This window comes from Diadema antillarum, unplaced genomic scaffold, assembly GCF_040938485.1.
Source record: "Diadema antillarum isolate AM-2024a unplaced genomic scaffold, OU_Dant_1.0 scf00000028, whole genome shotgun sequence".
NCBI lineage: Eukaryota > Metazoa > Echinodermata > Echinoidea > Diadematoida > Diadematidae > Diadema > Diadema antillarum.
The window spans coordinates 1,114,285-1,184,857 of record NW_027270917.1 but is presented as its reverse complement, the minus strand read 5'-3'; the positions used below and the strand labels follow the sequence as shown (position 1 = coordinate 1,184,857).

The 70,573-nt window shown below is 39.1% G+C and overlaps 3 protein-coding genes across 3 annotated transcripts; 1 reads left to right on the top strand and 2 right to left on the bottom strand.

The window, feature by feature from the left end:
• Nucleotides 1–19,662: 19,662 nt before the first annotated feature.
• Nucleotides 19,663–38,352, bottom strand: LOC139735631 (F-box only protein 15-like). The gene is made up of 17 exons (XM_071646384.1): nucleotides 38,347–38,352; nucleotides 37,708–37,800; nucleotides 34,653–34,747; nucleotides 34,002–34,214; nucleotides 32,731–32,835; nucleotides 31,485–31,634; nucleotides 30,494–30,586; nucleotides 29,533–29,742; nucleotides 28,275–28,404; nucleotides 27,420–27,502; nucleotides 26,164–26,219; nucleotides 25,184–25,282; nucleotides 24,574–24,689; nucleotides 24,054–24,115; nucleotides 22,683–22,720; nucleotides 21,911–21,990; nucleotides 19,663–19,752 (listed from the first exon to the last, which is right to left on the bottom strand). Exons 1-17 carry the CDS (start codon nucleotides 38,350–38,352, stop codon nucleotides 19,663–19,665), a joined length of 1,719 nt encoding a protein of 572 aa, XP_071502485.1.
• Nucleotides 38,353–41,577: 3,225 nt separating this feature from the next.
• On the top strand, nucleotides 41,578–42,724 carry LOC139736546 (transcriptional adapter 1-like). Its single transcript, XM_071647298.1, has one exon. The coding sequence runs from the start codon at nucleotides 41,590–41,592 to the stop codon at nucleotides 42,580–42,582; it is 993 nt and encodes a 330-aa protein (XP_071503399.1). The 5' UTR covers nucleotides 41,578–41,589; the 3' UTR covers nucleotides 42,583–42,724.
• A 10,307-nt stretch (nucleotides 42,725–53,031) lies between these two features.
• LOC139735619 (uncharacterized) lies at nucleotides 53,032–70,104 on the bottom strand. The gene is made up of 15 exons (XM_071646377.1): nucleotides 69,877–70,104; nucleotides 69,476–69,537; nucleotides 68,316–68,345; nucleotides 66,789–66,935; nucleotides 64,685–64,811; nucleotides 63,932–64,071; nucleotides 62,972–63,041; nucleotides 62,332–62,530; nucleotides 61,246–61,769; nucleotides 58,854–58,963; nucleotides 57,857–57,910; nucleotides 56,479–56,890; nucleotides 55,405–55,566; nucleotides 54,293–54,448; nucleotides 53,032–53,322 (listed from the first exon to the last, which is right to left on the bottom strand). The coding sequence occupies exons 1-15, from the start codon at nucleotides 70,102–70,104 to the stop codon at nucleotides 53,032–53,034; spliced, it is 2,712 nt and encodes a 903-aa protein (XP_071502478.1).
• Nucleotides 70,105–70,573: the final 469 nt, after the last annotated feature.

Below are 70,573 nucleotides of genomic sequence, written 5' to 3'. Positions count from 1 at the left end.
ATGGCACGTACCGGCACCCCACCTAATTCACGACCAGACAGACACTGTCTGTCTTTGCGAATGCGACTTCTCAACCTGAACCGGTGACGCCAACATTGTGCCCGGCTATGTGTATACTACTTACTAGTGGTAGTACAGTTAAATACATTGTAGTTACCGGTACTCGCATGTACCCCCTCAACTATAACAAATTGCTATAAAAACAAAACAAACAATAGTACCGGTATACAATTAGCTACGTACTAACGTACTACATTGCAGGTAATTTGTCTTATTTTGCCTGTAGTGCATGGTTGATGAGTTGTTGCATACCGATACCGGGAGCTGATTTTACATGCCAAATTATACTTGAAAAAAAAAAAAAAAAAAAAAAATTGGTAATGCATCATTCTCAAAGAATTATTGAATTTCAGCAGCCATGTCGTTGGTCGTTTCAACGGAGCAATTTTTTTCTTTTTGCTGTAAAATAGGAAAGATACATTGTAAATGCAGATGTTGTACCATTTATGCATTTTGTAGTGTTAGTCAAACTAAGAAATTTTGAAATGAAGAAATCAAAAGTGATGTTGAAGCAGTCAATCTTGACTTTGAATGTCTGCACATTTTCACCTTTTGCAGGATGTACCGGTTCACAGCATACAAGTCTTTCACAGCAATGATACACAAGACACTTGGGAAGCGAAACAGAAGAGTGATTCCTTCATGTTGCGTGTCAAAGATCAGGGAAACTTACCCGGACAACAATGGACACTACACAGGATTTAGGCATGGACAAGTAGTTGCCCAACATGTAGCAGATCTGTCAATCTAATTTTTTTTTTAAAGATAGTACATACATGTACAATGTATGTCTAGGTTTCCTTTGTACCTGTTAATTACCTCCTCCAAGAAAGAAGGTTATACATGTATTTCCATCATTGTTTGTCAGTTTGCAAAATAACTCGAACGGATTTGAACGACACTTGCAGGACAAGTTGGTAACGATGCTAGGAACAGTGATCCAGGATTTTTTATGGACTTTTTAACATGTTGCCAATAGAATCAATTAACTTGGGAGTTTACAATGATCGTTTATCATCCATGTACATGTATGTGAGATTTTGTCATGCACACTAAAAGTGCATGCTCTGCTCGGGTTTCGGGCAACATGCTGGAAGCTGAGTGTGTGGTGTAAACAAAGCATTGTATACGTTGGGAAATTTAGCAATTTCTGTAGTGTGCATGGGTGGAAATGAGTTGTTTAACAAAGGTCTGCACTCTCCAAGTGCTTTTCTAGTTTTCATTGCTTTTGATGCATCATACAAATGTACCATGTACAATGTGTTTTCCTGACAATGTGATCTGTACTAAAAGTAATTATCAATCCTACAGGATAATTCCTTTTAATCACCTGTGTTTACTTCAGCAATTTGCACTTATTGCATAATATAAATGTACAGAAGGCTGCATAACTGAAGTGAAACATTTTGTTTGTATCAAAATATGAAGTTTTGTTTTTCATAACTGTTTTATATTATTCTCGATGATGTTACTGTACTTTTTTATACATGCATGATGTACAATATTTGTTTATTTATTTGGTGCCAAAATACATCAGGGAGTTTGTTCTTCATTGAAACAAATCTTTATTTCATCTCCTGCATTGCCTGAATAACCCACACATAACATTTGTATATTTTACATGCGAGTTCAGCTGTAATAATGTTTAACGTTCAGTAATAAATAAATTCACTGCAAAATGTTGACATATAACTTGTACATGTAAGTACATGTCTTTTGTTGCCAGCAGGTACTGTACTAACTAGTAGGACAATGCTATATGTAAATGCAGTAACACTACACTGTATTATCATTACTATGACAGTCATTACTTGCAAATTAAAAACATAATCGGTAACCCTTCTGATTATTGTCCAGACATGAAGCAACAGCATTATAAAACTTCACACCGTGTGTGTGTGTGTGTGTGTGCTGATGTCTTTGTCTTAATGAGAATGTGGTTGGATGCATGCGCTTGTATGCAGGAGTGTAGCTATGTACCCTCTTCTTGCGCCATATGGGGGGGGGGGGGGGTCGGGAGGATAGGGCTTCTTTGGCACATGAATGACACTTCCTGTGAAACAATTTTGAGCACCCCTCACTCCAAGCTAAAAGTTTTGCATGTGTGTTTGTGATCGTGTGCTTGAATGCCGATTCTTTGCATTTTAAAGCCTACGTACATGTAGATTAGCATTATTTATCTTATTACGGTAGGTAAGCTTTTATAGGCAGGTGAGACTTGCATGCTTGTATGTTTGTTTTTGTTTTTGTTTTTCCATTCTACCACTGCCGTGTCCCTTATCATTCTTCCGAGATAACTGCTGACAAAAATTGATGCCAACTTCAGATACACAATGTTCACTGGTAATGAGAAAACTGAACAAGAGTCTATTTTGAAGTCTCAATATCAGATGAGCTGATGCCACAGTCACTGTACTGCAGTGCATACTCATGTACAATATTGTACTTTTATTTAAGTTGCAAAGTTGCTTACTGCTACTGTTATACTGCATTACAACAAACAATGCTTCCAAACAATGTCAATATGCTCAACATTTTTTTTTAATCGATGGCAAGGAGTAAAGAAAGTGCCCCCCCCCCTTTAACCCCAAACAAATTGCTGAGCATCCCATAATGGAAATGGTTGTTGACACTATATTCTCATATCATGGTATGCTCATTGTGAAGTTATACATGTACCATACCTTGTTGAAGAATAAGGTGAACATGTACATATATTTCCAATTTATTAACTGGCATATTCATTTCTGAAGTACAGTTGAAGTTAACTTTTTTTCCACCATGTATCACTATCATTTTCAGACTTCAACAAAACATTTAGAAACACTTATTTTGCTGTTTTAAATGGCATAGCTAAAACAGAATGTTCCCTTTCGAGGTTGGGTAACTCTCTTACTTACAGTCAGCTCTCTTTTGAACACAGAAATATGAGTGTAAATTAGACTCCTGGCCCTATTGCAATTGACAACTTTACTTTAATAAACAGTTTGCTTGTAACAATTTGTTTCAGCAAAATTAAAATGGACAGTGCCCACATCTATGTAATTATGAGCTGCATACATATACATGAGAAAGGCCTCCTGCAACTACTCCTGCAAGTCATACAAATGTGTAAGTCCGACCTTGCTTAGAATATTGTGCACCGATATGGCATCCTTATATGAAGAAAGACACTGTACTGTGAAAAAGGTTAAACATCGAGCAACAAGACTAGTACATGCCCTGCGACCCACCATCCAGAAGAGTTCCTATCGTGAACTAATACGATTGCTAGATCAACGATTTGGCCCAGGCCAACAGGCAGATAACTATCTGATAGAACTTCGGCACAGAAAGCAAGGGCAGAAAGAAAGCTTGCAAGAGTTAGGCCAAGCAATCCATGAGTTGGTTGTGAAAGCCTATCCAGAAATTCCAGCAGTATCTAGGGATAGACTTGAGAGAAATCATTTTCTGGATGCTGTAGAAAGTCAGACGGTAATTAAGAGAGGGAATATATCGTGCACGACAACAGTCTCTAGATCAAGCTATTCAAGCTGCCGTAGAAACTGAGAGCTTTGAAAAAGTAGAAATGCAGCGAAGAAGTAAAAGAAATAGATCAGGCAGGTTCATTCGTGCCATTGATCGAGAAACTGAAGAAAGAATGCAAAGAGTTGAAGCAGTATTAGCTAAACAAACAAAGCAAATTGCTTTAATTGCAGAAATGCTGCCAAAGAAGTCGCAGAATCAGAAATCCAAAGCTCCCACTAATACTCTTAACTCCGAAGTGATCAAGTGTTCAAATTGTGGAAAGCCTGGTCATATTGCTAGACAATGTTAACAGCCGCAACGCAACCAAACAAAGACTCAGGAAAACAGCTGTCAGCCCACCGAAGGGTCCGCGAAGAAAACACACATTTCACCTGCAACCATACTGTAACTCAATTGTCTATCGCGCTCTATTTAATTTCATTTTGCATATAGGGGGCCTATATTTTGACCTTTGTCCTTAATATTTGGATCCGAACGATGTCGTCGTCAGAAGATGAAAAGTATGCATATGCACACCTGAAGTTTCTGGAGGAGAATGAGATGTCGATTGTGAAAATGACAGACATCAAGAGATTTGAATCCAAGTGGCAGAAAACGAGGAAAAGTCTATATGGTGAAATGGACACTGCCAATCGGTTCGAATGGAGATCATCCCCGAGGAGAAGACGGCACTTATGGAAGTGGGACAGGCTACTACAAGGCCCAGATATTGATATTGGCAGGTGAGTAATTTACAGCCGTGTAGCTAGCACCGCTACCATGTATATTATACATGAAGATAAGAGTTGGTCAAGCTACAACTACAAGTAAGATTTTGGATTGATCTAACCAATGTCATAAAAGAACTTTTGCATACTACAGTCCCACCTACAGAACTTCATGTGTCCTTTTTCCATCATGTTTACATTAGTGTGTAAGTCAGTGGAACAGGCTGACTATGTAACTGCTATCTTTTGTATATGGGACTTAGCACAGTGTCCAGCCTGACAGGATACACATACCATGTGTGCTTTCTTTAATTTATAACTGCCTCATGACCATCATCTTGTGTCGGACCATCACCTCTGCCAACCGTGTGCCATTTATTTGCACTGCAGCCAGCAATCTGATTTCTTTACCTCTTTGCACTTTTTATGGAGAAAAATGCCCCAGAAGGCATCCACCCAGTCTCCCGCTGATATCGCTCAACATGTTATTGCCGAGCTGGAGCACAGTGAGGCCTTTAAGCACGTAGTGAAAAGTGCAGTCAAGGAGGCAGTTGCTGATTATGTCACCAGGCTTGAGGAGCAAGAAGCCAAAGTGCTTGAGTTGGAGGGGATGGTGAAAGCTCAATGATCATCTTCGCCTGAAACTGGGGATAGTCCCATCTCTCACGATGCCAGGAAAGCAGGCAAGACTGTTCTTTGATCCAGAAAATCACGACATCCTTCTCAAACATGTCAGAGATGGAGAGCATAAAGACCATCTTCGCCAGCTCCTGCAACACCTCCATCAACTTCAGGTGGTATACAGAGCTACCCATCCACCGTAAGAGCAAGTGATGAGTTCCTACAAGGAACGTGCAACACAGATGGGACGTCTTCTAATTGCACACTTTAACTTTGTTCCCTGGCCAAATTATCTACATAAGGTTATTGAACATGTCCAGGAGATCATTGAAGACCCAGATGGTCCAAGGAGCATAGGTGCTTTCAGCTCTGAAGGAAGCGAGGCTGCAAACAGGCTCTTCTGTGAGTTGCGAACAATTCCAATTCGACATGCTGGCAACCATTCTGAGAAGAAAATTGGTCCCCTCCAGATTCCCGTGGATGGCTTTTGTGCCCAAACCAAGCAAGTGTTTGAATTCATAAATGCTACTTCCATGGGCATCTCTGTCATCTCAACAAAGGTCAGACACAGAATACTAACTGGGAAAAATTATGGAGGAATTGTTGGAAAAAACCAAGGAAAAATGGCGGGTACATAAAAAGTCTAGGTTACAAGTGCATATCAGTCTGGGAATGCGAATATACAGAAATGCGCAAAACTGATTCCAAACTAAGTGCTTTTCTCACGGAAATGTCTCCCCCTCCTAAATTCTGTCATGGGTTGATGCAGGACAGACTTTGTTTGGTTTTGCTGAATGTGACATCCACATCCCCCAGCAACTCAAAGGATACTTTTCTGAAATGTGTCCTATTTTCAAGAATGTGGACATATCCAAAGAAGACATCGAGGATGTAATGAAAGCTTACGCGGAGGACTATGATATCATGAAAACTCCTCGACATAGTCTTATTGGAAGCATGTTTGGTCAGAAGATCCTACTCTACACACCACTGCTCCAGTCAGGAGCACCTCCCTGCTCCAGTGGTGTCTTCACCATGGGTTGGTGGTATCCAAGATACACCAATTTGTGGAGTACAAGCCTGTTGCTTGCTTCAAACACTTTGGTGAAAGCGTGTCAAATGCTCGACATAAGGGAGACGTTGATCCTTCTAAGAGCATTATAGCTGACACCATGAAACTAATAGGCAACTTGTCTTATGGTAAAACCATCACTAATAAGGAGAGGCATCAAAACATTGATGTGTGTGATGAAGAAAAAGCGCAGAAGCACGTCAACAGTAGTTTCCTTTGAGACCTGAATCCTAATTCAGGAGATTGTTACGAAGTTGATATGGCAAAGAGGAAAATGTGGCCCTTCTGGTTCAGATTGGCCACGTCGTCTATCAACTAGCAAAACTGCGAATGTTTCAGTTTTATTATGACTTTCTCTTGAAATATATGGATCCATCTGATATTCAAATGTGCGAAATGGACACTGACTCCGCTTACATAGCCATTTCGTCTTATTCGTTTGATAATCATTATCAAAGCAAGTATGAGAATGGAGTACGAACAGGACAAACTAAATTGGTTGCTACAAAACGATACTCCTGAGCATGCATGATACGATAAGAGAATCCCTGGGTTATTCAAAGTAGAACGGGAATGGGATGGGATAATAGCCCTCTGTAGTAAAACATACTATTGTTTTGGTGCTACTGACAAGTTCAGTTGCAAGGGAGTCAATAAGAAGCAAAATGTCATTACGAGAGACACGTACTTGCAGGTACTCCATTCAAAAGTTGCTGGTAGTGGCGTTAACAAGAGATTTCGCGTAGTTCAAAACGAAATTTCGACATATTCACAAATTAAGAACACCTTTACCTACTTCTATCCAAAGAGAATGGTAATGGAAGACAAGGTTTCAACTACCTATTTAGACATTTACGATAAAGTGACAATACTGTCTTCAGACCAGTCTCTATGATATCATATCTGTCCCCAATGGTCTCTTTCGAGTCAACGCATCGACTTCAGCACATCTATGAAACAAGGAAAATAATCCCTTTGTTTCGTTTTGCTCGGGCTTGTTTGTACATTAATTGGTGAATGTTAATGTACAAATGTAAGGAACTTTTATATATCATGCATGTGTCAGATCATACATTGTATAGTGCATCATAGATAATTTACGCTTATATGCAATTCTTTGTAACCTAAATTGTGCTTAGGACATTTCGATTGATTCTCTGTGTGATAAATCTGCTGTTTAATTTTTGATAGATAGCATATTTCTCATGTTACTGAATCACGCACACACAATATGACAAATGGTGACTGTAAATCAATAAAGCGTATTTCATAATGTACCTGTTTGATACCATTTCCTGACTGTGAATAATTTACTCACCTGGAGCAAACCACAAGAGGTCGAAATCATTCTCCCATTTACTTACAGTTTAAATTGGCTTTCCTATAACATACAATAGTGATACGTAATTTCCTGCCTGAACAATCAGACACAACAGTGACTAAAGAGTGAAGATGTGGTCCATGCTCAATTTATAGGAGCTCCCTATCTGCAGCTGTAACAGCAGCCAGCAATAAAGCTTAGGCAAGCACATCTCAGTTTGCACCGTTGAAACATGTGCCCCGCGAAGAATTGAAAAACAGACTTAAAAAGTCACAAGCTACTGTGAAGACAATGCGCAGAAAAATTGATACTTTGGAAAGAAGGATTTCTAACCTCGTAGAGGCGCATGGAGAGGTGCTCCCTCCAGACCAGTCATCCTGCTCCCAGGAAATTTTGTTAGATGATGTAGGAGTACAATGTACTTCAATGCCTTACCTGAAAATTCCCCTAGAAATTCCCCTCTATGGTCTAGCAAAATATTGAAGCAGGTATAAGACCTGGTAGGTTGGTTCGATTCTGAGAACCAAACCTTAAACCCATTTGGCAGCAAAGGAAAGAGCTGGTCATAATTGGCTTTACCACAGATTCTTACAAAGGCATCCAGATATCAGTGTTCAAAAATCCAAAAAATTACTGTCACATAAGCATACACATTCTCATAAAGGCATCCAGATATCAGTGTTTGAAAATCTGAAAAATTACTGCCACACAAGCATACAGATTCTCATGGCAAAAACTCCTTCAGGAAATACCCGAGTCTTCTCTATGTTAATACAGATGGAAATCACATCATTTATAATGCTGATTAAACTTTTTTTTTTCGATTGTGCACAGGCCAGAGAAGATCCTTGCAAAGAGATGAAAAAGTGCTGTGGGAACTCTGACAAGTGCTGAAAAAGGCAAAACATGCACATTTCTTCCTGCAGTTGGTGCAGTCGGTCATTACATTCCAGCACTGTTTGTCTCACAAGAAAGGGGATGAAATCAGGATTTCTGCCACATGCTCATGGACAGTCAGGATCAACTGGTCGAGCAAATCCTGCATGCAGGCTGTGACTTTCTTTTGTGTGTTTTTTTTAAGCCTCCGTCATGATTAATGATTTTTTTTTTCATGATTTTCTTTTTTCTCTTTAGGAATTCAGAACATCAAGAGTCTGTTCTATGTGTGGTAGGAAGCAGGAATATTTGTCTGCTCATCTGCAAAGGGTTCACCACAAACCAGGTGTAAAAGAAAAAAGCCATATATGCTCCATCAGACACACAAGAAGTAAGTTTTTCGCTGTGACTTTCTTTAGTATTTTTTTAAGCTCCACCATGACTCGTGATTTTTTTTTTCTCCCTTTAGGGATTCAGAACATCAAGAGTCTGTCCTATGTGTGGTAGGAATCAGAAATAATTGTCTGCTCATCTGCAAAGCTTTCACCACATACGAGGTGTAAAAGAAAGAAGCCATATGCTATACCAGGCAGATTTTCACCAAATATCTGTGACTCCAATAATCAAACATGGGAGAACACAATGGTCAAAAAGAAGAGAAAGAGACATGATTACACTCTCTGTGGTGCCAAAAACCTCCTTCGCCTGGACACGCACCTCTTTCAAGTTCATCAGCAACCAAGGGGAGAGGATGAATTGGATTCAGTCTTGAATGTTTTGAAAGACCTGAATATCTGTCCGGGAAATTCGGACATTGATCTGTCTGACGAACAATTGAAAGGAATGTCTGCATTCCTCGAAAGATTCCCTGTCCAAACAATCAGACACAACAGTTGTCATTTTGTAACTAAAGAGTGAAAATGTGGTCTATGCTCAATTAATAGGAGCTTGTGATGGTTGGCACGCACATAAAGCACCGCACAGGCCGGGGGACGAGGACTCAATGACCGGACCGAAGAATGTACTAAAAGCTGTTATTTTCGCATTGAGACAGTGGACTAATACTGCTTGTCTTTTTCAAAAAAGGTAAAAGCGAAAACCCTCCTGAGTGTGAGCTTCAATCCCTTGAGTTTGCTCTCTCCCTTGTTCATCTCTGGCTCTTCATTCTGGAATGTGCAGTCCTGGATGTACAATTCTACGTTAGTGTGTGTTTGAATGTGGTTTGAACTACATGCACGTTAATTATCTACGTGACGCAATCATTTTATGGAGACTTTGAGTTCCTTTATCTAGTTCTAGTCTAGTCATGTCTACTACTGTTACGTCTATCTAGTCAAAGTCATCTAGCAGCACTAATCGGTTCAACTCTTTGCAGGACATGAATGAGGACATGGCTGGCATTGTTGTAGTGGATGACGAGATCACCATTACAAATAAAATCGCTGAAGCAGTGAGGTCCCAACTCGAGAAAGTAACACTTGCAGATCCGGGCACTAATTCCTATTCCTCAGCTGCTAAGGGCGCATGACCAAAGCAAAAACCTAACTCTTCGCCAGAGCCTGGTAGCAGCAAAGGTAGCACTGCCACAGTACCTCCAGCTCCTGCTCCCTATCTGCAGCTATGAGATCATTCAGCAATAAAGCTGAAGTAAGCATGTCTCAGGGTGCGCCCTTGAAACATGTACCCCATGACGAATTGTAGAACAGACTCAAAAAGTCACAAGCAATTGTGAAGACAATGCGTAGACAAATTGATACCCTGGAAAGTAGGATTTCCAACCTTGTACAGTACAGGAGCATGGAGAGGTGCTCCCTCCAGATCAGTCATCTTGCTTTCACAAAATTTTGTCCGATGATGTATGAGTACCTCAATGCCTTACCTGAAAATCAACAAAACCGACAGCTATGCGCTGGCAACCTGCTCTCTTGAGGTAATTGTGTATTGCAATTCACTCTAAATCTGCGTCAGCATACAATTTGATCAGAAAATCAGGATTCATCATCCTCCCTCATGAGAACACTTTGCACACCTCCAGCTTCGCCTAATACCTCCTTGGTTTTCCTCGCCAAGTCGCATGTACTGAAGTGGCATCAGTGATTGCAGCCACTATGATTTGGTACATAAAGGTACATTTTTGAAGTTATGGTCAAAAGAAGCAAAAATTTTCTTATTCATCTTATTCTTCTTGACCTTTAATCGCAAATATCTCCATTTGGCAAATATGGACTTATCGGTTTTTGCGAATAAACTCTTCAAGTTCTCATACATTTTCAGCAGAAAAGTTTCTGATTTGGGATATCTAACAAGGCCCAATCGGTAAGAAAACAGTTTACTTTTCTATTCTTTTTATTTCAATATCAGGTGATGCGTATTTTAAGGTTAGTGAGAAATGAAGAGATAGTTTAGAAATGGATATGGTAGAAATAGTTAATGAGAGATTGTTCTGTCATTCACCAACTTGAAAGCTTCCTCACTATTTTACTAGCGCGTTAAAATTGTATTCTACTCATTTTGCTGTCAAGATGAAATTTTCTACTGTAACATCTCCATTTCAGGCAAACTCAAGCGTGGCAAAAAACTTGCATCAACCAAACTCACTCAAGTAAGGAATTACTTGATGTTGAAAATCCTAATGGGGAATGGCCACTGCCCAGCACCAATCTATAAACATAATTGTGAAAAACTTCAGAGGCATCGGAAATCTGACGGATGGCACATGAACAGTGAAGGTAATTATAGTCTATAGCTTTTGGTGTTTGTGGTTGAGGAATATGTTAAACACAATTAATTTCTCATATCACACAATTAGATGATTCCCTTTTAGACCGATTCTGCCTAAACATAAAAATGACTAACCTAAGCTATATTTCTAAATTTGTACCAAATATCTGTGACTCCAATAACATGGGAGAACACAATGACCAAAAAGAAGAGAAAGAGACATGGTCACACTCTCTGTGGTGCCAAAAACCTTCTTCGCCTGGACACACACCTCTTTCAAGTCTACCAGCAACCACCAGGGGAGAGGGCATGCAAGCAGCAACATCAGCCATGAAAGGAAAATCAACCGCAGAGGGTAACACTAGGTGAAATTTTGACTGAAGTTGATGTGCAGTCTTTGGTAAATATTTTGGTGTCACTGAACATTTGTCCGGGAAATTCTGAATACGTTGACTTGAGTGATGCGAAACTGAAAACAAGTAATGCATCCAAGCACAACTACCCAAATGGGTCGACAATTTGACATGAAGCCTGCCCACTGCTGACGGAAAAAAAGAAATTGCTGTGGACCTTGTGCTATACACAGAAGTTCACTTGCAGCAGTAGCAACTAAGACAAGTGTAAGCTCCCCACAGTTCACACCATATAATTATCTTCCAAATGGAACTAGATATATCGCTACGGCGACTGATATGCCTCTGCCATAATGCATGGTTCTCCTAATAGGTCTATAGTACAATGTCTTGACAATGTGTGATGACAGTTTCACACAATTGGCAAAATATTAAAATGACAGGTTTGACACAAATGTTCTGAATGTTCACTTTCCTAGAACTAGGTTCAATTGGATGAATGATTAAAATGTCAGAGTGCAGGTATTTGGGGAACTGATGATTTTTACTTGACTTTTGACTCTTTTATAAGTTTATGCATTGAGTGATTTTCAAGGTATTGAGAAAAAGTATAATTTCAGTATCAAATGGGAAAATAGCATTATCTAAACCTGGCCTTTGACCTTTGACCTCACAGTTCCAAACAGAATCACTGTTAGGTTGAACATGCATAAATATGTAAGTTTCATGATGATACCTTGAGTTACTTTTGAGATATGGAGGAAAAAGAGTATATATTGGGTAATACATGTACACATCAAGTTAAAAAAAAAATCTTCAGGCATTGCATAAATAGAAGGAAAGTAGTGATAGTTTGAGGAGTTGACCTCGACCTTTGACCCCTGACCTTTGAACCATGACCCCCAACTTCCCTAGATAATCACTGCCCATTGGAACAAGCATATATACTAAGTTCCATAAAGATACCTTGAACCATTTGTGAGATATGGAGAAAAACATGAATTTTCAACCTTTTTTTTCACAAAATAACCTGTGACCTATGACCCCGTGACCCTAAAATCCAAACAAAGTATTATCCCCCCAGGATATACCCTAATACCAAGTTTGATGTAAAACCACCACACGGTTCTTGAGATATTGACAAAAACAAAACGGGACGGACGGACGGACGTACGCACGTATGCACGTACGGACGGACGGACGGACGGACGGACAACCCGAAAACATAATGCCTCCGGCCACTTCGTTGGCGGAGGCACATAAATAAAAGACGAACTCCGTAAGTCAAAAATTTCTTTGAAAATATGAAGAGAAGGGTAAACACCCTAGAGAAGCGTGTAGCCTCTTCCGTGCACAGAGACTCCTTGAAACTTCCTTGTGACCAATCAAACAATTTTTCTATGACATGGTTAACAACAGCACAACGTTTATTTACTGAAATATCTGTTCCATACTTACAGGTACAAAAGCACAAAACTAAGAGAACCTTTGGATGTGCATCCATAATAAAGAATAAACAACAATGGGACATGATGAAAACCTACCAGATAATGGGACGTCCTCAGACTGTGGGGTATGTTGCAATTAGCCACGAGCAGCCTGACAGCCCCTTTTTCCTTGGGAGGGGGTGTGCAGAAGGTCTGGCAAGAAGTACTAAGGAGTGCTCAAGGGCTGGATTTGGGCAAAAAAAGTTCTCTCAACTCATGTCAAGAAGACAGTGATCTCTGAGGTAAGAAACTTGTATATTGTTCAATAGCCAGTGTTAGTATGTGTGGACAGTATTACCCTGCCAGCATTATCAAAAGTTCTCATTTGTTGCACATTTACAGAAATAGAAAAGGAGTTCAACATCTGGGTACGCTTTGGTCATCACGGACAAGAAACAGTGGGAGATGATGCGCACATACCAAATTATGGGACGTCCTCAGACCGTGGGGTATTTGGCAATCAATCATGGGCAGCCTGACAGCACTTTTTACAGGGGGCAAAAGTGTGCAGAAGGTCGGACAAGAAGTGCTGAGGAGTGCCCAAGGGCTGGATTTGGGCAAAAAAGTTCTCCCAACTAATGTCAGGAAGACTGTGATCTCTAAGGTAAGAAACTTGTATACTGTACAACAGTCAGTGATAGTATGTGTGGACAGTATTAACCATGAGCAGCCTGACAGAGCAGACGGACATTGTAGAATGGTGTGGTCAGGAGACAAGTGAGGACAATATTTCTCACAAAGATACTTTAAGAAAGTGAACAAGCTCTAAACTTGTTTGAATATTTGACATTGAGCCTTGATTTTCAGTAACTCTTCCATGTGTACTACATGGAGTATAGTTTATGAAATATCTCTTCCATACTTACAGGTTCAAAAGTACAAAACTAAGAGAACCTTTGGATGTGCATCCATAATAATGAATAAACAACAATGGGAGATGATGAGAACCTACCAGATAATGGGACGTCCTCAGACTGTTGGGTATGTTGGAATTAGCCACGAGCAGCCTGACAGCCCCTTTTTCCTTTGGAGGGGGGTGTGCAGAAGGTCGGACAAGAAGTGCTGAGGAGGGCAAAAAAGTTCTCCCAACTAATGTCAGGAAGACAGTGATCTCTAAGGTAAGAAACTTGTATATTGTACAATAGTCAGTGATAGTATGTGATAAATCTCCTGAGCATAGTGACAGCTCTCAGATGAAGAAGATATTCAAACCTCTTGAGGTTCAGTCACAGGCCTTCCTCCAAGTGGAGAGAGGTTAAGGAGGTTATGAAAATATACCGGTCATGACGGATGTGAACACTAAATATGCACAGGCTGTTGCGTTCAAAGACCAATGTGCGGTAATTGTAGCAAGGGTCCTAAAGAGATTCATGGTTCTTCCACTGTGGAGTTCCACTACGTATTCACTCTGACCAAGGTAGGGATTTCAAAGGACAGTTGGTCAAGGAGCAATGTAGGCTGCACAAGATTGATAAGTCACGGACTACACCCTACCATCCTGAGGGAAATGGTCAGGTCAAGAGGTTTAATCAGACTCTCTGTGCTAGGATCCCATCCCTGGAACCTGGTGAGAGAAGAAAGAGGTCTGAGAGCTGAGTCTAATGGAGACATTGGGTAGTCTGTTATTACATTTGTGCTCATGTGGTACTGAAATTGAACAAACAACAACATGATATTAGTTGTGTGAAGGTCTACATGGTGATGTAAATGTGATAGAGATGTTTGCATCAACATCATGTGTATGTAGTCCTTGCAGATGTCAGGGACCGAGAAAGTCGAAAAAGCACGATGTCGTGCAATACAGAAGGTGGGGGACGAGCAGCCCGCTGATGTGGAAGCGGTTTTTAGGAAGGCGAGTGACGGGAGAGACAAGGAGCAGGCTGATGTAATTAAGACCCTGCTGGCCCAAGCCCACTCTCAAATCAAAGTAGTAGCCCTACTTCATGTTGGGGGTTAAAGAGTTGCTAGACCTGCAAGGTATGACCCTGTGAAGGAGGAGCTACGAAAACAAGGAAGGGTAGCCTGGCACGCTGCCACGGAGGAAGATAAGCAGGCTATTAAAGATCAAATCACGCAGTGGGATATTGAACCAGGTTATCCCTGCCAACATGAGACAAGAATAAAACAAGAATAATTGTTTGCTTCAAATCCCTAATATTGAACACAACTCGCAGGTATCCGAAGTTCTTGATCCATTTGAGAGGGAGAGGTTAGCATGATTTATGTGTCACTCTGTCGCCTCTCAGCAGAAATATTACATGGCCAAACAGAAAGATGTACACAATGTTGCTGCTGCTACAATAAAGACATATCAAGGATGTTGGATCAATTGTAAGTTTTGGTGAATATTGAACACAACTTGCAGGTATCCGAAGTTCTTGGTCCATTTGAGAGGGAGAGGTTAGCATGATTTATGTGTCACTCTGTCGCCACTCAGCAGAAATATTACATGGCAAAACAGAAAGATGTACATAATGTTGCTGCTACTACAATAAAGAAATATCGAGGATGTTGGATCAATTGGTAAGTTTTGGTGAATATTGAACACAACTTGCAGGTATCTGAAGTTCTTGATCCATTTGAGAGGGAGAGGTTAGCATGATTTATGTGTCACTCTGTCGCCACTCAGCAGAAATATTACATGGCAAAACAGAAAGATGTACATAATGTTGCTGCTACTACAATAAAGAAATATCGAGGATGTTGGATCAATTGGTAAGTTTTGGTGAATATTGAACACAACTCGCAGGTATCCAAAGTTCTTGATCCATTTGAGAGGGAGAGGTTAGCACGATTTATGTGTCACTCTGTCGCCACTCAGCAGAAATATTACATGGCAAAACAGAAGATGTACACAATGTTGCTGCTGCTGCAATAAAGATCAACATATTGAGGATGTTGGATCAACTGGTAAGTTTTGGTGAATATTGAACACTATTTGCAGGTATCATGGAAAATGGAATTATGGAAAAAATGTACATCGAGATGAGGTTAGCAAGGTCCTCCAAGGCTCATAAATCTCATGCGTCGGCAAGGGAAGAGCAATTACTGCATAGACACAGGCTTGCCAGCATTTTTTGGAGATTTGATGTCATTATCTTCGTGGGCACTGAAACTGAAAAATTATTTTTTCTGTCTCGGAATAGACCACTGTTGGAGAATAAGCCAAAATGCAAGAGTGCAGCAGGCCAGGCATGGGAAAGCAGTGTGCTGTGGATGGTGGCATTCAGGTGAGGTCATAGGCCTTTGGCAGCTGTGGCAACGTCCATAGTGACCTTGGTATTATCATCGCTAGCCCTGCAAGCACATCTTGGTACCGCGACAGGTGTGCTGAGCAACGGACCCGGTATCATGCATTAACAGTGAGGTTTTGCCATTTCCTCTTGTTTCGAGAAATGATTCGCAGGTGGGGGCTGGGGCGTCGGCCAATATTGCCGACATATTCGCGCTCCCTCCCATCACACAGCCTAGCACCCAGCCTTGCTTAGTCACACAGGGCCAACATGTTTTGGGAAATGTAGCTTCTGAGAGCAACAATCTCTGCCAAGGTAGGTGTGGTTTGATACATGCGACTCAGCCTCATGCTATCGCAGAGCTTGGCAACGACCTTGGATTGAATGTGCAGCTTGCAATAAAAGAGTGCATTTGGAAAGAGGAATATATGGAGCTTGGCCAATTGCTGAAATTGGGTTCACTCCTGTTGAGTCAATCGCTCGTGCTCGCTGTCGATTCAGTCGGTGCAGCTCTCCAGCTCAAGCCCCAGTCGTGCTCGCCGTCCATTCGCTCTATAGAGCAATGGACAAATGCCATGCTGGTGTTCGTGTCCATTTTCGCGGAGCGCCATGCTTCCCACTCGCGCAAGCTGATGAAATACACTAGTATTGTGCGCATGAGTGTGGCTGCAATTGGCATGACTATGACGTACAATTCCGGTTGAGGCATGCGAGGCAGCCGCAAAAAATCCTAGGCTGGAGTAGACACAGAGCTTTGGTTACTCGTTGCCACAGCGCAAATGCATAATTTTCGTCCATATGGAGTAGTCCGCAGCACGGTACCCCAGACATAGCAACCAATATCCAACTCCCTCCCAAACAAAGAGACCACAATCGCGTGGTATGATTGTGTGGTACAAATGTATGCTTCGCATTCAACGGAGGGGGCTGCTTACAGGGAAAACGGTGCCGACACGCACATAAATGCCAGTGTTGCAGCATGAGATGAGAAAGAGATAAGAAGAGAAAGATATAAAGAGAGACGAGATGAAGAGAGAGGAGCTGAACGAACACACAAAGAGATTGCAATGAATCATGTTCAGATGCTAAGCAAAATTATCACGTGTGAATATTTGTGTTCAAATTGCCATCATACTTGAAAAGTGTTCTTTTCTTCTCCCACCTGGCTAGTTTCTGCCTTATTCCCTCTCATCTAGCTCTTTTACAAATCAATAATCATTATTGCAATTAATAAGCAATCACCCGATTTTCATTTTGACCAAACATCAAATGTGTAAAAAGCCTAGAATAAAACCTGTATAAAACACATAGCACACGCACCACTAATACACACACAGCTAGTGTGTGGCACAGTGAATGGAAACAAAGTGGCGTCGCATTCCGAGTTGTCACAATTCTTTTATATAGAGACACTAATTATCAATAGAGTCCCTTTGACTGAATAACAAACTCTATAATACTACTGTAAAACGAGGAATTTTCGCGTGCATTTGAATTTTGCGAGTGCCAAGATTCGCGAAATTAAAATGCGAGCGAAAGTTCTTGTCTACACTAAATGCATTGAATGCCAGTGGCAGTTAGCGAAAATTTCATGCCGCAAAAAAGGCCGTTGGCTCCAATTCGCGAAAAATTCATGCCGCGAATATATCATGTTTTACAGTATTCCAACCAGGCACATAAGAAGGTAAATAACTATCCTGATCCACACACACAGACACACAACACTCAGACACAATATCCCAAGACACATGGAGACAATATTCCAACATACAGAAAAAAAAAATACTGGTGACCTTTCAACCTACTTTGCACAGCCAAAATAGTTTTGAAAACAAATAAGTAGATATCTTTTCATATGAAATGATTCTTGCAACATAGTCTACATGTGCAAACAAGCCATAGAGCATGCATTTACCAAGATACAGGATGAAGTATATCTGACCTGTGACCCCTACTTAGAAAGCCAAGATGGGAGTCTGATGAAGCACTTGTTATTTTATGAAAAGATGCACTAATATGGGCTGAATGACTGCAAAATATGGAGCTTATAGAGCATGTACTAACCAAGCTCCCGTAGACTAAGGTTGGTAGTTGGCTTCCATCTACTACACAGGCAAAATTGACCACGATGACGGGTGGCTATGCCAAATGGTCATGTTACAATGTCACGACTGTTGGACCTTGGTCATAAACAAGGCTACACAGAAAGTCAAGCTTGCAGTCCATGTATCTGGTAGTGCTACACGGCTGGTGATAGCTTGGTATCAAAGGTGGGAGAATATCTTCAGAAATTAGCATGAGTAAGGCCTACTTACATGTACGATGCTAATGTTTATGCCTCCCAATTCATCTGTCTTTCTCCAAGTCAATTTGACTTGTATCTGAATGAATAGAGGATTGTGATACGCTGATCTACATGTGGGTCTAGGGCAATTACCCCCCCCCCCCCCCAACCCTTCCCCTGGCCTTTATCCTGGGGGGAGGGGGTAATAGCCTGGATACGCTACATGTAACTGTCTTTTAATTCCCTTCAAATACAGACTGCGTTCATCGTTGGACGTAATTTCTGAGTTAATGGATGGTTGAATAAGACAAAGAGAACAGGTTCTTATCTTTGAACACAGTCTATAGTATATTAAAGGCCAGCTAAGCCCCTACTAGCACTTCAATATAATGCAGCAAGTCTCGTGATTCTGCACTAAAATTTCCTGTTGTAACAATTCTTCTCTACCAATTTCTCTATCAGTCTCAAATAGTTCTGTCATGAGCTCCCTCAGCCCTTCAGCAAGTATGTCCAGTTCCACTTTGAGTTTTCCACAGCAGACAGGGTTACCCTCCACAAGGATTGTGACATTACCCCACCAACGCTCAGGGAGTAGGTCTTGGCTCACCTTCATGCTGCTCACCCAGGTGTTATTTCCACTGACTGTTAGAGCTGGGGTATCAATTTGTCTGGCCTGGCATCCCCACTGCAGAATCTCACCAACTTTCCCCATCTGATTTTGATAGCAAATCTAAGTTAGATCTTATGAACATATTAAATATTTCACGTTAGTGTTAGGTCTATAAAGAATTTTGATAGCATTAAGTTATCAAATGAAGATTTGCTTGAATGTAAATTCTATTTAATTGGCTTGTCGAGAGCATGGAAAGTTACATCACTGACTTCTTTTTTTTTGTAGTCAGATGGTCAGTTTGAAGGTGGATGCATCCATTTAAACAAAGGGTGGGTGAGAACAGGTATTTGCCAGCCCAATAAATAGCAAAAGAGTTTCAAATTGACTATGGGAGCAAAGAGAAACTGCTGCAACTCCTTAAAATGACTTCACAACAGAAAAAGAGTGCCTAGTGATGGTTTGTTGTGTGCGTGTGTGTGTGTGTGTGGGGGGGGGGGGAGTATCTGTTCTTTTGGGGTATCAAGGAGCTTGATTATCACCTCTATTGCTGTTGATTCAAAGTGCACACAAACCACAAACTACTGGACTTCATGGCACTGAGAAAAAAAGGAGACAAAAAAATGAAGATTGCAGAACAATGGAATCATTAAATGAACCATTGGCCTTAAGTTGATTTGAACACATGATGACGTTGATCTAAACCATAATATTGCATTTCATACAGTTTGTGTAACATGAAATTCACTTTTGCCTTGCCCAGCATCAGCAACCACAGGCGTTCCAGTGCTAGTACTGAGTTCCAAACCAGTCGTTGACTGTCTTCACAGCCAGGTCTATGTTGACAGATACTATCACGTGTTGCTCACGTTCAGGAACCTGAAAATAAGAGGAAAAGAGTGAAAACATGTTGATAGTCATTTGTGCATCCCTCCTTTTCTTTTCCTTCCTCACACATCAAACAAAATGAATAATCTGTTGCTTTGAAATATCTCTCCCCCGGCCAAGAGAAGTTTCCCATGAGGGCAGAACAAACTGCCAACAAGCACATATAGAGCTATAACTTTGTAAAACTTTGCTGTTAAACTGTGATGCTTCATCTTTTCTTGGGAACACATCCTGGGACCACAAATGTTTCTACCTTCATATTTTCAATAGAAGCCTTCACTTGCAGTCATCAGAAGGAATAGTTCACCACAGCTTAAATAGACAATTCACCTGGAAGAGGAGTTAATATTCAATAAATGGTTTTACCATGACATTCAATATTTCCTGTAGGGATGCCAGTGGCAAATTGCTCTTGGGCCTGAAATTTTTTTTTGTGAACGAAACTGATGCGTGCGAAGCGCACATCACGAGCGCGAAGTCCCTTCGGCCGGGGTCCAGGGCCCGCTCAAGGGCCCTGGAAGCTCTGGGGTTCTTAGATGCTCTCTGGTGCAATCTGAGCATTTCTGAGGGCTCTTCTTCCCTCAAATCTAATCCCCTAATTTGGGGTCATTTTGATGTTAATATAAATTTAAAAATAAATAAAAATTTAAACATACACATTTTCAATTTTTATACATGTACTCACCTAGTGTTTTCTCTTGGTCTGTTGCACATTCAGTTTCTGTTGCAGGAAAATTTTGGTTTTTATTTTGGCAACTTCACTGTGTACACTTGATGTTGCCTTTAGTTTGATTTGTGGATGACTTTCTTCATTTTTGTGTGGTACCTATCCAATAAACATCTCTTAACATGATAAAGAAATGAATCTGAAAATTTGTAAAGAAGTTCCGATGCGGTACTAACAGTACTGTAACTCCGTCGTTTGGATGTTCCATAACGCTTTCCAGACAATAATGTGGTCGTATTCTCCAGAGAAATGAATTTGTAGCAAAAATAAAGAAGTCCTAGTGCCGTATTAAACTCCGTAGTTTTGCTTCGTTCAGCTGACTCGATCGACTCACCATACTCTACGAGAGCGCAGCATGATCCATGCACCGCACATATAGACCTAATACATCGCCTAGAAACACCACACGTTGTTCGATCGCGATCGCACGTGCTGGTATAACGCTTTCCAGACAATAATGTGGTCGTATTCTAGGAAAAAAAAAGGAATTTGTAGCAAAAATAAAGAAGCCCTAGTGCCGTAAAATCCGTAGTTTTGCTTCGTTCAGCTGACTCAATCGACTCACCGCACCGTCTCAGCGCTGTAGCTATAGCAAGAGCGCAGTATGATTCATGCACCGCACACAGTCTACATCGCATAGAAACACCACACACTGTTCGATCGCTATCATCGCACATGTTGCATGTCCCAGCTAGCAACAGCAACATCGCGCTAGTTTTGCACGACAGTCGTTTTGTGATATTCTCATGCCCAAGTATATGCGAAACATACTACGGAAATCGTGAAAGTGAATGTCCCGTAAGTTTAGATGATCATATTTTTTCGTTTTTCTTTCTTTCTTTCTTTCTTTCTTTCTTGTGTTTTCCGGCTTTCCCACACAGACGGAAATAATATCACGAAGCCGGAAATTGGACACCAAAATATGAAAAAGCCGGAATTCCGGCTATTGCCGGAAAACTGGCATCCCTGTTCCTGAATCTTACAACTGTACTCTAATATGTCCAGGTAACAGCAGAATACTTTCAGCATTCAATAGTAAAATGTTACCAGTGATCAAAAGCCCTCCTATCTCCTTTCAAAATCTACGAACAACTCAAGCTGAAGTTCAAGAGATAAACTTTGACACCAAAGAACAGCATTGGATGAAAATTTGGTACGTTGAATCACTACACTTGCTGTTGGTGGTAAATATTAGAAACGTCAATATTAAGCGCTACCGGTATATAAGTGTCATTTATTATAATTATTAATGGAGTCATTTTTGCCAAGCTCTGGAATAAGACATCAGCACAATATGCTTTTCATACTGTATTTAATTATGTGCAGAATAAGAGCAAAAGAGTAAGAACCACAAATTAGGGTTTCCTCCTTTCCTACAGCTATATGATCGACAGAAATGAAGGAAACAGCACACACGCTTACCCAAAACATCCTGATCTCAATGTTGCCCTTGGTGTCCGAGTAGTTGATCACCGCTGGGTCTCCTTCGTATTCCATGGTCACTGCATGTATCACGGACAGAGATATCAGAAGTTTAGGGCTGGATGACATAGTTTACATGTATGATACGCTTCCTTTCATTTGGTGCTAATTGCAACAACAAGATTGCATTCCTTCGATTTCGATTGTAAAATGGGGTTTCGAATCTCTACAATCTGCTTGGTAAATTATTACTCATTGATTTGTACTGATCTACACTGAGCCATGCATCTGGTAAAATCCAAATGCATGACTCAAGCCTTGCATAGTGTTGTAGGTGTACCACACACATGATGTGGAAAAGGGTAAAAGTTCATGAATTTACAGGCCCATTTTATAAAATGAATGAATGATCCATGGGCCTATTTTGTGGATTGGTGAGAATTCGATGCTCTTGTTTAACTTTGGAAACAGTCTAAAACCCACGAGCAGAGCGAGTGGGTTTATAACAGTTCCAAAGTTAAACCTGTGCATCCAATTTTCACCGATCCACTCTGTCCTGTGTATCATTTGTAAACTGACTTGCATGCTCATTACTCCATCAATTACAGTACAAATTACTGGGTACCTTTTTCTACATTGTACATTTCCCTACAATGATAGAAGTGTATACATCTCAGTATATAATGGCACAGATCAGAGCAGTTGGTAGAATAGACAAGTTAAATCTTTTCGGCTTAGTGTGGTAGATGAAGGCAAGATACCAGGTACATACCAACTGGTTCAAAGTCTTCTTCGATGACCACTGGGCAGCTGCAAGTAGGTAAAATCAAATAATGAAATGAATGCAATGAAGTAGTATTTTCAAAATCTGATGGGGAGATATATCTGGAAGATGTTTTTTATTATATTAGATGATGGTAAATATGGTTCTTCTTTTTTGTTTCCATTTTTTTTTAAACTTGGAGGTCATCACTGGAAATATGTACATTTTCCCTGTGAGGCATTTAAGAGACATTCCAATCAAACTGAACAAAAACAAACGCAATCATGCAGATGAGAAAGTTATACTTTGGTCATTTTGATTTAATATTCATGATCTTTATGAAATGATGAAATGATTGAAGATCAACATGAAATATTGGCACAGGAAGCATCAGGAGCATATGAATTGATCAATATCATACATATGCAAGTGATTTTCAAGTGGTGCCTTTTCCCTATAAACTGCAAATGAAACGAGATACAGCTAGTATTTCCATCCATGAAAAGAAAAGAAAAAAAAAGCCCAATTTTTAAGACACACCTGAATGAACAAAACATGTGATGCAGGTAATGACTGGTTTGGTAAACTGGTTACCAAAGTATAGCTGAAGATGAGGAAAAGGAAAAACATTGGAATGGCCAACAAACTGATGTGAAACACAGTTAGAGTGTAGACACCCCTCCATGCATCACAGTCCTCCGACTGCAAAATCATGTTTTGTGTAAACAAAATTAGAAGATGTTTATTTATTTCATTTTATTTATTCATTTGTTTTGTTTCAGTAGGGTAGCTCTGTCAGTGGCTTAACACTGTTATTCTCAGAGGCCCTACACATACAATAACGTACATCATGAAATAAATACATTGTAGACATTGTATATTATGTTATGTTTCATATGTGTTATTGAATTTGTTCAGATGAACAAGGATTTACTGATCAGATTGAAAAATGTTCGTAACCTTGTCAGTACCATCTATATATCATATTCATCACCTCAGAGCAGACAGAGCAGAAAAGGACACTGTGATGTGATCAGTTGAGAACCAATCAGGTTACTACGATTTGATGGCACTGTGCAACATGCGTTTATCAAACATGAGATGATGTAAACTTTATGGTGGGTGAATTCAAATAATTATAAAATACTGGGGATATCAAATACAGTGCACTCCAGTTATAACAACACCGTCATTATCAAAATCTTACAACAAAGTAAAAGGTCAGGTTCCAAAATAAACATCTTTTTTATAAATCTTTATATAGATACTTTATTGGTCTGCTTAAATGAGGCTTCAATATAACAAAAGGAAAATGCTGGTTCTGTGGACTTTGTTATAATGGGAGTGGCCTGTATGAGGGGAAAAAATTGTCATGCTCACCTTACACACCAGATTGGTTGCTGAAATTCATCATACAGTGTGCAGTCCAATACTGCAAAGTCCTACAAGGAAAACAGCAATATGGTGCTGAATGAGCAAAAAACAGTCACTATACACTCGATGTCTTGGACAGCATCAACCACTAATGTGGTCTCCATTGGAAATTGCTTAAATCTCAGATAAGCTTCCCTGCATTTCTTTGACTCTTTAAAGGTATCTTTCATTCTCTTGGGATGAAAATGCTAAGCCCTCAATCATACCAGATACAGCAAATTGTGCTATACAAGAAAGGTTTATGTTCTATCAAACAGAAATTTTAAATATGATTACTACATAATTATATTTTGGATGATAATGTCGCATTTTAAATCATGACTGTGTACTCTCCGATTGTCAAACCATATAAATTTCAAGAATTATCACTCCACACAGGAGCAAGTGTAAAGAATACCATTTGAGCAATTTGAAGACTGCTCCAAGAAAGCAAAGTAAACAACAACAACAAAATTATCTTCCGTACCTGGACAATTCCCTTGAAGATATCCGTTTTCCATGGAAACTGAATCCTCTTGGAGGAGTAAGAATGGTCTGTTACCACATCTCCCCTGACTGGTGTCAGTCTGATATGACCATCCACTATGGTGCACAGAAATTGAAGAAGGGGCAACATTCTAAAACTCTCCTCATTCAAGATAAATTGCCACATATACAAATGCACAGATGCAATGTACAGTTAAGCGCCAATAGACACCAACCAAAGTCGTTTTTTCCCCATTTCTTCACACACAACCACTGACAATAAATATTACATGCACTTGAATATTTGTGTCTAATGCTAAACTTTTATTGAGTTACAAACTGCAATAATTGTACACCCCCATATACTTTAATTCACTTTACTTTGCTGATATTGACTGTCAGATAACATCTTCCGAGATCAAAAAAGAAACAACAAACAAACAAAAGCAAACAAAAATCCACTATCAATGTGAATGCCCCATTCTCTTTGCTTCAATTACTGTCAAAAAACAATACAAAATTAAAACAAAAAACAAATTACGATTCCGTTTATGGGTGAAAGCTGATATGTGGTGAACCAATGCTTTCATCAGGCAGAAAGAGCTACAGACCTTTGCTGTTCTTGTTTGCATGCAGCCTGTCAAATCGCTGACTCCACAGGGTGCTCCTTTGATGGCGTAGCTCCATGATGCACTGGTAGTCATGTAATCCTATGGCAAGAAGTGAGTGCCAAAATCATCTCACACGATTGGGAAATATCAACATATTCCAATAATGGAAAGGCATTATTTGAAACTGCATAACAAACAATGAACTGTTGTTTACTGTGTATCAAACAAAAAAGACCTCCATATTTTCAGTGATCTGAAATGTGTCGATACATGCTCTAACAAAATAAACCCAGGCATTGACAAGCGAGTTGACCAATATCACAGTAAAAGTTCATGCATAGCATTTACCATCAACATCCATTATAGGGCCCAAATTTCTATCTGTAAATGTTGTGATTTGACGCATATGTCAACATTGTCATATAACTCAGAAGCTGTTTGGAGTTGCATTTTTCAGCACCCTGTGCATCTTAACGTAAATCCCTTTCCAGAGAACACTTGGTAATATTAAAAGGCTTCAGGGCCAACATGTCCCCCAAAAGAGAATGTTTACAAACTATTTCTCCAGAACTGTTTGTGTCATTTCTGTCACTACCTGGGTGAGATCACAAATATATTGGCAGGAAGGTGGTTTGTTTATGCAACAGTGGATTTGACGCTGGTGGCTGTTTTGCTACAAACTTTATAAAATCAACAGTGGATGTTCACAGTTGCTTCATGGAAATCTAGTATTCAGCCTGAGGTGCGGAGATCACACCACGATGTGACAAATTTAAGTCTGGGTATTATTAACACAACATCCTATTAACCCATTGAGGACGAGTCCTGAGTATACTCTGGAAAGCGTCTATGGGAAATGTGTGTTGTAGCAAAATCAAACCGTCCTCAATGGGTTAATTCACAAACGCTTCTTACAGAGTAATTCACAAACACAGGTCGGAGCAGTTACAGGATTATATGTATATGCATTTTGTTTTTACCATATTGCGAGTCGATGTCATCTGGCCTGGGTTTGATGGGAACTGGAATGTGCATTCTGCATAGAATGAGAACAGAAGATAAAAGTTTAAACAGACACTGATGTTTCAATCGCTATTGTAATGAGATGATCTGTAAATATTTCACTTTTCTCAAGGGCAGAAAATACAGCTCAAGGGTGTCTTAAGAAGTCGATGGATGTGTAAGATTAATTGTGCATCATCATTTCGTTCATTCCCACAAACCTGAAAACAGATTTGCACTGATGAAACATCACCATTTCTACACCTGGGCAACATATCATCTTAACAGATTGCAATGTCATGGAGAACAAGACAGCTTGCAAAGAACTGGAAGGCAAAATTTTTTGCACAAGAAATGTATGCAGAATTTATTCTCACTCCTTGATCAGTAGCTGGAAATGAAGTTTGCATGTTTTCACTTTTCCCACATCCTCACAATCTGCAGTGAAAAGCATAAATTCGTATTTACAAAATATAGTCAATAAACTATTTGCACATCTTCATCTTTGCAACAGAATGACTTCATTTTCCTTCTTCTCGTATGACACAACATAACTGGTTGATACTGTTCGCTACCGCTAGTCACCTTGGGCGGACCACGAGCGGTCAGCACTTCCTGCCCGTTTTCCCCCCGAGTGTGTTTTGGGAGGACCACTTCACTGCATTTGCGACAAGTGAAGTGAGATCCTTCATCGTGCATGAGTCGTGACTCTCTCACACATGGGACCCCCATTTTATGTCCTATCCAAGGACACACAGCCTTGCTCAGGTAGACTGAATGGGACTCCAACCAGTGCAAGTTGATCGCAAGACACGCTACTGACGGAGTCACCTAATTTCCCATCGCAGATCACCTGAAATGCATAAATCCATCCAAACCCTGAAATATTCCTGGGGCCTGTCCCATGCAGAGTTGCGATTGATCTTATGTTCGATTTATTGAATGTAACTCAGAGTTAAGTTCAATATCAAGCATAAGTCCTGTGTCATAAAAACACTAATGCTCTATTTTAAGAAATTATCATGCGTTCAAAAATGTAACTTCTGGTAGATTGAGCGTTATTTGCGATCAATCGCACAAAGTTGTTAATGAAACGCAAATGGCGATGGACTGCAACTTATGCTTAGTCTTTATTAAACAGGCCCCTTGTCTGATTTAGATCTCTCCTCTATCCAAGCAGAGTGATTTTTCTAAGGATGCATTTGACTTCGGGACTCGGCCGTGGAGGACGTACCTCTGAGATGTTCCAAGCGTCGCCCGCTGAATGATGCCATGGTGATGGACACACAAGGACACAAACGCAAGCTCCCCATCATCCTGTTGTCAAAGAGATGGCAGATACATTTATCATGATTGCAGTGTCCTTTGAATAAAATCAAACTGGTAGACAATTCACTAAAAGTGGACTTGGAATAATAGAGTTATATTAAATTTGTAAGTTTTGTAATATTTTTCACAATAGCAATTTTGGTACCAACCACATGTCAAAATTACACACAAAGATGACATCATGATTTCACAATGCTCCTGTTCAATTATGAATAGGAATATCTTAAAAATCATATTACAAAAATAATGTCAAACATTTGATAAACAGTTGATCAACAAAGACACACATCTCATACACATACTTTATATTCACTACAAAAATATATGTAAAGCATATGCATAGACAGACATACAATCTCTACATACATCACCACAATTTCTTCTTTGGCACTATCTTACACATTGCAAAGAGAGAATTCCTTTGTCACTTTTTTTTTTTTACTTACCTTTCTCTTTAACCTTGTCCTACCTTTCCATTTAATCTTGTCTCTGACCTAACCACATACACCATGTTCCTAAAAGAATGCCCTCTATCAGCATATCTGTTTCCTACCCTGTGGCCTGTACCTATTTTTCACAATACTTTCGACATTGCTGCAACTCTCTCTGTCAAAATAATACATTTCCTCTGCCTCCCATCAAATCTATTTTCTTGACTACAACTTGTATACATAACAATTCCCTTCATCATGTCAGGGTTCCCATCCCACTCCCCCCCCCCCCCCCACACCCCACGTTTCATCTTTTCCTTTTACCATACCTTCCATGTTGCTATGACGATGCCCTTCATCGGAGTGTAGACATTGATGACCTGGCTCCTGACCACTGGCTCACCAGTGAGGTCACTGGGCTTAATGCGGTGTTCCAACAACAGGGACCTCTGACTTGGACTGCTCCAATGAAACACAAAGTGAGATTGATGCACAGAGAAAGAGATTGAGAGAAACCCACTCCATATCATTTACATTTTGTATTACTTTCGTATCATTCGCATTTAAAGGGACTGTAGAGTACTGGTTGAGGTGGGGATTCATGTTTTGAACATTCCAAAGTGAGATAATGAGAAACCACTTATGAAATGTGAAAGAGCATGTAATTTTAAGAAGAAATTCAACATATATTTGATGAAAATTGGTTTTCAAATGGCTGAGATATCCAAAAAAGTGATAATAATAAAAGGCAACAGGCCACGCCTTTTATTAGGATCTCTTTGCTTCACCTTGTTTTTTGATATCTCAGCCATTTCAAAACCAATTTTCATCAAATAAACTTTTGATCTCCCTTAGAATTGCATGCTCTTTGACATATCATAGAGTGGTTTCTGAATATCTCGCAAAACGTTAAAAGCTAAATCCTCACCTCGACCAGAACTGTACACACCCTTTAAGATACTGGTCCAAAGAGGCCAAACATCACTGCATGAACATTTTACATTTGTTGGCTTTCCAGGCAAAAGACCATTACTTATACGACAAGGCATTGCAGGGAAACATGCAAGTCATGCATAATCAAGGAGAATGTGCATTCCACTGTCTTAACCCATTGAGGACAGACTGATTTCGCTACAACACGCATTTCCCATAGACACCTTCCCGAGTATACTTGGGACTTGTCCTCAACGGGTTAAAATCGGTACTTGGCAGTACACAGAATCTTGGTTTGGAAGGTGTTTTTTTTTTTGTGTGTGTGTATCCAAGTAATCTGAAGAAAAATAGTAGATAATCATTAAAAAATATATGGCACATTTTCAGATATTCTTTTTTTTTTTGTCCACATAAGTGATGATCAGGGTACTCTGAATCAATATAAGTCAACATATATTTACATTGCACAGTCTCTTTAAGCTGTAGTCGATATGATCTAATTTAGTTGTAGACTGGGCACGTCTGAGGTAAATGTGATTATTAACCAGTCAGCATCACATTTTCTATATGACTTTGTGCAGCAGATAATGCTATAATGGTATCACAACACCTCAAACTATAACTTGGGTCATGCTACTTCAATCCCATTTATACCTGTTGATGGCTGCTGACCCGTCCCTTTCAAAGAACACCGGTGCCTGGGCGTAGACGGCCAGACTCCGCAGCGAGCTGACTGGTGGAGGGTTGAGACTGTACCATCTGACAGTGGAGGACGTTGGGAAGTAGATAGCGTCCGAGTGGGTGAAGCTGGACTCCGCCTTGGAGGAATCTACCAGCACCAGCTCCCACTTCACTCCAATCTTCCTGTAAGATGTGAAAAGGGGAAAGCATCACTCACAGAGCTTACAAATTGCACTGTCATATTGTACTTCCCTGCTTTGTTTTGAATATACAGAAATATAAGAACCCTATTATTTTTCCAGACCTTGCTGTATTAAATTCCAAAATTGGAATCCAGTAAATAAAGTCTCTTTTACATTACAAATTCCAATTTTACTTCCAGGGTGTATATGCCACTGATTTTTCTTGATAATCTAGTGATTGATCAGTTCCTAAAAGTTCCTAAAAGTTCCCATAGGTAGAGGCTACTTTGTTCCTACTATGGCGATAGCATTTGCATAATAAACTGCTGTTATATTTGTGCTATGTAGACATAGGCAATCACCTCGTGAAATACCTTACTGAAGAGGACTATAACATCATTTCGGAAAGCTCTAATGATCAATGTTGACACTGACAGCATCAATGGGTCATGAAATGGCCATCCAGCTTGTATCTTCAACAAGTATTTTCCATGAAACTAAATGTACAAAAGGGACAGGGCTGGTTTTAACTAGTAGAGTTCATGTGTATTCCATGGCCAAAATTAATTAGCCAATAACCAGACAAAGATACGGAATGTAAACAAACAATAAATGTTATTGAAAGGCAAATCATCCTGAACTGGGGATCAATGCAAAGATAAGTTTTGAGGGGCCTTGATTTTCATAATTCTATGGGTAATTGACATAGCATAAATAGGGAAAATGTTTTACATATCTTAAATACTTACTGCTCAAGGACCATGCCGATGCTAGCAGGGAGAAGCGAATAGGGATCTTTTTTCTTCATCAGCCTCGCAATGCGGGAATCCCTCTTAGCAATGCACCTAAAATTTAAAGTACATAACAGAAGATAATGTCAATGATATGTACATACTCATATGAAGACACCTTGCTTAGGAAGATCACTTGTTCAGGTTGGTTCTAACGGTTTTGTAATTTCCCCATACGTCATGGTGTGGTGTTTTGAAGTACCATCTTCCTCTTATATTTCTTATTTTTCTAGATCAATTGCTTTTTGAAAAGGAAGAATTGATAGTTGGTTTAGGGATCCAAACAAGCTGAGCAACCTGTCTCAATGCGATTGGAATTTTAGCCTAGCAACGCTGAGTGTGCATCTGCTTTTTCAATCGTAAAGGTTTGGGAAGCACGGAAGATGGCCAATTTAATCTGGGAAATATACAAAGAGATAACTTGCAAATGGTTCACAATGCATACATACTTTGTCATCAAAAATGAATTAAAGTACTGTACAAGGGTGTGATATCCACACATATCACCTTGATCAGAGTATAGGAGAAAAGTCGTTTTCATGGCAACTTCCAATGAGTGACAATTTGTCTTTTTCTGATGTTTATCACTCAAATTGACTACCTCCTCAGGATATATAAATTTATGATGAGAAAATGTCCTCGTCAAGCGTTTGCCTATGATGATGGTCTCCTGTATTTCTGTTACATCCAGAGTTGCTTAATTTGTCTTTGAACGACAGATGTACGGGATCCTATGTTTGCATAAATACATGCAGAAAGTAATGCCTCTTTGTTTTCACTTGCACTGTGTTACAAAAAACTGTTAGATATTTGAATTAATCATCTGTTTCGACTGTCAGATTCAAATCATACTGTGCTCAATTACTTTGTTCAATTGACTTTGTATTTCACTTATGTATGAAAAAGAAATTCAGAAATCAAATCAAAAATCAAATCAAAATCAAACTCTTACTCTTTAATGCAAGCCGTCTTCCACCTGATGTCCGCATGCAGAGCATAGACTGGGTGGGGCCGGGCCACAGAGCCTGACTTTGAGGGGGAGGCAGATGATTTGCCCGTAGGCTGGGCTGCATACCGTTCATACAGAGGCTGCCATAGTATGCTGTGCTCAGAGTACGGTATACAGGGGAAAAGACAATGATGACAGATGAACTTGGATCAGACACTGCCAATTTCTCATTCATTTAGGCTAAAGTAGAGGAAAGGTGCTCTTGGGAATTGTTGGGAATGCACAACAAAAGTTGATGTTGGGTTGTTTGAATGTATGGGTTTAATGAGTTTGCAGCATCACTACTTGATAATCCTGAGGGGCTGATGGTATTCCTTATGAGGGTAGCTCCAACAAGAGCTGAGCTAGCTTGACCAAAGTTCAACAAATTCAGTAGCTGATACAGTGCACTCCTGTTATAATGAACACAGTTATAACGATGTAAAAATTCAGGCCGCAACATAATCTGCTCTTTGTTTTTTATTGTTTATTTGTTCGGTTATAACAAGATTTCAATATAACGAAAGAAAACTGCTGGTCCCGAAGACTTCGTTACAACGGGAATTCACTGTAGAATACAAATAGTCCTAAGGACTATTGCCTGGTAACACTGCAAAGTTCTTTTTAAACAAAGTTAATGTGTGGAATAATGGACATAGGGAATCTCAGAACAACAGAGTACGAGAGAGAGTGATCATTTTACACCCAGTTACTATGAAATTACAATCTGCATCTACTGAGAGCATTCTGCTCATTCTTTCATTCTTCATTCAAGAACTCTCTCATCTCTTGATTCACTCATAAATTTTGTAATGATCACAGTCGTTGTCTTTGCATAGTGTGTATGGTGTAATATTACAAATTCAGTACACCTGTACAGTAGCATACAGCCAACATAAACTACACAGACTCCGATGAGTGAGAATGAGTCAAAATCAAGTATTCAAAAGTTTATATGCTGTGGTAATGTGCCTGGATACAAGTGCGGGACTCTGCTGTAATCTGATCTGACAAGAGTCGTGGGACATGCCTAAATGCATGCACTGCACATAATTATTCATCAGGCTACGTACTAATTTCAAAGAGAGAGAGAGGAAAAAAAAAATGATATCACCACTAGGAGAAAAGAGAGAGCGGGAGAGAGGAGAGGAGTTCTGAATTGAACATGAAGGTTTCATTTCATCAGGTATGTTATTAAGTAACTTCTTACTTGTCACTTGCCAGCTCCATCCACTGTCGATTGACGCATACACACGTCAGCAAATCCACCGGAGGCAGGAATGAGAAGACATGCAGGAGCAGTTCTGTTGGAAGGCTGTTGGAAGAAAAGCAACATTTAGGATATTGCTCAAACCTGCTTCATTTTAACAGAGAAGTTATTATGCTGCAATTTCCACCTATTTCAAGTTGGGATCTCTTTTTTTGTAGAGAAAGACAGTACTTATGGTCAGTGGAACTATGATGAACCATAAAAGAATGAAGGGAAATTGTACTTTTAACCTACAGAAACATACAGTGTAAAAGTTAAGTTGCCTGTAGGCCTATATAATCGCAAAATGTAATATATTGCCTGAAAAAATTATTTTGCCATAATGGTTTCTTTTTATTGTTTTAAAGTACTTATAGTGAGCATGCCTTACATTATCTACAAATGTATCATTACACTGGACATCAGTGACTTAACTGCGATAAACAAATAGAAAGATTGACAGATGATGCATGCCTACAGGATGTAAGTTTCTATAATATCTTGAATGTCTGCAAATTATCAGAGAGTTAAATACATTCTCCTTTAGCAAATAATTATCATTAAATAGTATGATCCCCCTGAGCAATACACATGGACTTTGTAGGAAGTATGAAATGAAAAAATCCATCTTTCTGCTTGCAGAATACTTGGTAATGGTGGTTGTCGTCTTGGTAGGAGGTGATGTGATAGGTGGTGGTGGTAGTTGGTGGTTGTAGTGGTGGTGGTAGTTGGTGGTTTTAGTGGTGGTAGGTGATGGTGGTTGTAGAGCTAGTGATACATTGTAGGTAGTGGTGGTACAGTGTGGTGGTGGTAGTTGGTGGTTGTGGTGGTGGTGGTAGTTGGTGGTGATTTTAGTGGTGATAGGTGATGGTGAATGTAGAGGTGATCCATTGTAGGTGGTGGTGGTGGTAGTTAGTGGTTGTAGTGGTGGGGAAAGTTGGTGTTTTTTATTGGTGGTAGTTGATGGTGGTTTTAGTGGTGGTACTGTAGGTGATGGTGGTTTTAGTAGTGGTAATGGAGGTGATGGTGGTTTTAGTAGTGGAAGGTGATGGTAGCTGTAGAGGTGATAGGTGGTGGTAACTGGTGGTTGTAGTGGTGGTTGTGATGGTAGTAGTTGTAATGATGATGGTGATGATGATAGAGTTTTGTCTTCACACAAGGTTGAAAGCTCTACAAACAAGTCTTGCCTTGTTGTCCATTTTACTCCAATGATGACTTCATACCATACTCACTCATGAATTGTTGCCTTCCTTTTTAATGTCCTCACAGGCTGTGCTGACCTGGCCACTGTCCTCACAGGTACACTTGTTTTGGGTTTGGGTTTAGCACCACCACTGATTTGATGAGCCCTAGACAAGCTAGCTGAAGGGACTTTGGGAGATGCATGTGGTGATGCTGCACTGTTGATGTTGAGTTTCTCAATTGAGGGCAAGCTGATACCCTCCCTGAGGGAAACAAAAAGAGAGCATTTTAGATATCAATACGTAAAGACATGCTCATTCATTTTGGGCATGCACTTTTCTGACACACATTTCTTAGGAAGGTGGGCAAAAAGAAAAAAAAAAATACAGAGAAATAGCTGTGACAATGATGTTACTGTTAAAAACAGCTGTGGACCACCGTGACCTATAACTATAAAACTGATCATGACTCCATGAGGGTATCGATTTTCAACCAAAGTTTGCTTGGTTAAAAACAAATTGAAAATCGAGCACAATGATACATATAATTAAATTTGCCAAGCACATAACAGGACATAAATTTACAAAGGAATATTTATTGTAAATTTGTAAGTCGTGATTAGTGAAAGACATCAAAAAGAAAATACTGACAGATACACAAGTAAAGTGAATTGCAATTATTCTAAATCACCAAGTAATTACTTGTCTCTTATTGTGCTAGTGGCACTCTTTGTTGGCGGAGTTCGACCCTGCTTCTTTTGTTTTCTGTGCTTGTCCAAATAATCAGACAACTGCTTCTCGTGTTTATCAAAGGCAGCCATGACTTGAGGTCAGGATGTCGAGCTGTAATTCACACGATTTCAGTCCACGTTGACTCCAGTCAGCAGAATTGGCTTCTTGTAAGACCCATCATGTCCTCCAGGAAAGTCTTCACCATTCATCTTAAAACATAAAATCAGAAGACAGATATTTCTTTTCAATTGAACGGGATTCTACACAACTTATACTGTACAAACTTCAGTAATTTACAAAACATGACCTCACTATAAACAGCCCTGTTGGCTTCTGGTGGGGTTAAACATTACCATGCCATGATATGGCATTAGCATGCATTGTCATTAACAGAATACTGTATACGCTGTTATTTTCGCGTACAGATATTTTGCTAATGAGGAGGCCACAGACATTTTCGCAAGATGTTGTTTGCACGAACTGACACAAAGCTGGAAGAGCACTTCAAACACCAATGCATGGGCGACATTTTCGCTGTTAAATGTGCAGTTCACCAGCAAAAGATGGCAAGAAGTGGGAATTTCAAGGTAGTGATTTACAGTGTAGTGTAGTGTAGTGAGGCATGCACTCTACTGTATCCTACATGAATTACATTGCAGGCCATGGTCAAGGTAGAAGGGCTAGGGGACACTAATCCATGGGTAAACAATATGAGTCATGGGCAGTGCTTGGAGGAAACTCTTTGTTCTATTGTTTCCAGACCCAAGCTACCCCATCACTGAAAATAGTCCCGAGTTTTGAAGTAGTAATGTGCAAAATAAATATATTCCCTTATTTGAAGAACAGATAGTTAACAATATCTGGTATTAAACCTGAAAATTGATGATTGATAAATCATTAGTTGTACAATGCGAGATGGTTATCAAAATGGATCCAATGCAAATTAAATATGGGTAATTTTAATGCAGATTGCATGGCACCTCGATATCAAAATTTGAGGGAAGTGATGAGACTCCCAGTGTAGAAGTCTTTGTTAAAGTTTTACCATGTGCTCATTGCTGTCACCTGTCCTGAACCTTCAGAGGAGCTGGACACTGTTTGTGAGTGCAAGAGAAACTTTTGCTGTTATCATGAGTATGGTATTCCTGCCTGACTGATGCCCGCTCATGTGATTCAGGACAGTAATCACAGACCTGGGGGTTTTTGTTTGGGTATGACATCAGTGATGTCAGAATAAAGTTAGCAATAACAACATTCTGAGTGCTGAATTTAATTTGAGTCCGAACCCAAAGATTATCATACAATCTACACACCGGTGACCAACATTACTTCACAACATTAAACCCTCGCTATAACATAACAGCTTATACAGCATAGAAGTACAGTGCAGTCAAACCTGCCTTAGCAACCACCTGTCTAAAGCAGCCACCTGCCGTATTGCCGTATGCGGCCGCTGAAAAATCCTCTCCCATCCCCACCCCTCCTACTCCCCCTCCCCCCCCTCGAAAAAATCCCTGTCAAAGACCCTGTGTATAGCGGTCACTGCTCATTCAGTCACAATGATGCACTAGTGCAAAGCTTTCTTCACCACTGCACTGTACACATGCTACTATTTTATACGGTTGAGTACACAACTCGATAAACACCAGCATTGTTCAAATTATACCCTATTGAAAGTCTAGTAGCCTAGTGTACACTCGTCTCATCTCAGATTCAGAATAGGTCGTTATAACGTTAGACGGTCTACTACCAGAGTGCCAGTACTAAGTTTACTCTCTCTAACGTTTAACTATACACAGCCCTGTCGCTGTACACACAAGTGTAAGTCGCGACAGGGCTGTACCGCGTGGACACTACGTAATCTTATGATACCGGGGCGCCAACTCTATTTTGAATTTACTGCACAATATTTGTTACTAAGACTACATTAGATGAAAACTTTATCTATTTAGCTACCGTTTTCAGCTATTGATATTGACATACATATTTCACAACTTACCAAAAATGACACCTTTTTTAAACCTGTACGCCACCGTAGGCACAGAAATCGTAGAAATTGCAGAAATGATTCGAAATGTCAGCGCAGCAGTGGGCAAAGGGGGCGCCGCGCTGTCGACCGCGCGGGCGTACAAACTCTAGCAGCGCAATTTGCATCGTTCAAAGCTGGCACTGGGAAAGATTTAAAATTTATTTTGAATCGCCCAGTGATTATCACAGCATTCCGGGTTAAGATTGGACTCTTTTGCTCAGTGTATGTTGCATGAGGGCTCACTATGCCTATGGACTAAAATACCACGCTCATGAGTCATAGTCCAAGCATCTCAATTTACGTGAGTGATTCGTAAAATTTGTGATAAGAATGTAGAAATTTTCAACAGTTTTGTTGTTGTGTGGCCATGTTCGAGGGGTTCAGCAGATATGTGTATGGGGTGACTAGGCCCTATGTGGGCGTATCACACAACATGCACACCGTTAGGGCCGGTTTTTATAGGCATTTCACCTTTCTGTTAACTAAACGTTAAAAATAAATTATGTCCTTTGGCTTTAGTCATTACTGTCAATCTAAGATGTCTATTATTCGGGTTAATTTTATAAGTCTATCTATCTAGAATCTATAGAAGTCTAATCTATCTAGAGTTCTAGATCAGTTCTTAACAATAACACTAATTTATTTCAGTAAATTTACAGAAAGTTGAGTTTGTCTAACGTTAGAATATAGAAAATGTTAGCGTTAAATTTACATTGTTAGTTAGGACCTAACCTTCATGAAATGAAATGATGCGAAATCATACCAGAGACACAGAGTGCAATGGATGCGGCTGTTTCAAAAGTCACTGTTCAAAGGCCAGGTCTAGAGTTCTGTTAGGTGGCAGGTGGTTATCTCGTTTCTCACGATATACTGACAGTAAACTGCAGTGAATACTAGATTTAGATAAGGGAAACACAAATACGGTCATGGAGCGGAGCGGAACGAAGAGATCCACACACAGGTGATCCAGCGTTTGACACCGTGACACGTGCTGGCGCCGTGGCGGAGCGGCGCGGCGGCGATCGAGCTGACGATGCAGTCCATGCACCAGGCAGGGAAGGGAAGAGCGTGTATATCTCCAGGCACGTTCTTTACATGTTTCAATGAAATCTTTGTTGCATTTATATAACGAAATAGTGACTAATCAAGAACGAAAAAATATACAAGATTATTGTGAAGTTTTATTTCAAATTATTGTCTCAAGTAAACTTTGGATAACATAATTCTTAATACATAGGAAGCATAGGTAAATTCTAGGACTCAACCACGGTCGACGGTCCGAGGAAAAGTTTATGGCATTTTGGACAGTCATTTTGGTCGACTCAGGAATCACGGTCGCGAGACTTGATGAACTCAGCTGTACATACATGTAGGTAATCCTTGCTCATTCTACTGCCATCCTTCACATTTTATGGCAATATTAACAATTTCTAATTTGGTTAGGATGATATCTCTGTGAATAATGCAGTTTTCATGTGTAATTTTGGAGTCGAAGGCAATCATCGTTTTACTAACATCAATATAAGTATGTGGGAACGTTTTGTATCGGTTGTCATAATAATGTGTATGCGAGGCCGAGCTAGCTGAGCCTTGCCCTCAGTCTTTTGGCCCTTGAGTTGAGGGCTTCCGTCTCACCTCCATGATGAGGGAGCTTTAGATTTTGATGCGCGGACGTTTGAGCTGATGCTTGCGCTGGACGTTCTCCTCTCCCTGCGTCGTGTGGAAAAGTAGCTTTAGATTACGCTGGGACGCAACGTATAAAAAATAAAATCGCGCCCCCATATGATCAGTGCATGAAGAAGCTCTCTACGTCGCAAACTGTGCGGACGTGAAAATAGCCCAGTACGCGTAGTGAAAAACTCAGGCGACGCAAGCTGAAAATAGATTAACTTTACGCGCGCTACTGCGCACGCTCAGAACATGGTTTTTTCCTTTGAACGTCCACGCGTTTAAAATCTAAAGCTCCCTATTGGCTAGCGCGATAGAGTACAAATAATTTCGTGAATAATCACAAGTCCAAGTGCGAAGCCGAGTTGAATAGTGCGCCTCATCATTCACCGAGCAGAGTGCGAAATCTTATTCCATTGTAAATTAATTTTACCATTTTGCGCTCCGTGACTGTACTGAATTGAAAGAGTGAAAGACATGAAAGAGGAACGAGTAGCTGCACGGTCACAGTCACCGTGCATGTAGCCCTGGCCTGGCCTAGCCTAGAGTAACTGCAGCAGTAAGCGGCCATGCGCCCGTTCGCGGCAGCTACAACATACTCGGTAATATACCGCTAAACACAGCATTGCACTGTTAGTGTTACATGCACACTACACATAAATGTATAGGCCTACTAACACACTACCAATCAACAAAAACCAACTGATGAAATGGGCACAATCTCCGACAAAAGTGAAATTTTCTCACCTTAAATGACAACACATTGCATCCAAAATTTTATTTTCGGTACTTCTTAACATAACATGGTAAGAAACAATGGTCCAAGAAACTGGATTTTTTGTTTTCCCGATGTTCATGGATTTTGAAAAACATATCCTCACATAAAATAGAACTTTCGCGAGCTGATGTGGGCCGCCATTTTTTTAGGAAAGTGGATGTTACCATCGAAAAAAAGGAGAAAAACACGAGAAAGATATCAACAACAACTGCCAGAATTGCGATCCTGTTTGCAGCCAGTGCATGTGCGCCCGCTATTTTTACATGCTTCGCAATGGAAATGGTGCTTACGCAATGTTCGCGAGACATGTGAAGGCGTTCAGCTGAAGATCGCGGAGCACGCGCGTATTGCATCTATAGGAATTGTACATCGGGCCGCAAGCAGAGCTACTACGGCGCATTTCGGCGAAAATTGTGCCGGGTTTTGCCCTGGTAAATCATGAAAACTGCATTTGTCGTTGGTCAATTTTTTAATGAAAACAATAGCGTTAATGAATAATCTTTTCTATGATATATGAAATGGTTGAAAATAATTTGCCTGATTTGTTTACAGTGTGGAAAAACCCTTAAACTGCCGCAAACGGAGTATTTTACTCTAGGCCTACTTTAAACGCAAAGCCGGTATGTTGAAGTTGATTACAAAAATGAGTGAAAAAATATGCGCTTGTATTGTTGACTGCGTGCAGGAAATGTTTGTTTATTGTGACATCAGAGCCATATGCGATGGAACAAAAAAATTGAGTCAATTGTGAGTGTATTAAACATGCGACGGGAGTCGATGGAAATGGGTGACGTCAGCCATCCCATGCACTATCCATTTTTGCTCAAACAAAATTGCATGGCTGGTAGCCACAGAGTGCGATGGAACTTTTAACTAATATAAATGTCACGTGTTATGCTTTTCAGGGTTCAAAATTGGCGATGGTCCGCTGGCCATTGGCCACCCAAAATCATGTCGGACTAGCTAAAAATCATAAAATTCTGAAGCAACTAGTCCGTCTGGCTAGCCAAAATATTGCTTCAGTGTCAAAATTGTTTCTAAGTAGTCCGCCTGGCTAGTTAAAAAAAAAGTTAAGTGCGACCCCAGTTTTACAGGTATGATGCCATGTGTATGTACTTTGTTTCATGGCAAATGTTACTTATAGTTTTCAATAAAAACAGAAATACAAAAAACAAACAAAACAAAACTAAATGTCACATGATGGGCAATCGACCAATCAGATAGCTACATTCTCTTTAGGTTTTGTATTGCAGTGCAAGCTTGAACTGAAAAAAATAATCTCTTTTGCTGGGGGATGTTTCACAAAGAATTGAAGTCTATCTTAAATTTTAAGAACAACTTAAAATTTAATACCGTAGGTTGTGTCTGTCTTCACTATACGAAGCTTTCATATAAGCATGAAACATTTTGAGACTTTTTTATACAGGTATTAATTAACAAAATTAAAAAAGGGAAATTAATTTTTTTCTGTAAATTTTAATAACAATTTGAATTGGATTCTGAAAACAAATTAGATAAATCTGAAAAGAGGTACTGACGGCATAGGCCTACCGTAATTTTTTGTTGATCGTAACTTTTAAGTTCGTCTTAAATTCTTCGTGAAACACGCTCCAGCTCATTCTGAAGTGGAAGCTTAACTCTTTATTTGCCAAGTTCACACGCCCAACTCAGTTGATGGCATGTCAACTTCACATATTCTTCTCAAATGCACAAACCTGCCCAAACCAATTGATAGATTGCCAAATGCCACAGGACAATGAAAGCGTTTCTTGCAATTTCGCTCCTCTCACATATGGCTTGCATTTTATGTAGCGATTGACTTGCAAGCTGTGTTCCCTACTGAATTTGTATGTAAATTCTAAGTTTCTGTCACTATTTTGTGTGCAAAAGTCATGCCTTTTTACAATAATGTAGTTCCTGGTCATTTGAAAGAAAACCAATAACAGATTTGTCATACAATTTTACATCAAAACAAAGCTTGGCATTTTCTCTCCAACTTTGCTCACTACGAGTCCAGCTAAACAGAAATATAAAAAAAAAAAAAACTACTATAAAAGCTACATGGATTTGAAAAAAAACAATGTTTTTCCCAAAGCATGACGACATTGGTGTTTCAGAATAATGTAGCACACAGGGGGTTTCCATCATGGCACCTGAAAAAGTGGTGAGGAAAGAAGGGTGTGTTATAGCTGGATAGGAGGAGTAGACCAAGTTTTGTAAGATCTAGAGTAATCTAGACAGGTACAGTATAAATATGAATTTTATTATGTAGTACAGTTGTATGTTACTTTGCAATTTAGCCATTTGGCTTATTCTGTAGCAGTTCTTTTCACATTATGAGTTCTTTTAAACATGCTTTGATGTTGAATTTAATACAGTTACAACTGAATTGACATATTATTTTCTGTTTTCTGCAGTTTTCGGTGATCACCATGGCCATGAATGCGGTCAATGCAGAACTGAAGCAAGCCAAGAAGAATCTCCAGGAGGCTCTGGGAGACAACAAAGCTGATTATTGGTCCATTATGAAACAGTGGTATCGGCAAAAGATTAGCAAGGATTACTTTGATACAGAGGCATTGCGTCTCCTTACCGAGGGAAACATTCACTTGCATAATGAATTTCTTGTGGCCATCTTTACAAAATGCCAGACAGCTAATATAATTCACGACTCCAATGCAGCCAAACCAAGCATTGTCGCTACCCCTACACCACCCCCGCCAAAGATTGTGAAGAAGGCAAAGACTGCAAAGAAGAAAAAGGCCATCGTGCGCGCAACCTTCGAGAATCGCTTCGTGCCAGCGGACCCCATGCAATACCTCCCCATCGAAGTGGCCAAGCCAGTGAGTAATGAGCGAGTCGAGTTTTGCACCAAGGCAGCCTGCTTGCCCGATGTGGAGATGCTTCACGGGAGAGTGTTTGTGACGACGTGGGAGTGGGACCTGGAGGGAGTGGCGGACACCGCCATTCCCGTCATCCTCCATGCCGTCACTCAGGTCCTCAAGAATCTCGTCACGGCCATGCTCTCCAGGCAGTGTGCGTACGAGGTCAGGGATGGCTGCTTCAAGCATTCCCATGGGCAGCGCTTCAGCGAGTCAAGCCCTCAGGCAAGGGAGCGGGAAAACAAAGTGAACTCTCCGTCCGCCACGGACGGCTCCACGACCTCCAGCGCGTCCAGTAAGCTAGGAGTGGATGAGGTGGAGCAGAAGGCTGTGTATAGACTAGCAACGGGCGGCATGGCCCCCATGCACAAGACTCTCACGCTGGAAGACCTCTTAGATGCTGTCAAAGTGGAGGGCAGACTGCTAGCCTCCCACACAGTCTCTTCATTAGCAACAGAGAGAATCCTGTGTAGTCTCTGGCACCCAGACCACCAGCAGTTGACACAAGATGAATTATTCAGGCAAATGTCTCAAAAGTCATAGCTGTAGATGGACAGTTAATGCTCACAGCCAAAGTTAGACTTTAGAGTTATGTCAGCCACCAAATACCTGTAATAGACATTGAGGTCATTGATGGGCATGCTCCATCATAATCTGTGTATGTGATTTACCAGATCATTTATTTTACATAGCGTACTGTTGTCACTTTATTTTGTAGCTACACAGGGGTTCCGTGTAATTTTCATCGAGTCTGTAGTGTTTGCAGGAGGTGAGACCTGTTCAAGATTTGTTCTTACTTTTTCAAGATTCCCAGCCCACAGTTACAGAGATATACCTCAAAGGTGATGTGTGCATGATAATTGATATCATGTATTTGAAGTGTTAGTTTGTGTGCATGTGTACATTGCAGAAAGAGGATTGGGTAAGAAAGATGTCTGCTAATTGTTATGTCAGTTTGTTGATTTTAAAGTTTTGTGTACAAAACTGTATGTCTTTCTTTAAACTCCTTCTCAAATTCAACTTCCCCTCTCTTCAGGGCAGTGCATGATATGCTGTCATCCTACTTTCAAAGAAAAATTAACTTTGCTATGCAAGTGCATGTTGACTTGGGTTGATTCATGACACCCTCTGGCATCAACATCACTCATGTGGCCAAACAAATATCTAAAATGCATTCATATGCAGTAATCTGCAGAAAAAAATAGTAGAAATGTTATTAAATAAAATAGATGGCACATATACAGATACTCTTTTGGTCACATAAGTGATTATCAGGATATTATGAATCAATACAAGTCAACATGCATTTGCTTTGCGTAGTCCCTTTAAGAATCACTGGCCAAAACAGAAAGCATGCCTGCCCCATAGTGCGCTTCTGGTAGCTCCAGGCATGCAGATATATGGGTACCGGTATGTAGCAACATTCTTGCCTGGGTTTGGGAAATGTCAACCAAAAAATGACTATGGTCCACAAACCGTCCTCCCCCTTCCCACTGTGGTACTAGCAAATTCTTCCCAAAAGGGCAAGAATGTAGCAGAGCTGCGAAGTCATCCCCGAAAACTGGATTTTTTTTTTTCATATCTTAAAGGACAAGTTCACCTTCATAGACATGTGGGTTGAGTGAATGCAGCAATATTAGTAGAGCACATCATTGCAAGTTTGAGGAAAATCGGACAATCCGTTCAAAAGTTATGAATTTTTGAAGTTTCTGCTCATTCAAGGCTGGATGAGAAGACTACTATAGCTTGTGATGTCACATGAGTACAACGATATAAAGAAAGAATAAAGAAAATTCAACATATTCTCACTTTTCTCGCATAACAAGAGAGCACTTGACTTCTCTCTTTCAGAAGGCAGGGGGAACAATATTACCCTTAACATAAATGTCAGTAACAAGTCGAAGAAATGTGCACTTAATTCAAAAAGTATAGTTTTGTGAAATTCTCTTTTTATTTTCCTTATATAGTTGTACGCATGTGACATCATACACTGTAGTAGTCTTCTCTTCCAGCAGTGACTGCGCAGATACTTAAAATATTCGTAACTTTTGAACGGATTGTCCAATTTTCCTCAAACTTTCACTGATGTGTTCCACTAATATTGCTGCATTCTCTCAATCCTTATGTATATGAAGGTGGACTTGTCCTTTAACAACAGAACACAAAAGCATCCCTATTCTGGTACAGGACACTCCCACTGTAGCAAACAGGGTTATAACCAAATTTTGTTACAATGAAGTAAAAATGGAGGCCCCGAAATCATTATCATTAACATCTATGACGAAAATTCCCTCTGGCAATAACAAAATTTTGATGTAACGGAGGAAAACTGCCGTTCTTGAGGACTTTATTACTGTACGAGCTGAAATTTTTGCGGTGGTTGTATTCGACTTTGAACCGCGAAAATAACAACATGCGAAAATAACAACGCGCGAATGACTAAGTTCAGTTAGACCCTCGCAACCGCGAAAATGTCCTCCAAGTAGCAATTTGCGAAAATATCTGTATGCGAAAATTTTAGCTCGTACAGTATAATGAGAGTCACCTGTATTACTTTGACCCATTTTATGAGATGCATGTTTTAGACAAGTATCTTTCTGACTGCTCTTTGGAATCCCCCAATTTTGATGTCAGTGGCAGATCCAGGTGGGGCTGCACCAGGGGCATGTCCCCTCCTTATTGTTAGTTAAAACAATAAAAAGAAAAAAAATTGGGGGGGGGTGCATGCAATCCCCCTTTAATTTTGTAAAGGCCCTTCCCCCCCCCCCCCCCCCCCCCCCTTTACAGAATTCCTGGATCCGCCCCTGGATGTGAGAATGTTAGTAGCCCAGGGGCCCGTTTCATAAAACTTGTCATAAGTGACAAGTTGTCATAGATGTGACAAGCTACTGAAATCCTTTCATCTGATTGGCTGAGAGCAAATTTGTCATAGAAATATGGCAGTTGTCACTGATAACAAGTTTTATGAAACAGGCCCCAGATGTAGAGATGAGCTAAGAGCAGCAATGCAAATTAAAAAAAAAATGCTCACTGTTTCAGAATTGTTGCAGTCATTGAGAAAGTAAAACAGTGGACCTTGAGTAAAATTATTGACTTTTATACCAGTGCAGGACATGAAACTTTCTTCATTTTCAACACTTGCAGACTATGGTTGTAGATTGCAATACTTAGCTGAAAGTGCCATGAATACCATGGTTACTTCTGAAGATATATAACTGTCTTGCCAGATGAAAAGATCAAAGGCCATTATGTGTGTAATGAAAAGGCTTACATGCTAGGGGCAAACAGTGAGTGTGTATTCTGTCATTCAATGTGCTCTGCTGTACTTGCTGTGCTAGCAGACTCTCTGAATTCTGTGTATGTTTGAACAAGTATTTCAGGAGTTGTGCATTTTGTTGCATAACATTGCAGCTTACATTCAAAACTTCTTGTCTTATTTGCTTCCACCTTTACAGCATGAACATATTCCAGTAAATTATTTATTGTCTCATTCAACCTGAATTGTTGCTGAAGTAGAATGAAACATTTTGTAGTTTTTTTACTTCATCAGACATAATAGGTGGAGCGTGGGGGAAACTAAAGCGTATCCGTGGTCCCACTTTATGTAGTGTTTTGAGTTTGACTGTAACTTGAAACATGCTTCCAGATCGTTAATAATACAGCTGTCATCTGGTATGGGCCACTATGTGTATGCACGCAGTTTGGTAATAGTATGGTACATTAGTTCAACTGTGCATAAAGTTTGTCTGAGTTTTAGTTGAGGTTTACACATTTGTCTCGAATGTATGCATCAAAAGGTCAATTGTTGTTCATCCATGCACAGTTGTATGTTCCTGGATTTAGTTTTTCTTGTGGAAAGTATGTCTAATAGTTCAGAGATAGTTCTTAATATATGTGTTTGATAGCAGTGGTAGTATTTTATACAGTGAGTATGAAAGCAATATCTGTACATCTAAATCAAAGTTTGTGCAAGCACCTGTAACAGTCAAATCAGAGTCACTGAAGTCAGTCATCAAAGATTCATAGCAACTCAACTGATAAACCAAAACCAAATCAGGTGTGATGGAAAAGATCAGAGGTACTGACTTAGACACAGTTAGCTTGTTATGTCAGGTTTTTTACAATATCAGGGTACAAAGTCAAATAAATAGAGTTGGGTTTTGTGATCCATTCTCTTTATGATGATAATGAGGCTCAACTGTATCTTTAAAAGTAAAACCCTCATTAATTGAATAGTGTTTTGAAACTCTGCACTGTAATGTTCATCATCTGTGATTCCTTGATTCCTGCCCTGCTTGAGTGGAACATGGCACAAGCTTTTAAGGTCTTTCCAATCATAGTAGGTTGCTTTTATTTTGGGATCACAAATCTGTGTACTGTGAACACAGTTACCAACCAGATTGCACTTGAGATGTGATCAGGTAGCTAAAGTGCTCTGAAGGTCAAAATAGGTCATTTGTGCCATAGTGCAGTTATCACAGCAATATTCAAAGTGCTGACAGTTGATTGGCTGGGAGTGGCTGCCACAGAAGTAGAGGCTGAAATTATTGGAATTTTACAAGAGCTGCTATTAACCTATCTATGAAGTTGGTCTTGGGTCACTGTAAGTTTAGTCAGGTTTTCACAGCCTTGCATTTAAACCCTTGCTGTTTTCCTGGTTAGAGGGAAGCAATGTCGATTTGAGTCTTGGCTGCATTCTGTATGTCTGTATTAGCAAGTTTAGAATGGTACAATGTATGTGCTAAAGTATCGTGTACACCCCCTTTTGTGTTCAGTTGACAATCACACTTCTATACGAGGGGCATCTTTTTCTGTACTGTGGCAATCAGTGAACACAGGTTGAAAACAAGATTAACCCACTCTGATTGAAAGAGGGAAAAAATAGAGAAAGAGACGAATATGTGTATTCATTTGGTCAAATTTTACGCGAATCTGGACTTAGGCCTATTAAAAGTTCTGTATTATCATAGAACAGCTTTCTCTTGCACTGCATACTGCATACCCGTACTATGTATGTACGAATGCATGTCGCCTTCATGTCAGGATCAGAGTGATATTTTCGCATATCATTGAATTTGTGGATAAGACCTGTCTCTCAAATTAAAATCCCTGCAAAATGTATGAGGTATATTAGGAGATTGACAAATAAAGAAATGAAGGAAAGAAGGAAGTAAACTGGAACATAACTGTAAAAAAGGATAATTTGGTGTAATTTTTCGCACTCAGTCGGGTAAGATGACTCTCGTGTGTTTTTCATTCCGCAGAATCAAGACATCAACTACTGGAACATATGGCAAGCAAAAATATTTTTATTTTCGCGCTAGTTTCTGGTTGCGCAAAATGCGCAAAAATTTCAACATCGCAAAAATTTCCACTTTTACAGTATGTTATAATGTGCATTGCCATCTAGAGCAAGAAATGCTTCAAAAAAGTTAGCAATACACAGTAGTTCTTGTTTGAGTGTTGAAAATTTATGTACATCTCTTGTCTTAGTTGACTGAAATATCAGTCTGTATCTCTTTTGGGACATGTTTTCTGTATCTTCAGGGATATGTTTTGTGGAGATTACATCTCATAATCTGGCTTCACAGAATCCCTCTCCCATTTGTTATTGGCGGAACAGCCATAATAAAAAAAAATGAATAAAAACTCCTAACTGGACAAATTTTTCTGTCTACTGTTTTTGGTAAAACTAGAAAAGCACTCTGAGAGCGCAGACCTCCGCCAAGCAGCTATATGTACTTTCCACCAATGATCTTACTCTTCCCAAAAAGATTTTTCTCCTCTCCACCACTGGGGCAAAGCTCTTTGCCCCCCCCCCCCCCCCCCAATAGAGATCAGTGATTTCCACCCATCTAGGTATACATGCTGAAAAATCGCCCTATTTCCCAATATAGAAGCCTTTGTTACGTAATAAACCCTCAGCTGAAACTAGAGCATGCCCAAAAAATTCTTGGATCACTACCAAAATTCAATAATTTGTTGTGTCATTCTCAATCTTTCCTGTAAGTTTCATTCAAATCCATCAACTACTTTTTGAGTTATTTTGCAAACGGACAAACAAACCAACCAACAAACCAACGGTAACGAAAACATAACTTCCCTTGGCGGAGGTAACTTGGGTGTCCCACTTGTTCCAGTTAAAATTAGGTAATTTATTAAAGACCTTTGTGGCACACACAGCAAACAGACCCAGCATTGTTGTCCTATCTCCTTTGACTTACATACTGTATGCAACATAGGGTGCATTCAAGTGCTCTGAAGCGAACCAAAAGCGAACGGAGCTAAAGCGTACCGTACCGAACTGTGCCAGATTTGAAGCGTTTGAGCGCTCTGTTGAGAAAGCGTACCTCACAAGTTATTTTTAGAAAAGGTCACGCATTTTTGTAGCAAGAATGTTATTCACCTGATGCATGAACTACTTACAGCTGTCCCGAACAGAGAATGTCTTTGCATTGTGACGTATGCGCATGATACGCACATGCTTTACATCAAACATTTGGCACGCTTTTGGTACGCTTTTGGAGCACATCGGGAAGTGGTCCACTTTTGGCTCGGTACAGTACGGTACGGTACACTTTAGGAGCATTTGAGCGCTCCTCTGGCACAGGTACGGTATGGTACAGTTCGCTTTAGGAGAGCGCTCGAACGCACCCAAATTCACCTGTGATTGCTTCTGGGTGTCCAGCAGGATGTTTGCACATTGTGCATTTAAGTGTTCCAAACTGGCTTATGATGGGGTAGATTCCTTCAATAACTTCATTGTTAGAGCATGGTGTAATAAACTTGGATAATGGCAATAAAATGCCTCTTACTTTATTGTACATGCTGTGTTTGTTTCCTTCTTGAAAATTGTCTAGATATATTTTCACAGAAGAGTGCATTGAGTTTTTATTTATTTTTCAAATTGAAATAACCAACTGCTTTGACTTAACTCCATGTATACATAATTATACAAATTATTGTCATTGAATTGTGTATCAATAGGGCCCCCATGGTATAATGTTGACCACCTGCAAGTAAATCTCTTTTGGGGGGATTGTTATCAAACTTTGCTTTACAACATGATCAGGAGAGCATGTTTCACAGTGGCACTTTTTATTTTCCTTTTGACTTACCTCAAGTTTAGCAAGAGTAACTGCTGTGTGGTAAGAGTTTTGTGGAAGGCATACATCGTAGAGACTAATCTACTGACAGATCAATTCATGTCCACTTTGGGTACATAGCACACATGTAGATAAATGGATGGATAGATTGTTAAATGAAATGATTGGGACAGAGAGACAATACTGTAAAACCAGAAATATTTGTGGTTAAAAATTTTTGTGAATTGGAGCCGACAGGTTTTTTCATAGCATGAAATTTTGGCGAACTGCCACAGGCATTCAATGTTGGTAGTGTAGACAAGAACTTTCATGTTCATTTTCAATTTTGCAAATCTTGGCTCCTCGAAAAAATTTGTGAAAATTTCATGCACACGAAAATTTCTGGTTTTACAGTAAATAGATGACAGACAGATGGAGAGAAAAAAATAGACATGGATGTGTGAGGATGAATAGATTATTGGATATGTACTGTGCAACTATTCTAAAAAATTCTCCATTCCGCCTGTAATGTGCTGTGTAAGATTCATTCATAGCCTTGTGATATTTGCACAGCATGTCATATGGGCGAGAGGGGGAGGGGTAGCCCCTAGCAACCGGGTTTGTTTCATGTTATCCACTTAAATTTGCTTGCCACGTTGTATCGCAAGCACAACGCTGCAGAATTTTCATCATCACCATCATTCATCATCCTCTGCACCATTCACCCCAATGCATCAGTACAGTATGTTCCCCCCCCCCCCAAAAAAAAAAATACAAAATACAAAATACAACATACAAAATCGATTTTTGCATCAATAACTTCCAATATAATTTAACTGTCTGAATGGTATTTCAGGGTCTAAAAAAAAAAACTTACCTATATTTAGCAGAAAACCCCATTCAATTTGGCTAAGTGGTCACAGAGAAATGTGAATCGTTGTGGAGCATGTCATGGATGTGATTCTTCCAAGTTTAGCACTTTGATGCTCTTGGAACTGCATATTAATATGTGAACACATATGGACAGAACTTGGAGGGAAGGGATTCCTAACATGCTCTACAAAAATCCTCATTTCTCTTTGACCACTGAAGCAAATTGGATGGGGGTTTTCTGTAAGACGCGAGTAATAAGTAATAGTTTCATACCCTGAAATCATATTTGGATTGATTCACTACTTTTAAAGTTATCATTGCGGAGGGTCCCGCGGGGACATTATGGTACTATGTCTCTCTCTTTAAAAAAAAAAAAAAAAAAAAAACAGAAAAAGATGAACCGTGAAAAACTATACAGAGGAGCAAAGCATCCACCATTGGCACAATATACCTTCGTGGATTACCACTAGACTAACGTAGGAACATAAAAGTGGATAAAGAACCAAATGCAGCCAAATCACATAGATGCATGAAGTATGGTCATGTTGAATATCAGCTTTCAAACTTTTGGAAGCATTTTTTTTAATGAATACATAAAGTCACACTTGTATAAATGTCATGGTATAAGAATATTTCCACACATTGTTAATTTTGTTAGGTTGACCAAGGCATTTCTACACCGAACAGGAAGCCAATATAACAATGACTTTTGATAATATTGCAACAGTACAGTGTATACATTTCACACAAACAGCAAGTACCTCGGACCAGAAAAAGAAATAATGATGATAATCATATCAATCAGAGCTATAGCAAAACTATATTTATAGTACCAACTCTTTCCACTTGACCTAGCTTTTTAAAAAGATACCATCAAAAAAGAACAGAGCATTTCAACAGTGTCTTGGATCGTTCCTTAGCACTGACTAAAATTCTCAAAGGTATAGGAATCTTACATGCCACAATACAACATGCATTTTGCCTATTTTTGTGTACATGTGTGAGGAATGTGATGTACATGTATCAAAGCCTCGATAGTATTTGATTCCCTAAGGTTTTGAATCAGGATCTATTACAAAATAATCTTACCACGAAAGCTACATATTTGATATAAACATGTATAATCTGATTTAAAGCATACAATTGGAGTAACGAAACTTTGTGAATGAGGACTTACAAACTTGCATTTCTATATGCACAATATATTAATGATTCTGCAAGACAAATATATTGGTATACTGGAATATTGATCATTAATGCTGTTAAGATTTGTATGAAAGACTGATAAAGATATTAGGTCACAAAATGTATTATTTCAGGGCACTACAATTCCTGAATGAATCGTTGTTAGAAAAATCAGCACCTAGGTTTCTACTTCCTATGTTTGTTCTTCTGCTCATTTTAATCTCCACTGTTAATAGCTGACTACCTCTTTGGCAAAAATCTAAGGCACAATATCCAGTACACATTGTTAAATGTATGAGGTCACATCAAATTCTGTACATGCGTGAGCAATTTCCTTTAGATATGTTATTTGTTCTGAAAGACACCAGCAAAAAGGAATAAAGAATTCTTGCATCATACCTATGTATTCAATTGTCATTACCTATATCCACATGTTTCCCCCCAATTTCAATTCCATTTAGTATACTTTTTCTCGATTTGTTCTGTTTAAATACCACCATTTAACTGGAAGAAATCATTTGCGCTTTTTGTTATGATGATTAATAACTGTAAATGCATGGGAACCTCACCATTACAATGTTGATGGGAGTGCCAATCTTTTCTTGTAAGTGGCATATGTTCATAATTTTTTTTTTTTTCCGGGCATCAATTCATCGTTATACTTGATTAGATAAATGGGACTATACCCAAAGAGCTCACAAACAAAACACAAACAAACAAGGTCATATCAATAGCATACGGTTTCTTGCTATAACAAGGTCCCCTGTATATAATATATTATTTTCAATTTCTCACCCTTCAATCATAACTCGCTATATATAAGAAAAGCATTATGAGATAAATGTATGCTATTCTCCCACTTCAGCACTACCACCATAGGACGGATCATGATAATTACATAATATAGCAATAAAAATGAAAGTAATGATGATAGAAGTGCTTTATCAACTGTATCAAAATAGTAATACATACTCACTAACACTGATTAGACTGACTCACATGGTTTACCTCACACATACACAATTTTTTTAATCTCTCGATACATATGCAAATTATATGCTAACATGATCTCCGAGTTTTCTTCACATTCAAGGTGATATGTGCCCATAATATTGCAATTTGTGTACATTCACATGGTTACAAGCACTTCAGGAACACATGCACGTTGTATCTCATAATTGATGAATAGAGAAAAGGTACAAAATATGTCATATACTGTGGGAGAAAAATACTTCTGTGAATTGAGACTCGTTAGACAATTTTGACAGCAGTTGAATTCGTAACCACAACTACAGTGACGGAATGAGAAATAAGTATAATATCCTCTTTAGGAAGAAAAATTTAATGATTCCCCACTGGTATATGGAGGTGATAATCAGGGTATTTTTGTTATGTGTTGGTATAGCCAACAAATGGGCAAAATCAAAGAATTTTTTTACCCAGACAGATTGAAAAATGTGCCAATTCTATTGTCTACTTCAAACTTCACTGAATTGAAAGAATTTTTCTCTGTTCCCCTTTGGATTTGACTTGGGCGAGGTTGACTGTAAGTACTATGACTTCTTTCTCATCTCCATCATCTCAGAAACTCCAATATGACAGACCCTTATGCAGTACCCACTTCTCCGCCTCTCAAAGAAAGTTTGACCTACAAAGTATACAAATCACTTTTTTCAGACTCCACATTTCATGTCTTCTCTTCAATCATTAACAGCCCCCAACATTTGAACAAGGACAATCACCTGGAATGTTCTTTTAGTTCTTTTTAATTGATGGCAAATGCTATGCCTCCTTCAAAGCCTCGATCCTTCAATCCCACCTTCCCCCTCCCCCTGCCCCCAAGAGTTGACTACCTCCTTAACATCGCTTCCCTGACTGCGAGTCGAGCCTCTTCAATCTCCTTCACCGTCACTGGTTTGCCGACGATGTCCTTGTGGATCTTGAGAAAGAACGGGATGTAGGAGAGGAACTCGATGAAGTCGATGGTCCCGTCCTCGTCCTTGTCGATGGTGTTGTGGATGTACTGGATGACATCCTTGTCGGTACCAACCTCGGTGCCGACAGAGAGGGAGACGATGAGCATGATCTCTTCCATGGACAGACGGCCATTTTGATTCTGGTCAACGGTCTCAAACATTTCCTACACAAAGAGAGAAATCCAAATCCAAATGACTGCAACCACATGTGCAACTAGTACATCATCTATTCCACATAAATTTCATTAACGATAACAAAAGATGTGGATATATATCAGAAGGACAAACTGATTACAAGTTATCTGCATCGTACAAAAGAATTTAAATGGAGTCAAAAGGGGCCTGAACCTGCGATCCTAGCAGAATCTTCATCAGCAGCAAAATGACAAGTAGGGTAAGCGAACACATATATATGGACTAAACACTATCAACATGCACAGTCTGAGGGCAAAGGACACAGAAGAAAGATTTTCTTCATAAATTTGATTTATTATATCTTATTCTAATTTATCTCAATCTCAATGAATCAAGAGCTGGAATGCAGGTCATCAATGCGATGTTGCAAATATTTTGTGCCCATAAGCCACTCATCCACATCACTGTTTTGACCCTGTGTCATTTAAACGGGATGGCTAGTAACTGATCAGTGGGAATCAGTGGGAATGCTGGGGGATGATTGTTCCAATTCTTGTGGGATTCATTTAAGAGTACATTATATATCTATTGTTGTGTGAAAATTATTTGCTTCAGAATGGTCTCATATTCAAGTAATGTGCAGTTTAATGCCCCGTCACTGTACAGGCATGCTAACCTAGAAACATTAATCTGCACATTACTTGAATATGAGACCATTCTGAAGCAAATAATTTTCACACGACAATAGATATATAATGTATTCTTAAATGAATCCCACAAGGATTGGAACAATCATCCCCCAGCATTCCCACTGATCAGTTACTAGCCATCCCCTTTAACCTGAAGTTAATTTTGACGTGTGACTAACAAATCGAATGCAAAATATTTTGCCATTCCTTATGCCTCAGATAAGCCCGTTTTCTGCCTACAATATTCCACATACAAAATAGCAATTTTCACAGGGACATTCCTGGGTTGGTGGTGGTGTTGTTGCTTTACCTTGTATGCTGTGATGTGAAGAGAGAGTTTCTGCAGATTGAGTTCCAGTGGGTCATTCTCCGATTCAATCTCTGTACCATTTAACTTGTCATTCAGTGCTGCCACAGTAACAAACTCTCTCTGGTCGATGGTCTTGTCCTTGTTCAGATCAAATACCTGTGAGCAAAAAGGGATACACAGCATTTATTCATTTTAACACTGGAAGAGTAATCTGACATAGTAGTGTTTTTTGTTGCTCAGTTTGAGGAAGCCATGTCAGTTTGCTTCAAACTGATCAATGTGACAGATGATTTTTTTTTTTAATCTTTTTCTCAGATATCTAAATGGTTGTACCATAGACTGTTTGGCTAGAGAGGGATACTGGGAGTCAATGTCAATAAAATACCCATCTTTCCAATATACATCTCAACCTACCCCCCCCCCCCCCCCCCCCTCACCATAATCATTGCACATTTGGACTTGGCTTCCAAACTGATATGGCATGGTCAAAGAGTGAACAAACCAACATCCACTCAATGTTACTCGCTTCACTGTGACGTTGTGAAATAATTTGAATGCAACCAATAGGAACTTTCACCTATAAACTTTGATAAAACAAAGACAAGTCCACAAAGTGATTTTTTTTTTCAAGGGGAGGGGAAAGGGGAAAGGACAGGTGGATCAGTCTAAAAAGAAAAACAAAGCAAAACAAAAGATTACTGAGATGAGAATCAAACAATCGGGGTAATAGGGGAGAAAGGTCTTGAGAAAGTTCCAGTGCAAAATATAAATATTTTCAACTGCAACATCATGTCTATCAGTCATGGGAACACATGTGAATAAATTCTTCACACAGGATGCTGACTGAAACATGAACTTTTATGTGAGAGTCACATACACAGTCAAACCCAGAAGGAAACCAGCTTGTTTCCCTGAGTATTCCAAATTATCTTTTCAAGCAAATCATATGAAATCTGTTAGACATCAGACTGGCTACGAGGAAAAAGTAAAGATTGAGAGTGTCATACATTCCAAAGACTCTGACAGCATCACAATGGCCTTCATACAAAACATCTCTCCACACAAACTGCGTAGAGCTTGGCATACAGTTGCCATGGCAACATATGACTAACCTTGATGAGTTGCTGCGCATCCTCCTTGGATGCCCCCTTGTGCATCTTGCGAGTGAGCTCCTTGACAGTGATCTTGCCATCCTTGTTGGAGTCCAGCTCCTGGAACTTGTGGGTGAAGATCTCTCGCTGCCTGCTGCTGATGAAGTTGTAGATCTCAGCAATCTAAGAGTGAAAAAGAAATAAAAAGAAGCGGAGATTTCAATGACTGGCTCATGTAATTGCACAGTCAGATCCCATTCACATCCATGGAGACAGTGTTTTCGTTAGGCAGCAAATTGCATTGAAAGGCTGGTATTCCTGACTTGCAGAATAATCTATGTTGTGGAAGTCTCAACCTGCAATTACAAAGGACTATCTCAGAAAGGGAGTACATCAAAGACAATAACTCTCCCACTTTCAGCAGGAAATCTCCCACTTTGAGACCATCTCGAGACAAAATGTACCATTTTAACATATGAGTCCGAATTTGTGTGTCTCTGGCTCAAGATGTGTTTTCTCCTACTTAGAATTTAGCTTTTTTCACCCAAATTTATTTTGTTATATCCATTTCTTTAAGGATAAGATAGCTCCAAAAAGCATAATGCCAGAGTTTCCAAGGACCTTGAAGCAGGCTCTGGAACCCCATCCAGAAGAAATGTCATGCTTTGCGCTCATGATGTGCGCTACATAATATTGTTCGCCTAATCACAATCTCCAGTTTGGTAGGCTGACCAGTCAGGAAAATCTCCAGTTAAGAGCTGCTTGAGGTTGGAGTCTCTGATAGTCAAAGATGCTCAGAACACTAACTCTCTTAAATATAGATCTTATACACCAATCCCCCTCAGGAGCACTCTTCTACAATCTTCTGATGACAGTGTTGCTATCAGAGTCAAGTGATTACACATCAGTCTCTATTTCAACAATTTGGTTGTTAGACAGCAAATTACATGGCCTCCAAGCACTAATGCACAACAGGAGAACGGGAATACTCTTGACGTCACTGCATGCTTTTGTCAACATGCAGGCCTACTTTCATATTTTCACACTTCACAAACTGATTCTTCAAGCGAGGAGCTTGAATATAATTATACTCACCTTAAATTTGACCCTGTGGGTCCTCTTCTTGGCCCACGCACTCTCCGCCTCTTTCCTCTCCTCCCTCTCCTCCTGGGCGGCTGCCTTGGCAGCGCTCTTCGCCTCCCGTCTCTCTCGTTTGAGCTGCTCGGCACGCCTCCTCTCCTCCTCGCTCTTCGCCTTGGCAAAGACTCCGGCATCGAAGCTCCGCCTGTTGGGATCCTCCTCGGGGTCGAAGTTGGAGGGATCGTAGCTGGACTCCGAGAGGTGACCCACGTCGTCGACGTTCTGGGTGAGGGCGTCGACCCTCTGCAAGTTCTGCTCCATGCTGGCAATCTCGTCATCATGGCTACCGCTGGTATATTGATGCACATCACCAAGCTCCACATCAGAATCTGATTTGTTGGGGTTGGTGAAGTCTGTCAGGTACACGCTAGAATGAGAAATGGAAATCAGAGTTGATATAAACGGGCGGATCCAGGAATTCCATAAAGGGAGGTGCCTTTACAAAAGTAAAAGGGGGCGCATGAGCCCCCCTCCCATTTTTTCTTTCTATTTCTTTTTTTTTTAGCAAATAATTACGAGGGGGCACGCTCCCGGTGCACCCCCTCTGGATCTGCCACTGCATAAAGCACTATGTGACACACAAATGGGAAGGTTAGGATAAGAAATAAAGTGTGATATCGAATATTGTCACAACCTGGCACAGCAGGAATATTCGATTTTCACATTTTGCTCAGGTGTGATGTGTAGACATGATTATATTGTTACAATATGATGAGAAGAGTATGATCAAAACATTACAGAGCAATTGATGATCTTTTTTTATACCATTAGAAGCTTCAATTTCTTATGAAAAGATGATAAATTGATTCTGATTAAAAACACACAAAGCTAACTTAAATCTACAAACTAAAAAAACATTGATCAAATTAACTTTGACAGGTTTATTCATAACAAAATTCATTGGAGCAAAATAACTCTATTTAAATGAGAAAGTTGTTCATACATAACTAAAGAGAATGCCTCTACAACATTCACTTGGATTTCTCTAATAGCAATATTGCATGACAAAGGTCATGCATATAAAATATAAAGTAACATATTTTTGCATATATACACTCAGTCAAATCTTTTACCCTCACATCATCTAACTCACAAGTTTATTGATTTTTATTTTGACACCTTTTGCACCTTATGCTTTTAAATGCTAACAGCAATTGGTGAGGAAATCAAAGAGTCAGCAAACAATAAAAAAATTCAATGCTACATCAAACATTAATACATTTATCAACTTATCCATTTCTCTTTTCCTTTGATCTAGAGGGAGTATGATGCAAGAAAAATCACATGTAAATGCAAAAGGTGAAGCAAGGGAGAAAAAAAAAATGAAACTCACTCTGATTTCTTCAAGGTGGCTGGTGTCTTGTCAAGCTTCAATCCAGGGGCAATGCTAGAGATAAATATTCGAGTTATCATCATTATAAATAAAATCCTGTCAGTCATTTGTCATGTGGTTTGTACTTTTATGTCATCATCAGCCTGGCAGAAGGGCCCTGAGGCCTGCATGCTCAAAACAAAAAATCACAAATTTGATTAAGAAAGGCCTAAGAAAACAGTTATGCCAGATGAAAAAACTTTTAAACTCTGTTGAAGTATGTCACAATGAAATTTTGATTTGGGGATCAGAATCTGAGCAACTGTGACAAAACCCTTGTGAGGTCATCTTCTGCTTGCCCTACATGTTTCCTTGAGAGTCGAACCTTCAAAGAATTTCCAATGTTTAGTATATGCATTCTACTTCCTCACATAATACATTTAAACAGAGAAATGTCTCATATTACATTTGACATAAAACTGCTTATGGCCATGCAGCAGCATTACAGCAACTGGGGTTGATTTTGTAAAGATTTACTCTAAGTCATACACATAAAGTTTTCATGAACAATTCTTATATTAAAACGTCAACCTTCCACAAAGGAAAGCTGAAGAAATGCACTTACTAGCTCTCACTGTCACCAAACCATTCTGACAGCAGTGTCAGGAAACTGTTATTTTTTTAATGTCATAATCAACGAATGAAAAGTAGACCCTTTCCTGGCCTTGCGAAGATGTTAATGGGTCTGTCGCTGTATCTCTCCCTCTCTTTGGAATGTCTTTTTAATGAGAACTCAAGGAATCTTAATAATGTGATGTAAATAAATTGCTGTTGTACATGTGCTATGAATATGTATGCCTTTTCAACAATCCTTTCATAAAAATTCCTCTTTCATAATTATGCATCAAGTAATCATTCTTTATGAATTTCCATAATGTTAGGAAACAAATTACATGATTACATAATGTTGTCTTCTCATTTGTATCTGTTATCATGTATACATCTTATTCTAGCTCACCTTTCCAAATGCTTGTCTTCTGGATCATCAACTGAGGATGAATTCTGGATGACACATTTGCAGCCAAAATTACACAGAAAGGGGAAGGGGGATTTGAAGAGGGGCAGACAAATGGAGAAGCCATACAAGGAGGAGATTTAAGAGATAAATTCAAACCATGCAGCAGAAAATCACACATTTAGGGTCTACATGTACATGGACTGGTAGCAGATAAACACAGAAATATTATTAATAGTTAATAGATGGATGTACAGATTAGAGTGATAGATGATAAGATGGGCTGATTGACAAAAAGATGGATTGACAGATATAAATATATGAATATATAAATATATATATATACATAGAGAGAGACAGACAGACAGATAGATGGAGAGAAGGATTCGTAAATGGCTAGACAAATAAAAAGATGGATAGAAAAATACATAATAAGATAGATATAGATAGATAGATAGATAGATAGATAGATAGATAGATAGATAGATAGATAGATGAAAAGATGAACAGATAGATAACATATTCAAATTGAAATGTGTAGTTAGATGGATGGATGGATGCATGCGTGCATATTTTCTGTAAATAGATAGGTAGACTAATGAATAGATACAAGTGTAGACTCATTAAGAGGATGGAGCAACTGACAAATTGCCAATTGAGTGTTAAACATTTTTAAGAATAACAGGTACATGCAGGAGGGAATATACTTGATTATGGGCACAAAAGAAGTATGGGACACACTCATGAAATTTACTGAAAATGATTAAGTACATTTGGAGTAAATGTTAATGCAATTTAGTTACAGCCATTTGAAAACATAGATAGAAGCAAATATATTAAAAGGTTGTTACAGTATCTAAGGTAAGGCAATGGATAGAAGCAGCAGAATAAAGTAAAATTTGAAAGCAGCAAAATCTATCATTATTATCTATCAATCTTTAAATCAAAGCAGCTAGGGAGACTGTAGGACAAATCATCTATAAGTAGGCCTATAGATACCACCACCACAAACATCTAAAATCTATGGTCAATTCTATTCCTTTTGACACCAATGTTACAGAGCCGAATATGCACAAGGAAAGATAAAGACAAAAAAGAAATGAACAAACAAATGTGAGAATACAGTATGATGTGATCGTGCTGGTGATGATGATAATAAAATAATTGCAATCCCACACTACCCACTATAATTTACAAGATCTACACCTTGAAAATAACAGTATTAGCATACTTGTGCTCCCTAGTATAGACATTTTGATGGATGGAGGATTGCACCTGAAACCATTATACCAGAAAGCTTGGAGTGGAAGAATATGGCTTGGTAATAAGTATGCACTGTGTTTGTTTGTTTGTTTGTTTTTCTATTATTTGCTGGTGTTTTATATCTGATCAAAAATGAAGACCCAAAATTATTAAACAAAATACTTGTGATATTTGTCATGCATAAACATTCAATGCAATACATATACTTGAATTGAATAATACATTTAGTAGGACAATTGTGACTTGAAGACCTGGTAAGGTGGGGATGCATGGATCGGGAAGGCTGGCCCAGCCAGGATATATTTGAGAATCCTTGTAATAAACCATCTACGGCTTTATCAATGATCTCTGTGTATTAAAGTAAACACACAGCCACAGAATCTCCACTCAAGTCAACTGTTACCAAAGAGCATACGCTTTGATGCACATATTCACTGACGAGTGCTATTCGTGGTTTTCAAATGTACACCCCTGGGCAGCGAATGAATTAGGCCACTCACGAATCCCCACGCTATCAGATCTTTAAACTTTGCAAGTGATCACAAATAATGAAATTGTCATGCCATTAGGAATTACATAGATAATTGTAATAGAATGATGACTGTGCTGTGATACAATCAGTGGAGACAAAATGCAACATCAATATCAAAATGGATACAAGAAACATAGGATGATCAAACGTGCCGAGAAGACACAGAGCATGATCATGATATCGTTTACAATTAAACTGTCTGGTGTAACATATCTCTATAAAAAGCAAGACTGTAAAAGAACATAAAATACTTCAAAAGTTCAGTGAAATTCATCTAAGGCAAATATAGAAACTCCAAATCTTTTGGTATAATTCTCAGGAGTCATTTATGTCTGATCTAACACTTAATCTAACAAACAAATATGCATCAACAGGTCTTGCGTGGTAACTATCTAATTGCATTTGCAGAGGATCAACATGTCTAAGATAAAAAAGGAGGCTCTCTTATGAATACAAACAGAACTACAAGAGAAAGTTTCCCCCTAAAGAATATGGCACAGGCAAAATGTACCAAATATTCCTCAGCGGTGTTGAAAGGATTACTGTCAACAGCACAACATAAGATCTGTTATCTATCATCATTACATGTCTAATACTCACCTCTCCTTTCTCTTCATCCTCTTTTCCATCATTCTCAAAAGCAACTCCCGCTCCTCCTGATGCAGATTTATCCCTGCCAGCATCATCATTGCTGGTACCTTGGTCTCCATGACCACCATCCACTCCACCGTCGGCATCCCCGTTGCCGGGTTGGCTGGCATCAACTGTTCCCTGCGCATCTTGCTGGGCATCACCATTTCCTTCTTCTAATGAATCACTTTTATTCTCCTTTCTCGCACTGTTTGATTCAGATTTGACACCTGACCCCTCCCATTTGTCCTGTGCACCGTCTCCGGAACCACTTCCGTTACTGTCTTTGCTCGTCGCTTCCTCCGATGCACCTGTAGCTCCATCTTCCTTCCTCCCATCCTCATCACCAGTTCTTCCATCGCCCTCTCCTCCATCCGTCCTGTGGGGACTTGTCTTGGCATTGGAAGCACTCGGTTCAGTTCCTGAATGCCCACTGTCCTCCTCTTCATGGGTTTCACTACCCTTCTTAACCTTAGTCTGATTTCCACTTTCTCCTGCTTGTCAAGAGAGGAGGGAAAATGAATTTCAGGAAAAGAAAATGATATGAAAGTCTACATAAATTACCTAGGTGTGGCATATAACATAATTATGCTGTTATTGTATTGAACACATAACATTCCACAAACCACTAAATATGACTACAGTACTAAACTCTGTGTGCTGTGAATGTAGATCAGCTCAGAAAATTCGGTAGCATTCCTTAACCTGACAACTACAGTGGAACTTCATTGTAGTGAGGTCATGCAGATACAACAAAACCCTCTTATAGCAAGGTGTTTTAGCAGGTTCCAGCTCCTTACATTTTTTTTTTTTTTTTTTTTTTTGGGGGGGGGGGATAAAATTTCTATACTGATATAATGGAAACCTAATACAAGGGGAACATGTTCTTTAGGTCCTTATTATGATGACATTCCCCTCCATGATGTATTCAACACTTACTTGTGCTTGACACTTGTAGCAATAATTTGTTGCATATCCTTGTAATTAGCACAAATTGATTCAATTCATCAGAAAATTAATACAAAACAATTATTGTCAGGATCAAATCTCCCTGACCTTGGTTGCCATTTTCTTGAGCTGCCAGACGATCCTCGGCCCCACCATCTTGGTTTTTCTGCGATGTTTCATCAGACACTATCCGCTCGCTGGCCTCATCATTCTTGGGCGGAACACTACTGCCTTGCACACTCAAATTAACACTGCCATCTCTCGACAAGGGCGTATAGCGTTCTGATCCACAAGGTGCAATGACCCCCTGCATATTATGGAGCGCCATGCACAGTTCAGAGTGAAAGAAATATCAATGTTAAAACTCAAACTGCATTAACACATAGGCAGTAAAAACTCGTGTAATGACAAGCAATTCATCAATTAAATGAACTAAACAAAAATCTAATGTACCAAAAGAGAGCATATAGACATTCATTCAACTTTGTTTCATAATGAATTCCATTCAATATATAACAAACACATCACAGAAAAAATCTTTTCAACACCAACAATCATTTCTATGGTGAAGGATGAAATTCCTTCTTGATTATGTGGAACAAAACTGAACAAAAGTTCAATAACAACTATGAAAACATCTTAAAAGAAAACAAGAATAAACAAAACTAACGTACAAACAATATGAAACAAAACATAAACAAAAACTAAAGATGATTTCTTCCTGATGAAGTTTATCTTTACGACATACCGGTTCATCAAACTCTGAGAGATAACTTGATACAGCATGGCTTCTACCACTTCTGACACTGGATCGGCCACTAGAAACCAACAAAGCACAAAAATCAAAATGCTAGTATTAGTTGGAAAGCATAAGTCAAAAAGACATTTTTACACTATCTACATAAACTGCCCTGGACACTGTAGACCATAGATCTATGAAAGGCCTACAATTTTCTTCATCGATAACATCCTCTTGATACTATGTTTCTGTCAGGGTGAGTTTTTCTTAATCTGAATCGAAAGATAAAGCAAATATGTGGTATGACATTTCCATAATTACTCTTCATCACAAATCATAATATACTATTGTAACATGGGGCCATTCTATGGCTATATCCCTACATTTATTTAGCTAAACATCTATCCATCTATCTATGCAACAATATCTATGCTCTGTTTACTGCCTTTATCTTTCAACCTGTCTTTCAATCTACCTTCTTTCTATCCAATCTGCCTCAAAGTATCCCAAAATAGATTTGAGTCACAATACCCCCTCCCCCCCAAAAAAAAAAATAAAAAAATAAAAAATAAATAAATAAATAAAAATAAATAAAAAATATCCATTTATGAGGTAACAAGAGATCAGGAAAACTCAATAAATGAGTACCAACGTAAACTGATCAATTTACTGTGAGATTAACCTCTTATGTGCTCAGGTGCGTAGCTTTTTTTTTTTGCATCAGCATTCTGTAATCCATCCAAACTTGACCTTAATATTGAAGTCAGCAATTCCACTCAGGTGTGGCAATTTGCCTCAGCAGGACCAAAAGGAATGTCATAGTAACACAATAGGGATTTAGGGTGATAAGGTAATCTCTATTTATTTACAAGTTATGTTTCTAGACATTTGTGCCAAACAGTGAGAAAGCACTCCAGCTTGTGTGTCTATCAGCAAAGAAAACACAGTAAGGATCAATTCATTCCCCACCTGTTCACTCTGTTGGCATTTCTCATCCTGGAATACTCCCGGAGTTTCTCCAGTTCCGTCTCGTCCACCTGATACTTTCCTCTGGCCGGGAGATTGGAGCCACACAGGTAGTACATTCTATCCACTCTGTGAGACAGGATCTACATAGCAAACATGTAAACAAGACATTGGTAGTATTGACATCTTTACAATAAAACAATATTCTCCTCTAAACCCCCCACTGTCTGCATAATTATCAAACAAAAACTTCTTCCAGGCAGACAAATTACACACCTGAAAGGACGTATCAGAGCAGATGGTGAAACTTATATAAAAAGAATGATATATGGAAATTGAGTGGCTATCAACATTAATAGGACAAATACGCCACATACAAAACAAATGCTACTTTCGAGGCACGAATGATCCTAAAGTAGTGAGCACAAATTGACATGTACAAAATGAAACATAAGTATGTATTCATATTGCAAGTTTTTCTTTTCAATGCTATTGCCATCTTTTTGAATGACTCGACTCATAATACTTGGATGACTTTACATTGCATCAAAATCAAACCTAATTTTCAAAGGATGAAAGTATTTGTCAAGTGCAACAAATACAGCTACTGTACCTGCTGCAGAACTGGAACTTGAAATATAGCTCATTATTTTGTGGAGAATGAAAACATTTTCTTTATGTCTAAAATATCCAAGAAATTCAACAAACAAAATAAAGATATTGTCATTCTGGGACTGAAACTAGAAAGAAACCCACCTCTGATTTCCGTTTAAGGGTCCGGGTGATCTGGAGGTTGGACTGCTCGTCCTCAAATCGTCGCACCTGTTCTGTCTGTGGTAGCGAGGAGACTTTGTATTGAGGGTAGGACTGATGAGTGACAGGGCTATAGATTGATGAGAGTAAGAAATCTTCATGGTAGTGTTATTGTTTATACGCAGACAAAGCGAGACAGGTGTGATACACAATTACAAGATATATCTCACATTGTTTTCAATCAATGAATGAATATCTCATATGTAAAATACCCTTGGTTCACACTTATAATGAACTTTCTCAGAGAATTTGGGATCAAAGCAATAGAGCCCTTTTGTTTTTACTTCTATGTCTAAATTAAATGAATATATATACAAATTTATAAGACATAATTCCACTGATTTAACTAGAATTATCACTGAAGGTGATTAATACCCCCGCCCCTAGTGTTGCTTTATAGTATGTGATGTGATGAGGGCAATGACGTTAATACCAAGTTTGTGCATTTGTCGAATTGGAAACAGAATAATTTTAGCTTACTGTACAATTACAGAGTTGACACTGAGTATAAAACTTACAGCAAATAGAAACATGCTTTCCCCCAGCATCACTACACTTAAAGACCATCATACACACCAAATTTGACCTTCATAGCTTGAATGGTTTATTTTGATACAAAAATGAGTGGTTACCACGGCAACTCATTTTCCTTAAACTAACACATTGGTGTCTTGCAAAACTACACTTCTAGTTCATGATAATACTAAATTTGACTTTAATTGCTTGCATGATGGAAAAGTTATTCGATCTGCAAGGTTTTGGTAAAATTGTGGTTACCATGGCAAAGGTTTGTGTGACAAACACAAAAATTATGTGTTCCACATCTATACCTCAGGGCCATAATGCCTACCAAATTTGGTTTCAATTGCTTGAAAACTGTGGAAGAAGTTCACTCCACAGGATTTTAAAAAAAAACATGCGGTTGGTATGGCAACGCATTGTCCGATACAAATACAAAGGACATTTTGCAAAACGACACTTAAAGAGCATCATACACACCAAATTTTACCTTCATAGATTAAACGGTTCAATTTGATACAAAAATGAGTGGTTACCATGGCAACACATTTTTTTTACATTAACACATTGGTGTCTTGCATAACTATACATCTCCCGATCATCATACATACTAAATTTGACCTTAATTGCTTGAACGATGTGGAAGTTATTCAATCCACAAGGTTTTGGTAAAATTATGGTTACCATGGCAACGCTTTGTCCGACAAACACAAAAATTATGTGTTCCACATCTATGCCTCAAGGCCATAATGCCTACCAAATTTGATTTCAATTGCTTCAAAACTGTGGAAGTTGCTCACTCCACAAGATTTCGAAGAAAACATGCGGTTACCATGGCAACACTTTGTCAAGTACAAACACAAAGAGTGTCTTGCATAACTACACCTATAGATCATCATAGATACCAATTTTGAAATTGATTGCTTAAATACTATGGATTACATCGAAATTATTCAATCCACAAGGTTTTGGTAAAATTATGGTTACCATGGCAATGCATTGTCCAACAAACATGAAAAAACATATCTTGCATATCTATACCTCAATATCATCATTTACCCTAAGTTTCATTTAAATTGCTTCAAAACTGTAGGAGGAGTTCGCGACGCAAGATTTTGCAACAGATTGACCGACCGCCCGACCGCCCGACCAACATCACGGTGATTCCTATATACCCCCTTTACACTATGTGTGGCGGGTGTATAATTATAGAAATCAAAATGACCACATATATACACTTTGTTTAGCACACACATTATTACAAACCAAATCTTCCAATTAAACAGCGCTGCACACTGGCACTGGTCCGACGGTCCCTGACCAGTAAAAATCACTGTCAGGCCAGTAACTTTTTCAGGAATGGACCTGTAAAAAATTGAAAAACTGGGTACCTACTGGTCCGACAGACAGGTTGGACCGGTAAAAAAAAATGGGTTAGCATGCAGCCCTGAATTAATCGAAGAGCACAGACTTCTCTTACAATGACCATCCAGTTTTTTCTACTGCAAGCTGAACAAGTCCTCCATACCTATTCTGGATTGGCTGTGCCTTGACCGTCCCCAGATAGCGGTCACCGCTGATGGAGACATTCTTCATACCCCTGGGCGTGGAAGTGCGAACAAACTCCTGGCTCTTCACCTGGGGCAACGGCACCTGCTTGAGTCTTGTCGTTGAGCTGTTACCATGACAACAACAGTAAATTGGGTCTGATTACCTTTCCCCACACACTGGTACATGTTCTCTCCTATCATATCTTCTCACTCATAAGATTATCAATTTATGATCTTGAAAATATCACAAAATCTACTATTACTCCTCAGCTAAAATTTCATGCATGGTTATGTTGGGATTTTTGTTTTTTGTTGCTTTATTTTTACCAGTCAATATAGGGTGGATTTTTTCTCTAATGTGATAAAGAGACTATGAGACCAAGAAGACATAGCATCCAAAATCATAGCTATCTTAAAGCAAAGGCTTACATGGTACAGTTAGATTTCATTTTGCATGATATCCCCCAGGAGTATTTTGAACAAAATCAAAGACACCACTTCTGTTCCTCATCATGAAGTATTATTTTGATACCTGGTCTCATTTCTGTTGCACTGCATTCCTTGCCTTCAATTTGAAAATAATCTGACTTCTGTCATTACACGAATAAAGATGTTTACCATTAAGATATTTAACATTATGTGCATATGTATCAAAGCAGTCCATACATTTTGAAGACACACACACACACACACACATACACAAACAAGAATGCACACACGTATTGTGTGCTTGCGAAGTTGAAAGGGTACTGCAAAATTTCACAAAAACAATCCAGCAAGTGAAACTCTTCAATAGAAACTGTGAAAAAAAAAAAACCACACTATTTAAAAAAAGAAGGATGAAAAGCAGTGCTCATGGTACAGTGTGTGGACTGTTTCACCACACTTACAAACATTCAATGAATTAAAAACAAATTAACTTATGTAGTTGCATACGTCACTTTCAGGGATCATGGTTCATACCGTACGATGAATTGTTTAGTAAGCAATATGAACTGATTGGTAGCTGTGTAGTAGTGAGTGTGGTGATAATGAGGTGAAATTAAACACACATTAATGTGTGATGTATGATAATGAACATGCATCCTCAGGGTTAGAAATGAATTGTATTACAATCCACAACTTAGTTGAAGACATCATTGATTATGAACTGTTATATGATGAGTTGTAACAGCATAATGTAATAATCAACCTTATGAAATGACAGTAAACTAAACAAAACATATAAATTATGGAAGACATGGACATTAGGATGTCAGCCAAACACAGAATGATGTCAGACAACATGTGACAGTGAAACATTGCTTTCCATTCTTGGTGTACACAGCACAAAGTGATCCATTATGGTTTCATAGATTATACAAAGCTTGAGAAACAAAAAATGAAAAACAAAAAAGTCTCATAAACAGGCTAGACGTCAATTTGAAAACAGAAATTGGGACATCAAAACTCCACAAATGTGCTTCACAGAATCCTCTCGCTTCCATAAAACAGTGATAACTTACTGAAAAGTCCATGGTACAGAAAGTGGGGAGCTGATGAAATCATGGATGGAATATATTTCGTTTGTATTAACCCAGAGTGAAAAATATATATGAACATGAATCCCTACCATAAAATTTATGTGATGAAATTTAATACCACATAAACATGTAGCTGAATTTTTCAAACATATCAAGTAGTGGGGGATTACTATTCTTTTGTACCATTATGATGATAACTACTAAATGATAACTACTAAATGATGTTTAAGGTGATAAAATTTCACCATCAGCTTGAGGATAGCAATATGAAAAGTCCATTCCACAACTTCCTTTGATGAGGCTGCAAATGGCACTGCTTACTATTAGCTGCCTTCAATAAGCATCCTCCAAGGATCTAAACAGATTACTAAGGTAGCTCAAAGACTAAATTGTGGTACTATGGACCCATCTTAATCATATTTGCCTTTGCAAATACTGATTATGATGGACTAAGAGGGTCATAGAGTATTAATTCGTTGGCTTTTGGTACCTATTGTTTCTGAATGATGCACCTGCAAGATAAAACATATACAACCTACACTGTACCATCTAGAACTTAAATGAAATGTCGCACACAAAGCTTCAAGATGGCCATGAGAAGAATGATGCCTGACAGGTTCTAAATGAAAGGATTTAAACAATAAAATTATTTCTCTGAAATTAGATGACATCTACAACAGCTACATGTGGGATATGAATATGTTTCTATCTGTTAGTAATACTATGGCAGATGTAAACTGTTGACACACAAAGCTACTCTCTACAATGAAAATAAAAATGCTGTAACTGTTACGTATGCAAACCAGTACAAAAGCTATACAATGTAATGCATTCACATATTGTGGGCACTGACACATTAACACATGAGTTCCAATAACTATTTAATATCTTTGAGAATGAAAAGATGGTTGCTAATCAATGAGGAAAAGATGCAACTGCAATTTGATATTGGCTGATTATGAATGCTTGACATATGTGTTGCACACCATGCACTATCAAAAAAAAAAAAAAAAACTGTGAGGGTGAATATAAAGTTTACATCATTGATAATAAATGCTCAAGTATAAATGGGTACATATGTATGGCGACCAAAAAAAGATAATCTGATAAAATAAAAGAGGATAGATTGGTGTAAATCTTACCTGAATGAGTTGGTAGCTGCTGTTCGATGCTGGTTTGATGCATCATCCTTATTTGGTTGGTACTGTGTGTTGGAGAGAGAATGGCATTGAAACACAATTTCCAGAATATGATTTGAAAGAGCTCTTTCAGTATAAATGGCAAGAGATCAACATGTACATGTAGATGTCTTGAAAAATTGTCTTCTAGTAAAATATCCTTAGATAATAACAGCTAATGATGTCAGTAAATTTCATAACTTTATACCACCAAGATTCAATACCGTATTCAAAACATTTTTGAGTTGTAAAACAGCCTCATACCATATGGAGATGAATATACAATGCATATTGTGTCAAATACATACATTCAAATATACACCAACTCGGTAGTCATTTTGCAAAGGTAATTGGCCATGACTTACGATATCTATTGGGTGAATATCATTTGCTGAGATTATTTTCAGTCTGCGAATGTATGCGGCCCTCTTGGCAGCATTGTTCGCTGCCTGCGAGGATCTCGCCTCCATGGCGCTCCATGTGCTTCTCGCCGAGTGTGCCCTCGCATGCACGCCCCTGACCTCTGCCGATTTGGCCCTTCTGTGTCCCATCATCCCGCTGGAAACGGCTGGCAGGGAATACTTGCCCTCCATCGTGCTTATTGTTCTTGATTTATGTATACCACTGTGTTTCAAAATGACACCATGGCTACGAGGTTTTGTTAACACAATGGTCACTGTGCCAACAACTAGTGTTCTGGTTGCATCACGATCATGACCATATCACATGCATAATCCCAGCAGAGCCCTGGGTGTAATTTCTTAAAGTACTGAAGCTCATGCATGTTCCCATCATCATCAACTTTGTGGACAATTCAAAGCATAGCAAATGTCACACCAGTTGTATTCTACTGTCTTGAAGTTACAGAATTCAGGCTTTCCAAGGGTGAGCGGTTATCAGCACAAACTATCACAACTATAAGATTCAGAATTTTGGTTGTGTCCAAAAAATTGATACAGCGAAGTTTTCCACTCATAGGAAGAGTTATGGACAAACATTAGAGATAAGATAATTAAGCTCCATCACACCAGTAAGTGTTCTTCAATGAATCAATTACGGTCT

What these genes read in the sequence shown, in the direction of transcription:
- LOC139735631 (XM_071646384.1), bottom strand. An exon ending in ACTAGCACAATAAGAGACAA is followed by an intron (nt 34,215 to 34,652) that starts GTAATTACTTGG and finishes TGTTTCCCTCAG; the next exon opens with GGAGGGTATCAGCTTGCCCT. An exon ending in AAGACGGCTTGCATTAAAGA is followed by an intron (nt 30,587 to 31,484) that starts GTAAGAGTTTGA and finishes TTTAAATTTTAG; the next exon opens with GTGCATTGCTAAGAGGGATT.
- LOC139736546 (XM_071647298.1), top strand. Translation starts at nt 41,590, where the DNA reads ATGGCCATGAATGCGGTCAATGCAGAACTGAAGCAAGCCAAGAAGAAT.
- LOC139735619 (XM_071646377.1), bottom strand. Translation starts at nt 70,104, where the DNA reads ATGGAGGGCAAGTATTCCCTGCCAGCCGTTTCCAGCGGGATGATGGGA. An exon ending in CCCTTAAACGGAAATCAGAG is followed by an intron (nt 64,072 to 64,684) that starts GTGGGTTTCTTT and finishes TTTGCTATGTAG; the next exon opens with ATCCTGTCTCACAGAGTGGA. An exon ending in AGGATGAAGAGAAAGGAGAG is followed by an intron (nt 58,964 to 61,245) that starts GTGAGTATTAGA and finishes GGCTTCTCCATT; the next exon opens with TGTCTGCCCCTCTTCAAATC.